The sequence below is a fragment of the Ammospiza caudacuta genome, chromosome 2 (genome assembly GCF_027887145.1).
Source record: "Ammospiza caudacuta isolate bAmmCau1 chromosome 2, bAmmCau1.pri, whole genome shotgun sequence".
Lineage (NCBI taxonomy): Eukaryota > Metazoa > Chordata > Aves > Passeriformes > Passerellidae > Ammospiza > Ammospiza caudacuta.
The window spans coordinates 47,957,657-48,021,280 of record NC_080594.1 but is presented as its reverse complement, the minus strand read 5'-3'; the positions used below and the strand labels follow the sequence as shown (position 1 = coordinate 48,021,280).

The window sequence follows — 63,624 nt, the reverse complement described above, 5'->3', positions numbered from 1 at the left end:
AAAGGCAACTTGGAATTCTCAGTGTTGCTGCTGGAACCCTTTCATTTTTATTGAAATCTGGTATGTTAATACCATGCACGAAAAATATTTTTTGGAATTAGATACATTTAGTTTTAAATGACAGACAAATTTAACAAGAGACATAAAAACTATTACTTTAGACATTTATTGTAATTTCACCAAATATTTGAAGTATCTGTGAACTGGATTCATCTGATGACCACAGAATGCTTTGAATTCCATTTGTTTCTAGCAAAGACTTTAAGGGGTAATCTAACATACCTTTTTGGAAAAATTATTTCTATTAATGTCCACTAACGCAATGTATCCTTTTATTGTTATTCAAAAACTAGCAAAAGAAAAAGCAATTTGGTTTTAGACCATGCAATTAGTAAGAGTAAAATTACCCTGCAATAATTTTAGACAATGTCAGGTCTGCTTCTGTAAACATATTAATAGCTGAGTATGTGTGTGTGTTGAGTCATATGTATAATTATTCCCAGAATGGCTGCCTTCCAGGCATGGAGGCTGAGTCCGTGTATAACTCTTCATGTTATGGGCATGGCATGGGCAGCACTACACTTCTGTCCAGGCTGCTGGCATAAATCATAATTGAATTAGGTAAGGTCAAGGTGTTTTGCATACTGTTTGAAAATAAAAAAAAAGAAAATCAGAAATTTCTCATGGTGGTTTTTTGTTTTAGTTCTCCTTTCCAAAAATGCCTTTTCTAGTAAATGCCCCTTAAACTGTACATTTGGCTTTAATAAAAGTAGATTCTAACACACAGCTGGGTATTTACTGACTGATGCTTTATGCTTTTGCAGGTGCACTGAAGAAGAGAAACCTTGGCCCAAAAAAACATTACTTTCTAAAAGGATTCTAGGATTGATTGCTCAGATCAAGCAATAGAAGTTTAAAATCTGTTTTTTAATGAAGAGCTGGGTTTTGGCATTACTGCTGAAAGACAAACTTTTATGTCTTGCACTTAGGGCATTCTTATCATTAGCTTTATCTTTATAACCTACCTCTTAAAGAACTGTGTAATTTAAGTTGATACGGGTATCTGAAAGCTCTCTTTATTGCCTGTAGTTCTTTCTGTAGTTTCAGTTTCATGGCTACAAAGAATATGATCTCTAACTACACTTCTGTTTTTACTGCCCTGTTTTATCAGACAAACTGCAATTTTACACCTTGTTAAGGAAGCAAGGTGAGAAGAAAACCACATTATACTGTTGACAAGGAAGATAAGACTATTATTTACCTTGACATTTCTGAGCAATAATATTCTTCATGTAACAGGATAAGAGATAGAGCATATCCTGCAGTGATAATGCACAAACTGAAAGGAACTGGCTTCCACATGCTATCAACACCAGTAATGAAACTGAGCCCTAGTGCAATAATCCAACATTTGAGCCAGTTCAGAATGGACTATTTGAGAAGAAAGCAAGCCTTTAATTCGGTCAACTAAAGTAAACACATTTTATCTGTGCACTGCAGTGAATCATAGCCAATTTATTTAAGTGGCTGAATGAAACAGGGTTTGTTTTTCTACATTTTGTTTGTTTGTTTCATTTGCCTTGCTCTGACCTGCAGGTAAAGGCCATCTGAAGGGGGAACAGTACAATGCACACTAACGGCGGCTCATCTCTGAAACTGTGTATCTGCAGACACTGCAAGATGCCTTAGAAGTTTAATGTACTGCAAGATACTGTTTCACACGAGGGTGTTCTTCACAATGAAGAACAACAGAGGCAACAAGGAATTAGCCACTGTCACTTCTTCGTTGGAGCAAAACGGCACAGACAAAGCTGGAAGTGAAATTTTAGCCCATGTGAGGAAATTAAACATACCTTTAATGGACTGAGATGTTCAGATTCTGTGATGATGACTTAAGATAAATGCCGGTTTGAAATAGTCAACAAAATGAATAAAAATGTCACCAAATTAAACTAAATGTCTCCCAAAAAAGTAATTATGTTCAAGCTTCTATCAATATTTAATTTTACAATAGTTTGTATTATGTGGTCATTTACCTTATCAGAATGTTCTTTAAATTTTGTTAAAAAAATTTTAAAATATTTAGTCAATGAGGCTCCCACAAATTCTCTGGGAGATTATTCCCTCTTTGCCAGGCTGCTTTCCTTCTCTTCCCCATCTCAACTTCACCACAGAATGTTCTTTTTATTCTTCTTGAAGCAGCTTTAAATTGAAAATTCCTCATAGTTCTTCCCCCAACCTCTCTTTATCAGACAGCCAGAGGGTGAGGTGTATTAATAGCAGCTGCATGACTCAGAGTTGGTAGCTCGAGTGGATCCCTTTGCACTGAGCTTTGCTGCTTGGCCTCCCTGCTTGGGTTGCCACTGAGCTCCGGGAGCACCTTCGCTTCCTTGCAAACAAAAATAAACTGAGAAAGCACAGTGGGGGCTGGGATTGTCTCAACCTCTCTGTCCTTCAAAAGGATTCTCCTCACTGCTATTTTCTTCTACATTCCCATTGTGACTGTATACAAAAAAAGGAGAAAAATATCAAGAAAAAAGGTGTGATCCGGTCCACCAGCGTGACTGTTTCACACGACTGAGTGATGGAAAAAAGAGAGAACGCCCATCACTGCGATGATATGAAGGAGATGAAGAGGGTCAGTGCTCTCCATTCAGACTGCATTCCATGCTCTTTCCCTGAAGGCATCCCTGTTCTCGTGAGCCATCACAGCCCGACCCTTCCCAGCCCTGATCACCGCTCACCCACGCCGGTGCTGCCCGCTGCACCGCGGGGCGGTGCCATCGCCAGCTCCGAGCCCCCCTATCTGCCGAGACACCCGGCCTCCCGCCGCGCCCGGAGCACACGCCTGCCTAAAAGGCGGCACGATGCCTGGCGGGGCATTGGACGGAAAAAAACCCCAAACCACGCCGCCAACTCCCCCTCGCTGGCTGAAGCCTTTTTTGAGATTGTCCTTTCCCGCCCGCGCTAACGGGAGAGCGGCTCCTCCTCATGCCCTCCTCACTCAAGCGAGCAGGGGGTTTCTGGCGGGCGGCTCTGCCGCTGCAGCAGCTGCCACAGGCTCTCACGACACGGGCAGGGCTGCGCTCGGCTGGGCTGCGCGGGGTCCCCGAGCACCGGCTCCGCCGGAGCGCGCGGAGGGGCGCGTAACCCGTACGGAGAGGACTGCGGTCTCGGAAGCAAAGCGCTCGCCCCGCCGTCCGCTCACGGGAGCTCCGTCCCCCGCCGCCAGGAGCCGCGCTCCCCAAGCCATCCCCGAGCCGTCCCCGTCCCTCACGGGAGCCCCTCGCGGCCGCCGCCCCCGCGCCCCTCCGGGCAGCGGCTTCGCGCAGCGCATGCCCGCCCGCCCGGGCCGCGCGTGCGCAGTGCTTGCGCCGGAGCCACATCTGATAGGGGGGAAAATCCGAACGGCGGCGGCGGCCGCCATATTGCGGAGCTGTCACAGAGCCCGCCGCGCTCCGCGCCGTATCCCCGGCGAGCAGCGCGGGGCGGCCCCGCAGCGCCTCCTGCCCCGCTGCGAGGGGGCGGCGGGGGGGACACACCGCCCCGCCAGGAGCGGAGAGCGCCGCGCCACGAGCACCCTGCCCTGGGGGCTCGGCGCCCCCTCCGCTCGGCGCCGCGGAGGGAGCGGAGTCCCAGGTGAGGCGGGGGCGCTGGGGGTGCGCGGGCGGCCGCCGGCGGGGCCCCGGGAGGGCAGCGCGGGGGCGGCAACGAGAGGCGTGAGCCCGCCCGCAGCCCTCTGTGGGCAGGGGTCACCGGGCGACTTGTTGCGGCGGCGGGAGCGCGGCACCGCGCCGCTCGTGTGCGGGACACCGCCTCCGGCCGGGAGCGGGACCCGGCTCGCCGAGCCCCGGCTCGCCCCGCTTTGTCGGGGGGCCCCGGGAGCGCGCCCCCGGCGTGCCCGCGCAGCCTCCGCTGCATTATTCATGTCCCCGAGCGGCGCGGCTCGGCAGGTTACACCGTAGTAGACATGTGGCAGTCGGGTCGGGCCAGCTGAGTGCGGCGGTGTGGGAGAATAATAAGGAATTACTTCATAAACAAGTGCTGTGGAGCATCTGTTGCTGTCTATTGTTTTCAACAAATGCGCGTTTTTAAGAGTCCTTAAGTACTGACCGACGTAATGGGCGCAGCGGCCCTGAATGAGCCTTTGTGCATTGTTTTTTTGAATGGATTAATGTTTTGTACAAGTCGTGGGCATTTGTAATTAACCTTGTCGCTTAAAGTTTGCCGCAGATAAGGGGTTTTAGTTTCAACTTTGTGGAATTTACTTGTCTTTTGTCAGTTTCTTAATCTGAACGCGAAAAAAAAAAATCTCTTTGGACTCCATGCCAGCACAACTAATCACTTTGGTTGTAAGGTGCTGTTAAGCTGTCTTTTCCAGTCTGTCTAACACCCTAGACAAGTATTTCGTGTTCCTCTTTCTAGTACAGGCTTTTAAAAAGATTCAGTTTTTCAAACTGAGTTACGGGAGTGGCATTTTCTGAGTTTCAAGGAGTTCAGCCTCTGTGGCCGGTTCGTGCCAGGCTTCAGGTGTCTCGCTGCACGTCGCTCCGGTTTGTTTCCCTCGGCGGTGCCTGTCGCCGTGCCTGTGCCACGGGAGCGGGTTTGGGGCCGCGTGTGCCTGCGCAGCGCCTGGCACATGGAGGAGATTGTGGAGATGCGGTTGTTGCTGTCAGCTCCGGGTGCGTTGGCACAGCGCTGCTGGGCAACGTGTTCTCCCCGGGAACATGTGGAGTTGGTGTACAGTAACGTGATGGCTACGGCCGTGAAGTTGTTTTTTAATCCTTAAAGATGGCACAAATAGCAACTGTTTGTTGGATTGTAAGACTTACCTCTATTGATCTACTGATTTAGCATGAGGGACTGTGAGAAAAATAAACTGCGAGTCAGTGCAGTGTTCCCAGATAAGCAGCCTCCCAGCAAATGGCAATTGCAATTGCAAGGCAGTGGCGTATTTCCAAGCTTTGTACTCAAGTGACACAGTTGTTCTACTAGCTTGGGAAACTGGAAAAAGCGAAACATCTTTAGAAAATGCATGAAAAAATGACTTGGTGTGACATGTCTGGAGCTGTCCAGAGAGTTTTTGTTGAATGCTGACTCAAAGAGAAGGGGTGAAAGTGTGTGTAGAGATGACAAAAAGAGTTCTGCTCTGACTGTTTCTGCCGTTGCAGGGCTATGGTAATAGTACTGCCAGAAAAAGCTTGTTTCACAGAAAATTGGGTAAAGCTGTAAAGAGAGTGAGGATTTAGATCCACCTACGAGCTGCAAAACCAGGAGGGTGAGACATGTAGATGTTATGACGTGAGAAAGCAGTTCCTGGCAGAGTTCCTGTAGTCTTTGCCAGGATAGGTGAACGGCCTTTCTTCTTCAGCAGCCTCGCTCCACTTTTTGAGGAGGGCTGCCTCTGTTGCCAGAGGTGAAGAGGAAAGTTGTTGTAGGCATGACGTCTTTCTGCTGGATGTGTTAAATACATCAAAGCTGTCCTATCGCTTTATATTGCATTAGAAGTCTGTGGGAGTAGAGGAGAGGGAGGATTTTCAAGTTTGTAAATGTAAACAAAGCTTTTATACAAACTTCTGGAGAAAGAACTGATTGTGGAAAGATACTGATCCATTAAAGCAGCAGCCAGTGTATCCTGCATGCTCAGCAAGTTTACTTCAGAGCTGAAGGAGCCTAGGTGAACTCCTTCCTTTCAACACCAAAGAACTGCATTTGTTGGCTACCTGTACCAATAGGCTAATACTTAGCTGTACTTTGAATATAAAAAATGTTTTTTCCTTTCTGCTTTAGATATTTATTAATCACTCTGTGAAGTGAAACCTTCAAGTCATGTAGTAAAAAGAAGAAGAAATATGACATTGGCCCAAAAAGGCAGTTAATCTTTACATGAGTAAAGATTGCAGTTTAAGAACTCCAGCTAGTTCATATGGGGAATGGTGAGTGGCCAGTTCATAGGTTTCCTTTATTTTATGGAACTGGTTGTGAGAGACTTAACAGCGTCATTCAGAAAATACAGTACTTGACTTTGAGATGAAATATACCCAAAATTCTGGGTACATGTCCTATTTCTTTGCTAACTGTATGTTTAGAGAGAGGATTATTGCACTTGGAAGCTGCAGTACTTCTATCAGTTTCTATTCGTGATTTCCATTTTTGATGGTGCATCCAATGGTACGATTGGCCTTTCTATCATTGTAGGACTCTTCAGAATCTTTGAATTATTTCCTATAGGGCATTTGGGGGTACTTGAAGTTAAGGCTACTACACTTAATATTTATTAAGTTATGTAAATCGTTTATCATGTCTAAAACATACCAGTTTATGAACTAGCAAAACTGCAAGTAGTGCAGAAATATTCTTTGACTGGTATGAAGTTGCTTTTAATTGAATACTGTGTTGGCAACTGCCAGGTTTTCATTCTACTTCTGAAATTGACAGGAAGTCCAGTTTAGAAGAAACGCTAACTCTTCAAAATGTATTTTCCTATAGATACATTGAATACATAAGTTGTACTAGTTCTGTTGCCGTTATTTTTCAGACACAGCAAGCGTATTTTGGGTGTTTCAGGGAGGGGAGTGTTAGGGGAAATAGTGGTTTTAAGAAGGGAAAGATAAAGTATATAAAAAAAAAAAGTGTGTAAAACTCTGCATGTGGTGTCTAGCACTGATCAAATCTCAATTTTTGCATATTAGGTGTACAATTCAGGATTGGATTTTTGGTTGTTTTTTTTTTTTTTTTTTTTTTTTTTTTGTTTTTTTTTTTTTTTGGGTGAGATAAATGTCTTGTGTTAGTTCCTGCCCTGGTTTGCTTATATTGCAGACAACTGTGTAGGCGGTCGCTCTGTCCGTCTGAAAAAGATGTATGCAGAAGTAAAGTCTGTGGCAAATGAACTTCTTTATTGGATTGCAGCAAGTGTGTCATTAGGGAGCTGTTAGTGTGAAAGATGATTGCCCTGCAGACATTCACAGACTGCTTTGGAGAGGAGACATTTTTGTAGGAATCTGAGACCAGTTAGTCAGGTCCAATGGTCTGTGACTTGCCTATTGCTTCCCCTGCAAAGATCTAACACTTTTAGGTACCACAAGAAATGGAATGGGATAAGACTTTGAAGAGAACAAGTATATTAATTTTAAATAAGTTTCTGTTAATAAATGAGTGAATCATATTGCTGTGGGTAAAGCTCTGTGGTCCCTGACATCTATCTGTATTTAGGGAAACAGATGGCAAACCTCTTGCTCAAGCTTAGGAGGGATGCTGCTGGAGGGGCTGCTTCAGAGAGAAGGCCCTAAGCTATCAGACAGGGATCCTGCTTTTGAGTGTTGCTTCCCTACCAGCCAAGCATCCTGCTCGAGCTTTCTGCCTGCTGTCCCATCCTCACCTGACCTCAGAGCCAGGGCTGTGTCTATGAATGTTTCTTTTGAAAACAGCTGCTGCATAAATTATTTGACAGAATTTTGGCATCAGGCATTTTATGCACCATCATTTTCTGAAGAAAGCTTTCATTGTCATCTTTCAACAATTGCTTTATTTGTTGCTTTCTGTGGCATAACTCAAAACTTGAGTTAAAAAACTTGATACTGATTTAAAAATCTCAACTGCCTTGTGGTGAAACTAATTGAAATTACAGCTTTTCATTTCAAGAGAGTTCTTGACGTTCTGGATGACTTTATCTGTTTGTGCTGTGGAGCCTGCAGATACTTTTGTTGTTTTGGTCCAGAGTCCAGATTACTGCATATACTTCTGAAGGTCCTGAGTGTTATAGCAGTAGGAAGTCTGCAAAGTCACAGCCCTGTTAATCCTGACTTGGAAGAGGGACCTTTAGGATTTTAAATGCTGAAGTGGTGAGCCTTTATGCCTTGTAGGTCAGAAGCTGCTTTCAGAATGCAGGAATCAAAAGGAATATCATTCCCAATCCCAGCTGGCTGGGGTCTTTTTTGCTAGGGCTTTTTTTTCCCCCACTATTTGCAATGCCATTTCCCATGAGTGTTAAGATTAAAGTAAGTGTAAGTAATTAGTTGCTTCAAAGTTAAGAATTTGGCATCTGCTAAATATAAATTTATCTGAACTGGCATTAGTAGCAGAAGTGAACTGCCACTCCAGTAATAACAGTGGAGATACACAATATTTTGCCTGGCTGCAATTTTTGGTTTCTTTTGGCCCAGTGTTTCCCTCATGTTTGTTTTGTTTTTAATGTTAGCTAGTGCCAATGATTGGGAAAGATAGGGTGATTTTCAGTTTTTATTCAGTGCTTATTTGATGTCAATGTTTGCATTTTTAAGATCTGTGAACTTCTTGATTTGTACATAAATATCATAGTTACAATGCATTTGTGTGACTGTACTTTTTCAAAATTGCACAGTGTTTTGAATATGAAAGCATATTCAGGCTGACACAGGCTGTTTTTTGTATTATATATTGTAAGACTGACACAGGTTGGTTTTTTGTATTATATATAAAATGGAAACAATGGAAATAAGTTAAAAGGTACTGCAAGCAGACACCTCAACAAAAATACATGGGATGCTGTTTGTTTTGCAGAGTTTTTATTTTTTTCTGTTGCTCTTATACTGTAATAATAATTTCTCAGGCCCATGAGGTCTGTGGGACGAACAGTGAGACTTCATTTCTATTGAGTTTTACTTAAGAGGATTCTTGCTTTTTGCTGATAACTTTGTTCTCTTGCATGCGAAAACATGTCTCCCAGTTGTGGTTTGATGACATAGGATTAACCTGTAAAACTTTGTACTCACATTTCTGATTTAAAAAGTTACCTTAAGGTTTTAAAGTAAGTTTTCAAATAAATAATTTTTGGTTTGTTGGTAGTATTATAGCAAAATGTTTGAGTAAATCCCAAAGCAAAAATCTGGGACATGTTTATGAATGAATTTGTGGTGATACAATGTATGAGGGTTTGACAGTCATTGTAGAAATTGCTAGACACGTTGTCTCTTAGAAAGACCTCAGAAAGGAATCATTTGATAACACAGATCTTGGTCCTGTGCCATGTGCTGTCGTTGCTCTCCTGGAGACTGGACTCCCTTATCAGTCATCTTACCATAGCCCTTCTTTTCAGTGCTCTGTAACTAAAGGCACAGGGAGGTAGCTGTGCTACTTTCTGTTCCTTTTGGTACTGTCGAGTTGGCACGCTCACAAAATGGTAGATGAGAATCTAATTTAGCTTTTGCATCCTTAATTAACTGAGTGTGACTCTAGGGCTTCAATCTGCCTTCAGTTTTTCAAGCATTGAGCCTCTGCTGTCAGAGGTGAGCACAGGGATTACTATGGCTTGGAATCCTCCTAACTGTTAGCAGATATTGGAGCCAAGCTTGTTTTGGTTTCTGTTATTCTCTTGAATTTTTCCAAGGTGTATATTAGGGAAAGAAGGGAGAACAGGAAGCAGTCTCTTCTCTGAAAGGGAAACATGCTGTTGAATTTTTATCAAAAAGCCAGAGTTTATCAAAAGCCAATTTTTTCTTCCTCCCCGGGAAGCTTTTGTGTTTAAAAGCAGAGGGGGGGAATAGAGGAAAAGTCTATTCATAATGTTCAAGGATATACTTAACAGTATCTTAGAACAGTAGTCTTACTGCTGATGTCCAGGTGTTAGAAAGATAAATGACTTGTCAGTAGAATTGCCTTGTTAAAGTTTGGGGCCTGACACTCTTCAGCCATCTCAGACCCAGGGGAAAGTTAGCAAAGTTTGGAAGAAGGATGTTCCATTGACAGTGGGCACAGGGAATGTAGAATTCACGAGCCACAAGGACGTTTGGCAGAACTTCCAAGATAAGGAAAAAACAAACAAAGCCAACTCAGCAACTGTGCTGAATCACCTCCAAGTGGAGAAAAAGTAATTCTGGCAGGGGTGACTGTGACCACAACTCAGGGCCCGCTGGCTCCCTAAGCCCATGACTCCAGAAGGAATGGCTGAGCATGTGGAGTGATTGACAGAAGTGAGAGAATCATTGAACCAGTAGAAGGTAAAATGTTGATCAAGAAGAGAGCCATGTGACCTGTAGCAAATAAAATGTGACTTCTTTGCTTGCTAAAATGTTTGAAAGGCGTGAAGTTTTGATGATGGGGTGCCAGCCTTTGGTGGGTTCGTGCCCAGCTCCCTGCTCTGAGCAGATCAGAATAAAGCAATGGAATTGCCTTGGCTCAGTGCGTGAATTGGCACTGCGCATCAGGCAGCGAGCCTGCATTTGGGACATGGCTGATACTGTCCAGTTCTCTAGAGTATCTTCTGTAATTAAAAAAATCTACTAGAATGTAATTGTCTTTATGCTAGGCAAACAGAGTATTATTATACCTTTAGAGTTGGGCTAGATTGGTTATAGCAGAGTTAATGCAACTTTAGATAGTGTTTTTATGTTTCCAGGCCGATTTTTCATTAAACACCAGTTTTGTTCCATATCTGAATTATGCCATTAGATCTGTTTCTGTAATCTTTAGTCTTAACGTTTGTTTTCTTTACCAGCCAACAACAATTATGCTTCTTAAATTCTGTTTTCATCCTTTATCTGTTTTTTTTTAGTCCATTTTCAAACGTATCTCTACAGATTAGAAGAAGAAATAAAAAACAAAGGGCTAATGCACCTTAAATTGCTGTGCAGATGTTTCTAATATTAACTGTATTTTTATTGCCAAGAAGCAGGGAAAATTTTCTTCTTTAATTTTTTTGTAAAAATACTTTATTTTTTCATTTTTCCTTATGAATGAAAGTTATACAAAAGCTTGGTTTTGATAACTGGATCGCTCTCAAGTATTCTGTTTTTCTCTTGCTTTCTTTTAACCACGTCTAAAGATTTTATTCATCTGTTATAGCTGTGGAGTTACAATACTGAAATCTCAGATTATTCTGACTAGCATGTCACAGTAATTTTTCTTAGTATAAGAGTAATTCCAGTTAATATTATTTTTGAAGACAATGCAGTCTGTGATGCTCCTTGCAAACCAGCAACAGTCTGATTTGTGGAGGTCATTACTGTAAATGTGTGCAGGAAGGTGACTAGCTGCTTGCTCAAATTTAGGAGTTGAAAAGGAGGTAGGATGATATCTCCCAATAACTTTGCAAACATATTTTTTCAAGGCATAAAAACTTTTTTTGGAACGGAAAATAATAGTGAATACTTTCATCACCACATAGATATAACTTATAGCCTTCTGCTTAAAAAGAAAAAATCAGTGTTATTTTAAGCATAGCAGAATTTCTTCTTCTTTTTTTACTGTTGGTGTATTTGCATTTATTTTCATTTGGAAAAAATTACTGTTGTTCTTTTGCTGAGAGAAGCAAAGTATTTTATAGGCAGGAAATAAAAGTTTTGATGCTTTAAAATTATTAGAGCGGATTTTTTGTCTTTATGATGTTTCTTGTAAATAATGTTAGAGGTTTTTAATAGTCAATGATGTATGATAACAACCTTTAAAAGAATTTGTAGCACTTGGGGAAACCGTTGTCTCTTTATGGTAACATTACTGCGTAAATGTTCTACAGAACCTAGGAAGGATGTTACTGCTTAGAGACGTGTAGATTCTGACTCTGGCTAAATTAGTTGCTCTTTCTAGGTGTCACCTACTGAGAAGTGTATTTTGTACATGTAGAGCACTTGTATAGGAATTTGTACTATTTACTGTGATTATTCATTCATTTAAAAACAACCCTCTTAATTTTATTTTTGGCAGAAGGGGGCAAAGAGTTTTTGGAAGATTTAAGTGGACAGGAGACTACAGAAAACAACAAAAATGCCGAAACCAGTAAGTAGCAGATTTATATTCATCTCAAATCTAGGAAGGTTTTTATGTTTTAGAGAGATAATCTTAACTGTTCTAATTGTTTTGACGCTGCCTTTTCTAGATTTTGTAAGATTTGATCTTGTACAATTGAAGTTGAGACAGTTTAGTACCAACATGTGGAAAAAAAGCTTGGTACTGCAAATTGCATGGAGGACAATTGGAAATGGGAGCAGTACCTGAAGCCCACTTGGCTGGCAGGAGGAATGACTTTTCAGGAATTGTTGACTTTGCAATGAACTACGTACAGTAGTTATTTGAGGTATAATTTGAGCCTGACTCAGTATCTATGAGAATCAGTGGAAGGGTTTGGTGCAGGATTTGGCAGGGGAAGATAGAACGTGTGTAAAGTGTCTGCACCAAGTTAATAATTTTACCATGGTAGAGGGTATCACATAGAAAGCAAGTTTGAATGGAGGAAACAAGCAGAGTTTATGCTTTCCTGTTCTGCTCATTTCAGCTAAGATAAGGGTTCATCCACTTTCTACCAGGGGGGAAAAAATATCATCATCTTCTGTTTTGATAATAATTCTAGAAGTCTTTGAGGAGATTATTATTCAGTAGGTTGATTCTTTTTCTGGTATTGTTATATTGCTACCTTAGGGTTTCATCTGCCATGTGTTAAATGACTTTTGCTTGTCTCTTCCACTTGTATCCAGTGAGAAAAGCATTCAGAAAGGGAACTGAATTGTCAGATTGTTTCTACTCAACTCGGTTGGTTTATGTAATAGCCTTCAGGCTTTCTTTGTTTACTGATGTTTCATTTTGGTAGCAGATTAGGAGCAGGGCAGGTCTATTGCTAAGAATAAATGTGTCTATGTGCATGTATATACACATACATCCTGATATGTAGATGCATAAAAGGTTTTTGCTATTAATAGAAATTACCCCTGTAAGTAATCAGTTTTGTGTGCTGGTATTTGGAGCTAGTACAGCTCAATGAATAATGTGAGCGTGGGACTAAGGGCTCAAAGTTCTGTTCTAAGCTTTGCAGTTGGTCTGATGACCAACTGGTCATACCTTGTTTCTGTAATTTCTTCTTTTCCTGCCAGTGGATTAGAGGCAGTTTCTTGGCACTTTTTCGAGCTGGAAGTAGCTGTCTCTATCGTGCTCATTGGTGGGAGAAAGCTGCACTATAAAGGGCAGGAAAATGAATTAGCAGCATACTATTTTCTGACCTGTTTGAATGCTGGCTATGAGAATTGACTATACTGCCTTTGGAGCTTCTCAACTGGAAAGCTTTGTTTTAAGAATGAGGCAAAAAGTCATTGTGAGGTCATGCAGTTTGTGAGGCCTTTGGCTCCATGCAGCTGGAGACCCATGGAGCCACAGAGGTTGTGACTAAGAAAAAAAAAAAGCCTGGGTGAGGTAACTTCTTTTTAAATTCTGGGACTGGAACCATGAAATTTAGGCAGGCAGGATTCTCACTATTTTAAGGACCAGAGAAAATTGAAGGAAATAAGAATTTTAGGGTTGCTCACGAGGAGAGCAATATCCTTAGAACTGAGATTGCAGTGGTGTTGAAAGAGTGCACAATCCACCCTAATAATGGATATTAGCTACCAGATCTTGGCAAAGAAGCCGGCCTTGTGTCAAAGAGATTTTTTTTTATAAGGGACTTTTTATGAAGAGTTCATGTGTCTCTTGATGTGGGTGCATGTGAAATCCTAGAAGGAAGCAAAGTGAAAGGAGCCATTATAAATGAAATGAAATTGATTACATTTCTCAGTGTCTTCCTGTAAACTGCAGGTTGCTGTAATTATATTTGGTAATCGGTGAATGAAGAAATAGCACACTTGCCAAAGGTTAAATAGTATTACCTGTAAAAGTCAAACCTCAGATTTTGTTCTGGCTGCTTCTTAAATGATAGGTGGCTTTGGAGCTCTTTTCCTCCCTCCTCCTCTCTTTTTTTTTCACCTTCTTTCTTCTTTGGAGACTGAAAGAGCCTACCCATGGTTATGTTTAATGAATCTGACGTTGTTCTTTGAAGAGTTTTGCTGTTCTGCTCAGATTTGATAGTACTGGACAGTAGGATGTCTCTTGCTATGGGTATTTACTGGAGCTCTTGGGAGCTGTCTTTATGGACAATCCACAATAACCAAATGCACTTCTAGTCCAGAAACTATTTATGCTTTAACTCCTTGTTGCTTATTTTTGACAACTGTTGCAATAAGACAGTCAGTGTTCTGTCGCTTTATTGCTGGAAATCATTTAACCTGAAAACTAATGAAATATCATGGGTAAAAGCTAAGAAAACCCAGTTAACATAAGTGGTGAGATTTTTGACAATGTTATTTTAGCTCTTCTGTGTTACTGTGACCTATTTAGGTTTTCTTTTTTCAGACTCTGCTGTGATGATCCAATTGATAGTTTTCAGAAATGTCTGGTATTTCTTGTGAATATGTAAACCTGTTCAGTACAACTATAAATTCTTCCCAGGTTTCTGGGATTAATTTTTTTGTTGAGAAAATAACAAATAAATAAGCCATAAATTAATTTAAATGAAATCAGTACCCACAGAAAAGGCAATTAAATAGATTTTTGGTTTCACTTTTTTTGGTTTCACATTGTAATGTTATGTAGTATTCCAGACAAAATTAAGTAAATGAAGACCAGTAGAAAGTCTTGGAGTATTGGAATTTTATAGCAAACATCTTTCATTTTTCTTGGAAGTCTCAGTCTGAAATAAGTTTCATGCCACTGTGAATGATTCTTATACATGGCAGTAAAAGGGCACGTGTTTCGGATTTTCTTTTTTAGAGGATAGTAGGTTAAATCGTTTGGGTGAAAAGGCTGTTTTGAAAGGGTAAAAGCAACTTTAATATGTTGTCCTGGGATACAAGGTAATATGTGATTGAAAAGTATACAGAATTGAAACATTTTCATTTTTGATTGCTTCAGTAGAAAGTCTGCTCCTTCCTTTTGCCTGGGTTTGTGACAAAGTGGCTTTCCAGCTTTTCAACTGTTACTCAGCAACTACTCTGATTTTACAGCCAAATAGTTTGTTTCTAAAAGAGACTTACTGTTCTCAGTTCTACCTAGCAGTGTGAATTTTAGTTGCATGTAGCATGATGTGATCCACCTGAATAAAACTGATTAATTACGTCTTTGCTGCTGTAATCAAAATTTGAGCTGTTGCAAGTGCTGTTCTCAGTATGCTCAGTTCTCAGCTTGCTGAAGAACAGAATATTTGTTGACTCTTATTTTCAGTGCTTTCTTCCTAAAAGAATAGATACAAAATGTTTCTCAGCTTTAGGCATTCTCATAGATCTGCACTGAAAATAGAAACATAGAAGCTAAAATTAGACATCACGGGTTACGTAACTGTTAATCATTTCATATGCTAAGAAGATTAGATTTAATTGACTGAAATGTTGTATTTATAGGGTGTAGAAAGAGTTAAATTATCAGCTGGTTTTGGTGATAATTTGCAGCGCTTTTGTACAAGACTGCAAGGCATGAAAGAAAGCAAGCATTACACTAGGGAATAACAGAGATAGATGTCAAAGTTACTAAGACTAAAAAGGATTTTTTGTTTAGATTTATTCAACATTTTATGATATTGTGTATTCAGAAGGAATAAATAACAAATTCTGGAATTGTCTTGTGGTTTAAAATTCTAATATTTGCAAGCTCAAACTAATTTCTGTAAGGTGTTTGAACTGAAATAGTGTATAAATTTTTTTTACTACAGTGCTGTTGTTACACGGGAAAATCTTTGAGTCTGTGTAATGCAATATTTGAATTATGGCTTGAATTTATGATTTATTTCTGTAGTATAAATAGACAACTGATGTCAGCTTGGAGGACTGCTTTCTTGTAAAATCTGTTTGGCATTATTCTGTAGCCTTCTGTTCTTAATGCTGTTTAATCCTTACCTTTTTACCTTACCTTCTTCATAAAGTTTTTTCTTTCATCTCTTCCTATATCTACTTTGATGTTAGTATTGAGAGAGTGCTGTGCAGTCTGAAGCAGTGGGACTAATGCTACTCTTAACACAATTTAATATGAAAACTTGGGATTGTAAATGGCTGAACTGGTGTGAGGGAGCTCTTTGCTCTTTGAACATACTTTTTTTTGCCATATGCAATTCTCTTATAAATCAGACTGGTTTTTGTGGCTTTTATAAATGACTAATTTGTATTGCATTCATTAAGCTAAAGCAAAACTTCTGGAAACCATTTCCATGTTATTTTAAATGGCCTTTTTTTTCTCAGTATTGGTATCAACTCAATTTTGGTGTTCATGATGAAGTGCCATAACTAATATTTGCAAAGGATGGCTGAAGTACAGTAAGATAAAATTTTAGATTGTTAAGCTTACAGCAAGTTTTTGTGCGTGTTTCATGGACTATATCTGTTTGAGGAGAGGTTCAAAGGTTAATGCGGTGACGGTGTAATAGTCCCATAAATTGTGGAGGGTTGAAGTTAGGTACTACAAGAAAGTGCAGACATACTTTTTCAAGTCCTTAAAGGTGAAAGAATGCATGCAATAAAAATATAATTCCCTTATGAAGTGCAGGCTTTTATTAAGTGCACATCTGTGCTTGTTATTCCAGATATTTTCAATGACTGTACTCTTTATTGGTTTTGATAAATTATTTAATAGATTATTTTATATGCTGGGGAATATTTTCTATAAATAGTATTTTGTGAGCTGTGGCAAATATCTTCGTAACCCATTAGCAACATTTGTTACCAAAACATCAGTTGCTCCCTTGGCAAAGAATAATCAACGTGTAATTCTTTAGTGTGTGTTCTTCCCTTTCCTTTGGCCATGTTTAATCATTCTGAAACAAGTCTGGTAAAACACAGATAAACTCAGTCTGCTGTTGCTGCCAAGGACCTGGACAAGCTCGAGAAGTGGGACAGTGTGAACCTCCTGAGGTTCAACGAGGCCAAGTACAAGGTGCTGCACCTGGGTTGGGCATCCCCCCATGTCAACACAGGCTGGGGGTGAACAGAGGGAGAGCAGCCCTGCTGAGAAGGACCTGGGGGTGCTGGAGGATGAGAGGCTGGCCATGAGCTGTCAGTGTGCTCCCACAGCCCAGAGAGCCAAACGTGTCCTGGGCTGCATCCAGTGGTGGGCAGCAGGGCCAGGGAGGGGATTCTGCCCCTCTGCTCTGCTCAGAGCCCACTGCAGGGCTGCATCAGCTCTGGGGCACCAGCACAGGGAGGACATGGTGCTGATGAAACAGGTCTAGAGAAGGATCACTAAAATGGTTTGCAGAATGGAGCATCCCTCCTTATGAGGAAAGGCCGAGAGAATTTGGGGTTGTTCTGCCTGGGGGAGAGAAAGGTGCAAGGAGACCTTATTATGACCTTTCAGTACTTGAAGGGAGCTTATAAGAAAGGTGGGGACAAACATTTTATCAGAGCCTGTTGTATTAGGACAAGGCTAATGGTTTCAAGCTAAAAGGATATAAAAGAATCAAACTATGTAAAAGTAAGTAAATTTTTATGATGTAGGAGGTGAAACTAACAATTGCCTAGAGAGATGGTAGATGTCCCGTCCCATCTTTGGAAAGGTTCAAGGTCAAGTTGGATGGGTCTCTGGGCAACCTGATGTAGGGGAAGGTGTCTGTGCTCGTTGCAGGGGGATTGAACTAGATGACCTTTAAAGGTCCCTTCCAAGCCAAACTATTCTGTGATTCTATTTAATATGCAAACTTGAGATAGTAATTGGCTGAACTGTGTGAGGAAGGGACCTGTCAGATTCTGTAACAAAGATGTGGGATCCTGGTGAGAGCAAGTTTGAAAAGCAGGCACTGAATGGATCTTGTGGTATGTGCAGTGGTAGCCTCCCAATACTTGCTACAGGAAGCCTTCATGCATTTCTCTTGTCACTGTTGCAAGAGCTCCTTCCTGTTTCTGTATTTGTGTGGTAAAGTTGGTTCAGATTAGCGACTGTCCTCGTAATTTGTGGTTCAGATAATTTCCCCACCTAAAGAGCATTGTGTCAAAGTAGCCAGATAAGCGGCAGAGGTTCTGTGAGGGACAGATCATTGCTGAAGCTCCTGGACCTTCTCTCTCTGCTTGTGTTTTCTCAACTCCCTGCCATATTTATGATGTGGAAATTTCCCCAATGACTCTTGTTAATGTAGTTTGCCAGCTTTATTTTACAGGCAATGCAACTGGTACCAGAGGTTTGATTTTTGATGAGAGGGTGCTCCGTAATCAAGGTTTGAATTGGATAAGTAGACCTTCAGGGCTCTTCAGATTTTGACAAAAGTAACTTTCTTATGTTCCGTGCCCAGAAATAATTGAAGGTGTGAAACAATGTTACAAGTTTGTAGAAGCCTGGTATTTGTATGCCAAAAATCAAAGTCAGTCCAAATTCATTCAGAAAGACAATGAACTGTAGTGTTAACTTTTGTCTCTGCTTCAATAATTCATATCACAAAAGGTAATTTTTTAACATTACCATAATTTAATTTGAAACTTTTTTATTAGAACTGAATGTGTAAATATTGATTAGCAGCTGAGTGATTGTTAATTGGAAGTACAAAGATAAACAGAAATGCTGCAGTCTTAAGCAGTTACTGTAATGTGTAGAAGTAGCTAGGTACTCTTAATGCCTGTTTGTACCTGTTGGAGGTGTAGAAGCTCTGTACTCTTAGAGCACTCAGATTTTTTTGGGCAGTAATATCCAGAAGCAAACAGAATTTAGAGCTGTATTGAGTTTGTCTCTGTATTACAGCTATTATTTTACTGTTAGGGTATCCTAGTTCTTGTGAAGGATAAACTCTCAGGTAGTATTTCTTGCATTTGTAGATGACATTTGTAGTAGGGATATTTATATAAGAAGTTTTTGCTGCTGCAATTAGTTTTGAACTTGCTGTGCTTTGTAGATCTGTGATGCTTCTTGTTTTGGCAACGGTGCTGTTATATAACAGAGCACTTTGGCATTTAATAAAATTATTTTTTGGCCTTATTCTTTGTAACTTGCTTACTTGTGACTGCCCTAAAGAAGGCTTCATTTTTTAAGTAAAAAACTGGTTTTAAAAGTTAATCTTTTGTAATTAAGGGGCAATCCCTCATGCTTAAACTAGTGTAACTGGCAGAGTGAGTTAAAGTGAGTTAGAACTACCATTTAAAATTAGTTATTTTGTTAGATGAATTATATTCCATAAGGGTTTTTTTCTTCTCTTGAAATAGAGAGACTGAGAATTTACAGAAAACATCTTTTTCCCTCTTCCTGACACACACCCTCTATTTTTTTAAAATTTTTTTTTGCAATAAAACTAAACTATCTTTTACTCCAAAGTCTTCAACTCTTGTTCTTTATCAGTGCTTGCACACACAATAAAGTTGGCTAAGCCCCCTCTATCATTCTTGTTTGCAAGTCTGTAACCTTGATGTCCTCAGGCTCCTGCTATTCTTGTCTTGTATATCCCCCTCGTGTTTACCTTGACAATGAAGGCAGCAGTGATCAAGCTTCATCTGTTGCATGAAGACAAACTGTTCTGCAGTTTTATTTTCCCTATCTTAGATCTCCCTTCCATGTGTTGTCTTTCCTTCTTTTCCAGACAATCACTTCTCAAAGTATTCCACCTGGTGGCAAAATTAGGGAAATAGTTAATGGAAATGGTTTGCACATGAATAGATCAAGTAGTATAAGAACCTGTAATACAAGTCCTAATTTATTCCTCTGCCCTTTTTTACAGTAGAGAGAAATTAGAATATATCTGTGCGAATTTGGTTTTTCTGCATTTATAGGAAAGTATATTTGACCTTTTAATACTTCTATTCTTATGCACTAAAGATGAATAAAATGTGATTGATACCCTGGCAGTAGGAGTTTGAGGACTGTTCTAACACTGAGAAGACAGTGCTGTGGATTTAATACTTTGTTCTGTTTCATGGAAATTCTCACTTCTGTATGTACCAGCTGAAGAGAAATTGGCAAAGACTGTTGTACTTCCAAGTATACCTTCCAATTATCTCCTGCAGTATTTGACTTCTTGTTTTATTACAAATAAACCCAGTGATTGTCAGGAGTCATCTGGAAAATGATCTGCGCTTTCAGGAGAAGGAGGTTCATTGAATGGTGGCGAATTTTTAGTCTTGTAGTAAGGGAGTTGAAGGAGGTTGGCACTAAGGAGCGTTAACTGCTGCAGTTTTTCTTTCCATTGGTGAAAACCTGCTTCTAGTCTGTCCTGAGATGTACAAGGTCTAGTGCTAGAGCTGGGTGAACTTTGACCCCCAAACTGCTTGATTTTAGAAATGGTAAGCAGGAGGCTGCTTGTCTTTTTATATTACTAGGCATAAATACCTTAAAATGACATAAATGTGACCAAGAACTTTTGCATGCATTTGAGAGGCCCTCTGAAAGATAGTGCCCAGTAGCTCAATATCCCAGTGTTCTTCAGCTGTTCAGTAGTGATGTCAGCTTTCCCATAAAATTAATTTTGAGCTTTGTTCTCTAATTTAACCTTCCAGCCTAGGGGTAAGTACTATGCTGATAATGCTTTTAGACTAAATAACAATGAGAAATTTTTTAGATTCAAATTTTCTGTTTTTCTTACTGCTATGTTCTGTGTGTACACAAGACCATTAAAATTGTTGAACTTATTGTTTCTTACAGGCAGTGGAAGGATTACACTGCTACAGTATGATTTAAATGTTTCCTTTTATTCTGTAGATCAATGTCAGAGTAACCACAATGGATGCAGAGTTGGAATTTGCCATCCAGCCCAATACAACAGGCAAGCAGCTCTTTGACCAGGTAACTTCCATGTCTCTATGTGTATAAGTGCAAGCACATAGGAGTATTGTGGTTATTAAGGCATAGTCTGAAAAAGTGGTAGTGTTCTCATGTACAGACTGCTTTCCTTATGTTATCTAAGCTAGGCTCTGAGTTAGTGTGAATTTCCTCATTACTTCTCCTGGAACACATTGAATTCAAAGACAACTCTCTAAATATGTTACCAGTGAGGCTTTGGTTAAATTGTGTATGGAACTGCTTTGAAGTTAATTGTGCTTTTTATGTCTAATAATATTCTAGTTGCTACTGCAATATAGTTGTTAGAATTGTGTATTTTAGAAATATGTATGTAACAGTAAGTTCATTAATGAAAGCTAACACAATTGCTTTCCAGCAATAAATACTGTAAGATGGTTTTTCACTTCCCAAATGGTAGAACTAAATACTGTTGTCCTATGAAGCAGTTTGGAATTTATGTTTAAAACAAAAAGAAAAGGAAGAAAGGTTTGCAGACCACAAGCGCATTAAGGTCATCATTTTCAACTATTCTATCACAGTTACACACTGTCACTTGATGGTGTGTTATACATCAGTCAAATGGACCAAGTGAACAATTTCTTGAACAGGGCTGTTCTTGCACTCCTGTGATGTTAGTCTTCAGAATCTTGGAACAAGTTTTTTGACCTGTGTTGTGGGGTGTTTGAGGAAACCTTAAAACTAGTCATGACCTGTCAATGTATTATGTTGTTTTCCAACAAGATAGCAATAAATATGTTTTATTATCTAAATCCAAAATGTGTGCCTTTATTTAGGAAATCTGGAAATATCTGAAATTACCCTTCAAAAATAGTTTAAGTAGATCAACAGTTCTGCCTAGTAGTTGTTTCTGTCCATTCCACTATAGATGCTTGAAATATATAATGATGAGTACTAAGAGAAAGCAACACATCAAAAAAGATCTTTAAACTTTCAGTTGACCTTTTAGAGTCAATTGTCTTATTATATAAATTGAAAAGAAGAGAATGTTTATTGTTTTAATACTGAACTTTTAGATGAATGAAATCGCCTTTGCAGTTTTTGTTTGAAATGACTGACTCTTAACACTTACAGCCTGCCCTTTTCTCTAACATCAGTAGCAGTATATGGGTACACCTATGAAATAGGTCTTCAGCCCCTACATAAGAATAAATGTCATGACTCTTAAAAAGACTTCTTGAACAAAGAGGCTGTCTTGCTTTTTGTCTAACCAGCATCACCATCATCAAGTAAAAGTATGGTATTCTGTGGCATAGAAGGCTCAAGCTGTTACTTGTCTTTTGCTATCTTATGCCATTCACTGTTGGGTGGGGTGACGTTCTGCTGTGTAATGTCTTGTGCCCAGGTAATCAGGCTCATCCAAATTGGGGCATTTGCAAACAGCAAACAAAGATACAGTTTGGAATTTGTTGTCATGCCTCTTCTTTGTTCCTCAGTTCTCTGTGTGGTGTTTGACATCACACCAACTCTTACTTCTGGAATTTTAAACTGAAAAAAAAATTTAGGTCAAGAAAAATCAACCAGGGTAGTTGTGTGTGAGAAACACTTTTTAGTCTGATCTTAAATTCATCTGTGAGTTCCACCATGTAACATCAAGAGCTGAACTGTATTGTGAAACCAGCATGAAATTTCCAGACAAAAAGTTATCTTGTTTCTCTATAGAAAGAGAATTGAATAGCACTGTTACTGAAAGGATTGGCCCTCAAGGTTTATGCAGAAGTGGTGAACATGACAACCAGGTTGGTTATTGTTTGCAGAAAATAACCTCTCCATGGATTCCATGTTATTTAGTGCTCCCCTACATTATTGGTGAATGACCTTTCAATCTTTTACTGGCCAGTGTTCTTTAGGCTTTTAATTGGCATTTTCTGGAGTTGTTGATTTGTTTCTCATTCCTTATGTACATTCTCATCATCTTCATCTGCTAGCAGGCAAGAATGCAGCTTTTGAAATCTGTGGCTATCTCTTTTCTCTTCCATTGTCAAACTCAGTAAACTTATTTATTGCACAAGCTTTTTTTTTTTTTAATTACTCGCATTTCAGAAGGTGTACTAACATACTTATCATTGGTCCCTCTGTCTATCCTGTCACTGGTCAGAATAGGCAAGAGGGGATCTGTCCTCCTCTAGTCAACCAGTTAAGCATCTGTAGCTTCCCTGAGAGAGGAAGAGCCCCGTGAGGGATGTTTCCGCACACTGGTGGTAGTTGTGGGGGAGCTGTTTTGTTTTGTTAGCATTGTGCATTAGTAGCTTTTCGTTGACTGTAGCTGCCATTCAGAAGGAATGTGAGGGTTGTCTCCTTTATTTAATGCTGTAATTTTCCTTTATCCTTTTTCTATTGTCCTTTCCAGATGTCTCCAAAGCCTTCTTTACAATCTTGTGGAAGGTGATGATATGAAATCCTTGTTAAGTTGTCTTATGTATATGTTGTGATTTGCCCAAACATACATTGTTCAGGTTGCTTTTCTTCTCCAAGAAGTTTTTATTGCCTATTAATAGTCAAGTTGTAGGATGTGGTGGTGGATAAATCTGTTTTACAGATAGGATGAACACTTGCCTGAAGCTACTTAATGGAATTTTGGGCCAGAATCAAACTCCCAAGTTTTTCATTCTCTACTTACTTTTCATTAACACACTACTGCAGTGCAGAAGTGCATGTATTATCTCGGTATAAAGTTTCAGAAGGGTTATATCTATTTCCTTTGAGCTGAGAGGCAGTGTAGGCAATGCTTTTTCCTTATTTGTGGGTTCTGCTGGTTTAAGTGTTGATTTTACAAACTTGTGTGGCTGTGCATTGCTGTACCCAGGTTGTATGTACTTAAATCATGTGCATCTCGGGGCCATAGTTAGTGGGTTGAGAGCAGAATGTTGTGATGTGAGCATAAGCACTTGTCTGCCTTACGGGCAGAGCTGTTGAGCATCTGCAGTTCTGTGCAGCTCAGAGAGCTGATAAGGTACAAGGGCTCAGCTTGGACAGCTGCTGGGTAAAGAGCATTCTCAGTCATCTGATAAAGGCATAAGTAGTTTGATCAGTGTTGTATAGGAGATCTGTGCCAAAAGAAGTAGCAGGTCTGAAATTCCTAAGTTGGGGCGCCAAATTTAATGCTGCTTGGGACCATACTAGTAATATAGACCTGTTCTAAGCATTTCTTATGGTCTGAAGTAAATGATGTGGACATTCTAGAGGAAATAACCATGCTCAGTCAAGGCATCAATCACGTTGGATCCACAAACATTGTCTGCTTTGTGCTTTGGAGTTTGATGGTGAAATGATAAAGGAGGAAAAAAGATGCACACTTGAATGGTTAAGTGATTATTCAAATATGCAAGGCAGCAGAAGTAAGTTTGCATAGCTATCTTATGACATTTTCTAATTTTCAAAATCTTAATTTTGCAACCCGATAGTACTACTTTAAAGTGGAGGAGGATCTATGTGTAAAATTCTATTTACTTCACATGCATCTGAATGCTTCCATAAAACAGCCTTCAGTAAAGCAGCTTGGCACCATGGTCCAGCCTGAGGACATATGTAAGTACTACTATACATGATCTTTGGAGCCAGAGTTTACAGTCATTTAATAATCTTTGCTGGACCTTTCTGATTAATTGCTTATTAAATCCAGATATGCTTTTGCTGTGTAAAAGACTTGTAAACAGTTCCACAGTTTCATTATACTCTGTAGTAAAAGTGCTTCTTTTATTTGCTTTGAGCTTGCTATGTCATGATTTCTGTTGATTCTCTTGATTCTTACCTTATAAGAAATAATGAACAATCATTCCCTATTTTCCTTCTACATGCCATGCAAATTTTATAGACCTTTATCATAGGCTTCCTTATTTCTCTGTCAGTAGCCCTAGTTTGTCTTAGCTATGCCAAAAATATTCCAAGTCACTGGTCATTCTTTTCAACATTTGTGAAACATTTCCATTGCTGCAGCATCCTTTTTTTAAAGTTGATGTGATCAGTCCTTATGTAGAATTAGAGATTTGTGAATACCATACATGTGTATAGTAATGTAATAGCTTTCTTGCCTTTTGCTTTACAACTAGAACTTAGTTCACATAATTTAAATTATCTTTTATGTACAGTGTTTTGCTTTTATTAAATATGATTTTTATTGAGGTTCATCTTTTTACTGTTACTCACAGATCTTTCTGTAAGGTTTTTTTGCATCAGATTTTTGTCACATCATTTTCATCCTTTTTTGAAGTCCTGGGAGACTTCCCTTGTGGTTACACTACAATTCTGTTGTGAAAACAGCTTGTAATTTTCATGCATCTTTTTAAGCAGTGTATCCATAAAACAGCCTTTCCTCTAGTCAAGGACAATTTTGCTTTTTAGTAGCTTTTGGTGGTAGACCTGATCTGAAATCTTACAGGAAAGTCGTGTATGTTAAATTAGGAGATCGTCCTTACCCCTTTTATCATTAATTCTTAGAAGATTTAGCAGAACTATTTGAAGGAAGCAGTTCATCCTCATTACATCATACTTGTTCACAAATATTACTCTTTATTATCGTTTTACCAGTTGTCTTCTGCTGAGTGTACTCACTTCCCCATAGGGCTGCAGGTCACTTCCCAGATGTGCTTTATAACCTCAGGGTCCTGTTACTACCTCCTGTTCCTCAGGTGCTGATCTACACAGTGGGCTGCGCGCTCCAGCTGACAGCTTGGAGCATTTGAGTTTATTTAGAACTCTGGGGTTCTCTGAACTTGATGTTTTGCTACTATTTCATCTTTTTTTGTTCTTGTAAGACTTGATTACATTTCAGTTTGTTCACGTAGCTTTATTAAGCTACACAATGCCAGTTAAAAGATGTATTGTAGTGATGACTGATGATTATGGCTCATTTATCTCTAGGTGGTGAAAACTGTTGGTCTTCGTGAAGTCTGGTTTTTTGGGCTGCAGTACGTGGACAGCAAAGGCTACTCAACTTGGCTGAAGCTAAATAAAAAGGTAACAATTCCCTCATATTTAGCCAAGTGTACAGTTTGAATATATTGTATAAGCTTTGCTGATTTAATATCTTAAGTGAGGTATGGCTGGCTTCAAATTCAGTTGAAAAATTGCAGTTTGTGTGCTTTAAATGACAAAATAGTGTTAAGTTAGATTAGTTATAAAGAATATGCAAAGCTGCATCAATATTTAATTTGAGCAGATAGTTTCCAGTACTGTGGAATGCATGCATGTATGCATTAAGAAAAGTTGAATTCATATGATTGTCTCATTTTTATGTAGCAGAACAAAATAGAATTATTGTTTTACGGTTTGGGCATGTTTATGAAAGTATTTGAGCTTCAGGAATTTGTATGCATACAGCTATGAATCATGAAATAAGGCAAAATAATCTGTTTCTAAAATTTAAGTATCTGATAGGTAGATTGTAGGATAATATTTTTTTTTCCCAAACGACATGGAGTACCTTGTATCTCCCAGTTACTGGGAACTGGTTCTGTTTACTTTAAATTGTATTTGTGAATTTGTAGTGCTAGAGATACACAGAGACAGGAGCAAAGTGCATATATTTATTTCAATAGTTGAAACACTTTTAGAAGAATCCAACTCCTTACTCACATTGAAGTAATGTGCTGTAGTTCTTGCTGAAGAACCATTGTTAGGCCCTAATTTATTACTTCCTGCAAATCATCCTTGGATATAGTTTGATCTTTTTAATTTCTTGCAGCTTCTTAGTTTCCAGATCTTTATTGTGATAAATAAAAATTCACACAAGCCTACCAAAAAAACAACCCAAAAACCAACTTAATCAGCCTTTAAGTAGTATTTCAGAATTGTCTGGTTTATTCAAATTGACAAACTTGTTTGCGCCTTTCAGTGGATTCCACAGTGGGCTTGTGTGGAAACTATGGGTTTCAGTGTAGAGAAGCTAAAGACTTAAGTACTATTAAATCACATTTAATTTACCATGTAGTGCTCTGTTTATTTTTCTCTTTATTCCTCTCCCTCAGGTAACACAGCAAGATGTACGGAAAGAAAATCCTTTGCAGTTTAAGTTCAGGGCCAAGTTTTTTCCAGAGGATGTATCTGAAGAATTAATTCAGGAAATAACTCAGAGACTTTTCTTCCTGCAAGTCAAAGAGTCAATCTTAAATGATGAAATATATTGCCCACCAGAAACTGCAGTTCTTCTGGCTTCCTATGCTGTCCAGTCCAAGTATGGAGATTACAGTAAGGAGATCCATAAGCTGGGCTACCTAGCCAATGACAGGCTTCTCCCCCAGCGGTGAGTGAGATGGGTTTTGCACCAAATGGTGCACATAAACTTAACTAAAGCACATTTTTTATAAATAAAATATTAAGTGATAACATGCATTTAAGAGTGGCTTTCTTAGAGTTCCTCTTTTTGCTAGTAAAATTTAGAGATCCTGATTTAAACTTTAATGAAGAAGCATCACAGCCACATGTTTCTTGACGTGTATTTCCTGTCCTGTCCACAAACATCTGCGCAGATTTAATTTTACACACTTCCCAAGTATTCCAAAATAATTTAATGTTAGTGTAGGCCTGCTTCTGCCAAATTAAAATCAAAATACTCTAATTCAGAAGTAACTAAAATTAATTTGATACTCTCTCCTTTTCTTCAGTTTTTGTGATTTTACACACTTAAATGACAGTAATTTCCTGAAAGTAAGTGTGCTGCAAATAAAATATATTGCAGTGCTTGAGTACAACACAAATTTGTATACTTAAGGTGTTCCTTTTCAGTAGACAAATGCTCAGATGATCTTTTAATTGTCCTTTAAAACAGCTTCTCCACAAACACTTGAAATGCTGGGTGCATGGAATGAAAGCATAATAACATTATCATATGCATTTGATTTCTTACTGCAGTACTACGCTGAAAGTTCCAGGAGGCCAAAATATAATTCCATCATTGCAGCCTCTTGTAGATTAAACATTAAATAACTTTCTGAAGCTGCTTCCCTATTGATTTTATTCATAAAGGAAAAATAAAAAGAACCCAAAACCACAAAAAAACCCCTCAACAAGGTTGTCTGCTAATTTGTTGTAATGTCTTACCTTTTCTTTCAAATGACAGCAGAATGAAAGCTTGGGTGTATCTTTGTACACCCAAAGAGATTAATTTGCAGCATTGTTGCCAGAAGATTCTATAGGTGTGCATTTTCAGCTGTTGTAAACATTACATTTTATGACTTGGCTGAAGTATGCAATGGTGTGACTTTTATATTACAAAGAATATAGAATACCAAGAAAAAAGAGGTGACTTTTATTGACAGTATTTTAGTGTGGGAATTTGGAAGTACAAATTCAACAAATTCCCTTCTAATTTTGAAATAGAATTTAGAAAGCAATTTGTTGAAATCCAAAGTTTCTGTTTCTGTGCTGAACATTTGAGCAGTATATAGGAAGTCATCTTTTAAGTTTATTCACTTAAAGCATATGTTGTGCTATGCAACAAAAGAGGTTGAGTTTGTTGTCAGTGTCGTTTAAGAGCAACAATTTCTATCCACAGTGTGTTAGAACAGCACAAACTGACAAAAGAACAGTGGGAAGAAAGAATACAGAACTGGCATGAAGAGCACAGGGGAATGTTAAGGTAATTATGTAAAAAACGTTCACGACATCTTTCATTATTATTAGGGTGTATTTTGGGAGGTATTTGTTTGGGAAATGTTTCTTTTATACTGACCAAGGTAGGTAGTTATGAGGGACTTCCATGAGAGTTGAGTTTCCAGCTAGGTTGTTGGTTTACCTACATGATTTCTGGTAACGCTGTCAACTGCCTTCATCCACAGTTGCCTGCCTCTAAAATACATTTATTATTTGCTTAACTCGTGGGGCAGAAAGACAAAGTGCAATGATTGGACTCTACTTGGATATTAGGGTGTAGAGCTCTTAAAAGTATCTGAGTCAAACTATTTTAGAGAGAGATTTAATTCATAACTAATTTTAACCCGGTTGTTTTTTTTCTGTAGTTCCCTTATTCTTACATTGTACTTATGATTTGTTGTCTAAACTATACCAATTTTTCTTCTTCATCAGGGAAGATTCTATGATGGAATACCTTAAGATAGCACAAGACTTGGAAATGTATGGAGTCAACTATTTTGAAATAAAGAATAAAAAAGGAACTGAATTGTGGCTAGGAGTTGATGCTTTGGGTCTGAATATTTATGAGCACGATGATAAGTAAGTGGGAAATACTCATTTTGTAGTTCTGTGCTGGGAGTTGCTATCTGAGATTGTACAACCCCCACCTTACTGTGTGTTCAGTAAGGTCTGGCAAAACAGGTTGTCCTTTTAATCTATGTAAGAGATAGAAAAAGAGAGAGAGAGAAGTTAACTGCCAGAATGTTTGAATTTTAAAGATTAGGGAAGCAAAAGGAGGGAATGGAAGAGCAGCTCTATGGAAGTTTAAATTTACTTTGCTTTATATGGATTACTGCGCTAGATCATCTTTGTATGACTTCTTCCTATTCTTTTCACTCAAAACACTCCCTTGGGTCAGGATGAAAAGGACATTTTAAAGCTAAGCAATGTATTTAATGAGAAACATTTGTAAGAGCCATAACAAGGAGTATAGATGTTGGAGCATGAAAAACTTAGATATTTAAAAGTGAAACCTTTTAGACACCAAAGAAAATAGGTCATTCATGTGTCCTGATAAAGAGATCAAATCATCTCTTCTACTTGAAGAGGGAAGAGCTGAAATGTGGGAAATATGAAGAATTTGGAAATAGAACAACAGACTTGCTCTTTTCTTTCTTTACAAGCACTTGTTAGTAGGATCTCATGTCAACAGACTGTTCACAGTGATTTGAAGTTACACATGATAGGTCAAATTCCAGATGGGAGCAGTCAACTTTAGATGTATATACTCTGTAACAAAATTCTGTAAGCCTTAATTGCCATTAGATGGCAATATAACTCCTGAAAGCAGGAAATATTCAAAATGTTCAGATGAGATTGAGCTATGAGGCAATTTTTTGGTATTTCCTGTCTCCTGATGTTAGCAATCAAATACTTAAATATTTTCTGATATTTATAATTATGATAATATGAATTGAAAAAAAGTCTGTGCTGACAGAAAAATATTTACTGTTATGCAGTGGATGCGTAACATTGTAACAATTTCTGAATTTAGTGTGTTTTGCTTAAGATGCAAGGGAGATAAATTTAACTTGAATTCTGAAAATGTAAGATGACAAATCTGAGCTAAACAGAAGTACAGCATGGCTGAAAGTTACTTTAATTTCAGCATTTGGAATGGCAATTTCTCACATTTCAGTAGTTACTCTTTCAAGTGGAAATACACTTACTAATGCCATATAAGGAATGAGTACATGATCATGATGTTTAGCATCTAGGTAATAGTAGTAGAATAAGTCACAAATCAAAATTTCTATTGTTACAATGCCATGTAATTTATTAAAATGTAATTAATTTGATGGAATATTTGTAAAAAGAAAAATCTACCAAAATATGCTTGAACTGTTGTTAATGTTCACATTAAAACATAATGTTGTAAATGTAATATTCTAAATGCAGCTAAGTGTAGTAGTGAGAATGGTACAGACAAAAGCCCTATTGAATTCATGTGTATATAGAGTGCACATCCTTGCTGCTTCTAATGAGAACTTCTTCTCTCTGAAGGCTGACACCCAAGATTGGTTTTCCTTGGAGCGAAATAAGAAACATCTCTTTTAACGACAAAAAATTTGTCATAAAGCCAATTGACAAAAAGGCCCCTGTAAGTAGTGTATACAATAGCATCACTTGATATATGAAGGGATTTAAGTCTGCAGGGACTTGCTCTGGCATTAAGGCATGAGTAAATATTGGTGACATTTATTACTTTTACTGATAGAATAGTCAGTAATCAAAAGAAAATGTTCATTTTGAAATATGGTATGTTTATTTTCTCTCTTTTCCTTCTCATTGATACTCCTAAATTGTTGTGAGGTTTTATATCAATTAATACTCTGTGATGCATTGAAAAGACAGCATAAGATGGTAAATTCTCTACCTTTTCTTTTTGCCTTTTTTTTTTATTCCAACAGCAAATTTCATGAGACTTTCTAGGTCATATGACTTCAGAATAGAGAATAGTATAATTAAAAAAAGAAATTAATATTTTATATAAACCAGCTAATTCCTGGCGTATTCAAGGTGCAATTTTATATTTAAGTCTCCTACAGTAACTAGGTTTATAGATTATAGGTTTATAGATTATGGTGGTCACTTGCTCAAAATATCAAAATACTTGTAAGTTTTCATTTAACCTATGCAAGAATGCAGTAATACTTTGAATCCTGTCTAAGGGTGTTTTTTTAGGTTAATGAATATACTGGAATAACTTTTTTCGTAGGATTTTGTTTTTTATGCACCCCGTCTGAGAATTAACAAGCGAATTTTGGCACTGTGTATGGGAAATCATGAATTGTACATGAGAAGGAGGAAACCTGATACAATTGAAGTGCAACAGATGAAGGCCCAAGCTAGAGAAGAGAAACATCAGAAACAATTGGAAAGGTAATTAAAAAACTTCCATGAAACAGAAAAAAAAATTCTACCTTTTTAAGAAGTCATAGAATATAGTATATCTTAGAATTCTAGAAAAGAGAGAACTGCTTTTCTTTCTGCACTGTGTAAGCTGGTTTGTGAATTGGCATGGCTCCCCTGTCTTAATATAAAAGCGTATCTTTTTTAAGCTTCCAGCACAGTAATAGTAGTTGTACTTTTGTTCCTGTTATGTATTTTGTGGAAGTCTTACCTCTCTGTTGCTTGATTCATAGGGAGTTTTATACTCTATGAGTGAACCCTTTAAGCAAGTTCAGTGAAGAATGTCCTGGCTTACCTTTAATGTATTTAAAAAATACTGTTGCTATTTCTAGCCCAGGTGAAACATAATGCCTAAAATGCAGATATAATTCTAGATTTACCTGACTGAACCATAACCAAGGTTGATTATCAGTCCTCTTTATAAATTGTTCTTCTCTACAGTATTTTAAAGCAGAAAAAGAATTAGAAGTATTTAAAATTGTCCTTCCTGCTTGCTGAGTAAACTGAAAAATTGGCTACCTGCACCCAAAGAGTGTCATTTAATATGTTGGAGAGTAAAAAAAAAACCTTTTCACTATTTTTTTTCAGAGCACAATTAGAAAATGAGAAGAAAAAAAGGGAGATAGCAGAAAAGGAAAAGGAAAGAATAGAGCGTGAAAAGGAGGAATTAATGGAGCGCTTAAGACAAATTGAGGAGCAAACAATGAAAGCTCAGAAAGGTGAGGTCATAGATTTCTTAAATCTAGTGACAGTGTTTAGTTTAGCTGGGTCCTTCAATTCCACAATTCTTTTTCTATGTCAAAAGTGTGTTTTGGTACTTTGGTGGGGGGTGGGGGGGGCTAAGTTTATTTTACTAAGAGTGGCAAGAATTTAGTGGTGTTCTATTTGATATGAGAGATATTCTTTTTCAGTGTTTAAATGACTGTGTGAGTTCTTTTGTCTGCATCTTTTTAATATAAAACTAATTTCTAATGAAGCAAAAGTTTTGATTTAGTAAAAAGAAAATTAATGCATACACACTTCAACTCAGAATTATGAAATGCTCAAAGTGCTGAACACCTGGAGTTGAAGGGAGCAGGGAAATTAGAGGGGAAGATTCAAAGTACTTTCTCTAGGATTTTGTTGAATTTAGCTTTTCATCTGGAAATTCCTTGTTCCTCCTCCTTTCCTATTCCCTTGTAAGATTTGAGAAATTGTCAGACATGAGTGACAAAACATGTTGTTTCACCAATCACAGTTCTTTGTGTTTATTCACCCTGTAGAATCCCTACCTCCATGATTTCCAGTCCCTCTTCTCAATGTTCTTTTTTTTTTTTTTTCCCTGCTTCAGGTGTGGTTCACATTCATAAAAGTTTTGTCGCTCCTTTCTTTTCCTAACCCTTGGTTTCAAGCATTATAGAGAGAATCTCTTATTAACTCTATGCAAATAAATTGCATATGCCTGGCACTGCTCTCCAGCTCTACACCTGTATTTTTCAGTCTTTCAATGCAGAACAGCTTGGACACATCCAGACAAGTAACACTCTAATTGTGCTGTGGAATTGTTTAGGGAGAGCTATTTTGCCCAGGACAGGACAGTGTCAGAGTAATTCTGGAGGTTTGACAATACGCATTTTCTCATAACTTTGTGAGCAATATAGCCTAATTTCTGATGCAATACAAAATGTTCATGTGTTGCTGGTCTTTTTAGCCTTCTATGCACACATGGCAAAGTCTTTATATAAATGGTCTGTGTTAGTTTTGTGTTCTCCATCTTCATAGGAAGATTTGTTTGAGTAGTGTTTTGAAATAGTTTTGTTTTATTAAATTTCTAGGTACTGGATTTGTAGAACCCCACATACTTGTGATGCTGTGAATTTAATTTTATAACTGTAGTAGTAGGCCTGGGAAACCAACTGAAGAATAATGGTCACGTTACTACGTAACACTAGAAGTACAAAGATGAAGCATGTGTCAGCATATCTGGGGAGGTGCTTTTATGGTATTAAAGCTTATGGTGAAGGCAAATGGATTGTTGGAAAAAAAGAATAGTTCTTTAGCTTTTCTATTGGAGGAGTCTATGAAAGCTCTGCCTAGCCAAGATCATAGCAGAAATCTTATCATTAGAACCAGCAAAGAACTTTAGAAAGACTTTTTTTCATAGTCACCTAGTTTTTCTCATTGGGGAGCAGTATAATTTTGTCTGTGTAAATGTAACCTTGCAGTACTTCTAGATTATTACTTCTTCCTATTTCACTTAAGGGTTCCATCCTTTAGATTTCAATATTTTGCTATGCACGCAGCTGGACAGCTATTATCTCTCCCTTGATTTAAAATTTTCCTCCTCTGATATACAAAGAATTTTTCTGACCCTTCCAGTGGGTCTTAAGTCATTTTGCTGGAGGCATGTGCTTAAATTTTCACCTGCAATTAAGGAATCTGTCAGGCATTTCAATATGAAGAGTTTTTTTGCTTTCTTTGAGAGTGATTAAATGTACATGAAGTATCCTCACAGTAGGAGCACATGCATGTATATATATCTGTATTTGAGTTTTTACTTTTATCAGTGGAGTGACACTTTTCTGAAACACTAGGATGTCAGAAATGTCAGGTGAGATGAAGTACATCCAAAGAATATCTTAAAGTGGGAGAGAAACCAGACATGGAACGGAGCTCTGGGTAACGTGCTCAACAGCTTTTCTTAGCTTGAGATGGTCTTGTAAATCTTGGTTAGTGTTCTGGGTTACTTTATTTTGGGCATATTACAGCTGGTATCTGTGATACATTGGAGGAAGAGCTAGGTGGTGATACCTTGTCTGCAAACCTTCCTCTTGGCAGAGCTAGAGGAGCAGACCCGAAAGGCTCTAGAACTGGATCAAGAACGGAAGCGTGCAAAAGAGGAAGCAGAACGCCTGGAAAAAGAGCGTCGAGCAGCTGAAGTAGCCAAAGCTGCTCTAGCCAAGCAGGCAGCTGATCAAATGAAGAACCAGGAGCAGCTAGTAAGAAACTTTATTATTTTCTTCAAAATAGGATTAAGATTGGAAAAGACAGTTGAAAATTTTGCCTTTACCCTTGATTATGTCAAATGAGGAAGTACTTTGAAACACAAAAGTACTTGGGATACCGTTACAGAGTGTTGTGGGAACTGTTTTAGAAAACTGCGGTAGACTTGCCACTACGTTGCAAGGCAAAAATAAAACTCTGGATCTGTAGGAGATGAAAAGATGACCAACCACATTTCAGAGTGACAACACTTATTACATTCTCTTTCTAATAGTCTTAGGCTTATCCAGTTGAGAACCAGAGTAGCTTCCTTCTGCAGCCCTTTGGGAAGCTTGTTCTTTGAGGCAGGTTTGTTCTGAAGCTTGATGGTGATGGTGGAGAGTTGGTGACACTGGGATTTGTTGTGTTATTTTTGTTGCTTTTCCTCTCCTGTTGCCAGTATTTGCAGTGTCTTCTCACATTGTGTTAGACTACTTGTAATTCAAGATTTGTGCATAATAATCAAGAAAGGCGTGAAAATAGAAGAAATTATTTCTCAACTATAAATGAGCTCTTGATCTTCTGTAAACTTGGCACATAATTCTGATGGCAAGATTTAGTTAAATAGTACTGAGATTATGATCCAGAATCATAATCTTAATGGTGGGACCATTAAAGTTGTATTAGACTGAAACAGCCTGAAATGCTGGTTTGTAATGACAGCTTGCTGTTTCCCAGCAAGCTTTGGAAGTGCAGAAGAGAAATATTTTTTTTCCTGGACGTATCTCCGTTAGGCAAGAGTACTCCAATTCATTCCCTCTGTCATGTGCACTTAAAATTTCTATTTTTCACAGAGAAGTGGTTGATGATAACTAACTTTTCAAGCTGGATCATAGCAAAGACTCTGCTTTCTTCTACTGCAAAGCCAGACTGATACCAAATTAAAACTTCTTCCTTGTTCTTTTGTTTGTTTCAGGCAGCAGAAATTGCTGAATTCACAGCCAAGATTGCACTTCTAGAGGAGGCCAAGAAAAAGAAAGAAGAGGAAGCTTCAGAATGGCAGCACAAAGTAATGAGCCCATGCTGTGTGAAGTCAGAACTTCAAAAGAGCTAAGGGAAATAAATGCGGAAATCTCACTAGAAGTCCATGGGGTCAAATCTCTCCCTTTCTATTAGGCTTCAGAAAAGTCTTTCTTAAAGGTTTTTGTCCTCCAGTCTACTGAAGCCAGCCCATGCTTCTGTTTAACTCATTTCTTGATATTACATAGTCAAGAAGGGGGGGCAGACTTATCACAAAGGTATGGTCAAAGATTAGAAATTGCTTCCTTTTGTGTGATGGTGAAATAGATTGGAGCTTTGTGTTAGAAAGGAAAACACCTCAGGAGATGTGTAAAATCATGAGGTTTGATGGAAAGCTGAACGAGAACAGTTAACAAAGGCACGTGAAATGCAGCTGGGCAAAATTTTAAAGCAAAATAGTATCTCTTCATAAAATCTGTAATCAGCTATGGAATGTGAGTAGTTGCTGTGCATGAGTTCCAAGAGGGTTTGAACAAATATTCATAAGTTCTGGTTAAGTATGAAATTTGAAGTCATCACCTTTGATCTAGGAAATTCCTGAGTCTTAAATTTCAGGAGGCTAGGAAAGTTGGAAAGTAATTGGTATGATTGCTCTATTCCTTCGCTCTTCTCTTGTCTACTGCTGGAAATAGCTGGACCCCCTAGTACAGCTTATTTTGAGTCATGTCTGGTTTTTACTGTGTCTCTATTTGAAACAGTTTTCAGTGTGTAAGCTTGTCATGTCAGTCATAAAGAACAGTTTCATGTGTCTGAGAACATCTCAAATTTTTATTTTCCTAACTCTTGATAAATCATTTAAAAAGACACTAAGTACTGTTTACTGTATTTAGGCTTTTGCAGCCCAAGAGGACTTGGAAAAGACCAAAGAAGAACTGAAATCTGTGATGTCTGCTCCTCCACCACCTCCCCCCCCACCAGTTATTCCTCCAACAGAGAATGAACACGATGAACATGATGAGAACAATGCTGAAGCCAGTGCAGAACTGTCTTCTGATGGTGTCATGAATCACAGGAGTGAGGAAGAACGGGTAACAGAAACACAGAAAAATGAACGTGTTAAGAAACAGCTCCAGGTAATGAAGATTCATAGTTGTATCAGCACAATTCAGGCTTTGGGGTTTCATCCTTCTTTTGTGAGAAATTTCACTGATGTTATGGTCTGCCAAGGAAACAGCTTCTTTATCATTTGATAGGTTTATTACCAGTTTACCAACCAATATCATTCACAGTGTTCTAGAAATGGAGTATATAGCAAAATCATGCTTTATAGCTTTAAAGTGTAACTATGCTGTTGCATTAACCAGTAAATGTTTCTAATAATTATATAATTTCCAGAACTCTGCATGTTAAAACATACTGCTTTCATTTTTCAATACCAAAACTAATTAAGTGGTATGAACAGATGCTTGCTTGGTAGTATTTATGTTTGTTTGTAGTCACTCATAGCTGTTGTAAATGCGAAAACTCAAATTACACCCATTTTGGATTATTTATTTCCCTAAAACTGAGCAATTCCTCCCAGGCTAAATCTTATCCCTCGAAGCATAATCATCTATAGTACTGGTAGCCCTTTTCCTGGTTACAAGATGTTTATATGGGAAGAAAACAGAAGAAAAGGAAAGCTGCTACTTTGTCTGGCAGCACTGTCTTAGTAGCATGCATGTGTAGTATTCTTGCTTGGTCAGTCACTGACCAGATGAGGGAGATAAGTCTTTAGTTACAGAAAAATTTAAAAATAAGGTGATTTTCCTGCTTTATCCTGCTGGTTCCTTTCTTCTTGGATTTTATGGTGTATGAGGCTTTTTTAAAATATAGTTTGATGTTTACACTCATGTAAGGAAAGAATCCTATGCTCTCCTTATCTTTCCTTCTACATTCCTTCTAATAGACCTCACAACTTGAGTTACTGAGGAGCACAACAAGCATTCCATAGGTTGGCATTCAAGAAATTCTTATCCAGATTGCAGAATAGTTATTATCAGAAACTCCAGAACTGTTAAAGGATTAGTCAAAGCACTTAAATTCAAATATTTTATTCAACAGGCTTTAAGTTCAGAGTTGGCTCAAGCCAGAGATGAAACCAAGAAAACACAAAATGATGTCCTTCATGCTGAGAATGTAAAAGCAGGCCGCGATAAGTACAAGACTCTCCGGCAAATCCGACAAGGCAATACAAAGCAGCGTATTGATGAGTTTGAAGCAATGTGAGAGCTGGTATTTTGCATATATGTTCCTCGTAAAGCTGAACCACCAACAGAGAAAAAAAGCAGGCCTTTGCAGATTTGATGGATTGCACCCCACTTTGCCAAAGCACTTAATACCAGGTTGACTACAGTGACTAGAAGACAAATTTAGGGGAAGCTATTCAACAGTAAGGCAGTCTGTTAACCCTAGGTTTTGGGTGGGGGAGGGTGTGGAGGTTAAGAGCAGGTTTTTCCCCATTGTGTTTTCAGTTTCATTGTTTGTTTGGGTTCCCCCCCGCCCCCCGCCTTTGGAAACAGATGTGAAGTATTTAATGACTGACAAATGTATATATTGCTTAAACATTAAGAAATAGAGAGAAGAATGGAACTGTACCTAAACTGGATAGGTCCTATTTCAGTATGAAGTTTGAAATTGGTTTTCAATGTAGCTACTCCATTAAGAGTTTAACACTTTCAGTTTTGGTTGTTTTTTTCTTGTTTTGTTTTGGGGGATTTTGTGTTTGGTTTTTTTTTTTTCCCCAAGTGAAATTCTTTGGTGTTTCATGTCCTGTCATCATTGATGGTTTTCTTTGCCTACCTGTTCACAAAGGTCTGGATGGCAGGTGGTAGTTCCAGGAAATGTTTTTAAATGGAACACTACCTGTGGGCAGCACATGGCTGCTGATAGGCTTGAGTAAGTATTGCTTTTCCTAGATGATTCTTTTAGATGTGCAAAATGTTCCAATGGATCAAAGAGGGAAAAAAATAAACAAAGCTTAATGTGCTATTTGCTTGTAATTATTTTATTTGCAGTAGGGAGACCTGGACCTTTCTGGCAAGGGAGCATATGAAAACATCAGTCCCAGGAAGGGGACAGTATCCTACCTCACTACTATGTACATGATGACTGGTCCTTCAAACACCATGAAAATAACTGTTTAAATTTACTGTCACTACACAGTAACATCAAAGATTGCTAGGAGACCTTACTCCTATAATTTTATTTTACTTTATTATGGATTTATAATGTTAAGTACTGTCTAACTGCCTTCTGTTGAGTTTAAATTGTAAAAGTATCTGGTGTATTTTAAAGCTGTAACCTGTCACTGGTATACTATATTCTGGGAGGGGTGTAGAATGTGTGTGTCAGTCAGTTTGGGTTTCAAATACAAAATGAAATTTCCCAGAATTGGAGTAAAAGTGTTTGTAGCTTCAGTTTTCAGTGAAGCTAGTATTGTAATTGTCATATCTGATGTGAGATTATTAAGTCCTTTCCCTCTTGAAAAGGAAACCTGCTCTTTTAAGAAATTTGCTTAGAAATTGAACTTTAGTAATAACTTTACAGTTAATGTGGACTTCAGTTATTCCCTTTGTTAGAGTACCCTAGTAAATATTGACAGTGGAAGAACCTCGGTTTCTCTGAGGATGGTTCAGCTTTTTTTCTGTTTGATATTATGCACTCATAAATTTACACTCATCTATTAAAATTTGCCATTTTATTAAACATTTTTTTCATGCACAATAGGTCTAAATTTCTCATGAACAGTCTGACTAAGTTTGTTTTTTTATTTTGCGGAGTAAAAGTTTGGCTATGTGGGGTGACATCATGAAAATTAAATAAAGATGCATTAATATATTTTTGGTTTGTGGGGCTAAACATATCTGCTTGACCTTGAAGACTGATGTGCAGATGCTGTGCACATGCTTTAAAATGCTGCTTGGTGGAAGTTGGTGTTTCAACTTGCAGTGCATTGTAAGAACAGTTTTTGTTTCACAGGCTTCATACACCGAAGCTTAAGCAAATTTCTCAAGTATTTGAACAGTTTGGCATGGCAGGTGAAATACTGTGCTTCCAGTGAGTTTTCATTTTTCCCTGGAAAGTGTGCACTAACACTGATCCATCAGTTTCAGTGTTTGGAGAAAACACCAGTAAAGATTGTTGTTCATAAATCTACAACATGTAGAGTAAGACTGAACGGATTCGATCCATTTATAAAGCTGTGTGATTTTTTTTTTTTTTTTTAATTCAAACAACCAGGAACAACCATTTGTTATACAGGTTTTCACAATGAACAAAGTGGTAATAGCTGCTGTCACCAGCAGTTGGGAACACTTACTGGTGCAGAAGTACTAAGAATACATCTAATGATTACTCAGTGAAGTAATTTACCACATGCTTTTTCCTTTAGCATCATGTTTTGTGTTGTACAATTAAGCTACAATTACATCTACTATTTTGGATAACATTCATTGGTTAACAATAAAGAGATACAGTTAATTTCTCTGAGGTCCACTGTTGTTATTTAATGCCCTTTTTTTTCTGACCACTTTACTGAGCACAGTTCAATAGCTTCTCTTTCCAGAGCAGTGTAGAAATTTTGATCTTTTTGTTTCACACTCTGGTCAGAATGAAATTTTAAAAAATCAAATTGTACCCCTAGAGAATGGTATATTATAAGTTAGGAGGAAGCATTGGTGTTTGTTGATTCAAAACAGGATGTAGGATGTGAATCATCACAGCAAATTTGCTCTCTTGAGAACAGAGGGTAATTTGGCCATAGAAGAGCTCTGTGGGTAATGTAAGAACTTTCAATCACTGCCTCCATATTGCTTAGTCCCAGGTTAAGTGAAGTTTAGTTTAATGGGTCAATATCTTAATTATTGTTAAACCTTGGTCTCTTTGTTTTTTGTTGTTTTTTTTTTTTTTTTTCTTTTGATACTGTGCCTTATAGTATACAGTGCTGTCAAACACATGCATGGCCATGTGCTTTAAACAATGGCAAGTTAATGGGCTTTTTCATTTCTCTAATACACTTGATAAAGACAGGAACAGTCCCATGTAAATAGGTGTACAAATAATCTGCTAAAATGTTCTCACATGAGTTAGACCTCTCAGGTGCCATTCCATTCTCTCTTGAATTTGTTTGGCCTTGCACTCAGTGCAAGCACATGACCCTATCTATTGCTCCATAGGGCAGAATTGCCATGAGGAATTAAAACTTGGTGCTTGTAAACATGCATATTTCTAGTTTGATACTTCTCTCTTGTTGGAGCCCCTGCTGCTGAAGCCTTAGCTCTGAGGTTTCTCACTTGTAGAGAGGTTAGAGAGCTTCTGCAAAGGTATGTGGCTTCCCAGCAGTGTGGTTGAAAGGGGAGGCAAGTGTTTTGAGAGATTATTTTTTCAAAAATATGCTCTTGAGCTGGAGAGAAAAAGATGCAAAATAGAGCCACTATTTACAGACTATTACAATCAAACAGAATGCCTCATTGTGCAAGAAGATGTTCTGTCTTCTTGAAGTAGTCTGTTCTACAAATCCAAACCTACATCTTCTGTCACTTGTACCAGTTTGGAAAGCATTATAGTGCTTTTGCGTTTTTCTTAAAACATGTTCCTTAGGGTTTTTCAATTTACCTACTTTGAGCACCTCTGAGGAAAAAGGAATTTTGTTCTAAATGAGGTATTTCAAACTTCTGAATAAAAAGTACCACAAATATTTTCTCTAAATTTTTAAAGAAAATCTGGAGATTTAAATAATTAATTAAAACGTTTTGCTTTTGAAGAGGAACTTTTATGCAAGCATTTTCCACGTCTGTTTACTTATGGATAATCTAAAAAGTTGTTCTGCCCAAGATGTCAGGGTTTTTAACAACGATGATGTATTTAAGTGGGCTGAGGTATTTGATCCTGGTGTTTGTAAATATACTTAGAGTAAAAGTAGCAACATGAAATTGAAAGCTTCCTTACAAAAGAGTAAAGTTCACTTATTAATAGAAGTTGTCTCATACACATAATTCAGTTTTTCTTGGCTGGGAGATAAGATTTGCCTGGAAAATGTATTACATGTCAATGTGTCAGCATACAAACTGTGGTTATTTCTTTGACCCCCTTGGGGCATGTTCTGCTGTTTGTGCTTGTAGGTGGAGGGTACCTGCTTCCCAGTGGGAATGCTCTGCTGCCTGGCTGGCTGAGGAGGTGCTTCTGGCTGGTGGCCATGGGCACCTGCCCAGCACTGTGTCCCACTGCTCCATTCCCAAGCAGCACAGTCCAGTGCCTTTCCTCCCCGCAAATTGGTCTGCAGGCAGGGGAGTTCTGCCTGGCTACTCCTTCTCCCACTTTGGGGGCCCAGTCAGCAGCAAGGGGCAACTTAAAGCTGAAGGGCTGGTGTGATGGTAGAGGGCTCAGTGAGGGGAGAGAACCCCCAATGCAAATGTGCACTAGATGCCCTTACTGGCTCATTTATTTACTTGTGTGGAGGACTCCTTTTCAGTATAGTCCTATGGCAGGTGTGTGACCAATAATCTGCTTAGCAAATTTAGCAGTCAATTTCTGGAGTAAGTTGTACTTTTCATTTCACTGAGCTGAGTCTTGATCCATAGGTATAGGCCAGTTGCCTAATTTTGTTTTGATTCATGGAGTTTGTCACTTGTGTTCGCTTTACTGTCTGAGTTGATGAACTGCCACTTTGGAGTGCTATTAAAGAAGCTTTGCTTTGCTTGGCTTTTTTTTTTTTTTTTTTTTTTTTTTTTCCTTCCACCCAAGAGATTGCTGCCTTATCAAATGTGTATGTTTTGCTCAGTGTGAATGAAGTGGACTCACCAGGCCCAAAAGACTTTCTCACCAAGCTATCAAAATTTCTTCAAAAGGGATCACAATACTTGCAGCAGTGCCTCAGGAAGGGACAGATTATGCCCACATAGCTCACAGTTTAGGGGAAGACAAAGTTAGCAGGAGGAAACAGAGCATTTTGAATTGCTGGTATTCCATGAGGTGTCTATATTGGCTTTTGTAAATAATATGTCAAGAGTGTTTCTGTTCACAGCAGTAGGCTTTAGGCAGCAGAAGAAACGAGGGGAGATGGAAGTGCACATCAAAGGAGGCGGCCTGCTTGGTGCAAATGTTCCTAATGCACGAGTGCATAAGAGTTAATGTTTCCTGTGCTCTGGATAAGTGGATCAGGTGAAAAGAGATCAAGCTCAGAGGTAGGACAATTGCACTGCTTTTTGTGCTTATTTGTTTTTCTTTTGTGTGGTTTTTTTTGTTTGTTTGTGGTTTTTTTTTTTTTTTGTTTCTTGGTTTGCTTCTAAGGTACCTTATTTACAGAGGAGGAGTTGCCATTATTTGAAGACTTTCAGAAAGCCTCCTGCCCAGCACTAAAAGGTCTTGGAGTTCTTAAGGCCACATGCTCCCAGCCTGGCCTCTGTGTTACAGTTATAACTTCCTCTGCAGTGTGGTAATTTTGCCCCAGCACGTTTCTGCAGGGCCAGGAGCCGTGCACATGCAGGGTTCTGCTGCTCCACTGCTTGGTGCAGCAACACGAAACCCATGTGTGCCCCTGTGAAACAGTAATCGCTCCACAGCCCTGCGGCTGCCTGCGCTCAGCTCAGTGGGATCTTGTATCCACAGCTCCCTACAGCCTCAGCTTTCACGCCTCTTATTCACCCTCCTTTTCTTCTTTAAACTTGATACAGTATTTAACTTCTTCATCTGTGGCTTCAGTAACGTTCTGCTAAACTAAGCTTATGGTGAATGGTTGACTACTGTGTCAAATGCTTTCTTAGAATATATCAATGAGCCACACTTTTATTCAAATAGCGCTTCTGATTAATTAATAATCTCTGTGAATATGGTAATTGCAGTTGTGTTGCCAGAAAGAGATTCATTTGCATTGAGACTGAGGTGCAAAACTTTTCTGCCAAGTGCATTTCAGTCTTCAGCAAAGTTGAGAAATAACATCCAGAATACACAGATGAGTGGATCCTGATCACGACTGCCTTTCTTGCTGGGAACAAATTCATTTACATCCAAGTGAGCAGGTTCAATTTGAGATTCAGATAACCTTGTTCAGACATCAGAAAAAACTCTAAAAAATTTAAGAAATCTTCACACCATTAATCAGCACTCCACTGTTTTGTTTCATGTCCTTGATAGTGTTTCTTAAGTTTAATTCACCTTTTGAATTCTTGGATCTCTTCTCTTGTCAACAGTGTTTTGGGCATCTGTCTCACTTCTCAGTGCCAGTTGTACTTTTCCATACCATTTGGAAATGCAGCTCTTTCTCCTTTTGCATTTGGGATCTTAGTGTTGTTTTCAGCAAAGCCAGTGAACTCATCATCTTCAAATTTAGAACTATTACTGCTGCTTCTCAAAATAGTCTTTGGATTAATTTTGCATGCATGTTCACTTACCAGACATGCATGGCATATGCCACCTTATAGCATAAATAATTGTATTGACTAGTTAATAATTGCTGGTAGCTTTCTGGAGAAAATGTCAGAAAACAAATATGTTAATGTAGAATCTGAATCATGGTGCTTATACCCATGAGGTTCAGCTTTGAGCCTAGCTCTGCTCACATGCACAAGGGATTATGTAGGAGAGAGAGAAATTCTGTGCTTTCGCTATGTAGCTCATCTGGCTGTCTGGACTAGGCAGGAGAAGGCATTGGAGCAGGATGGTTATTCCTGCTCAAACAGCACAGCTGTCAGGTACAACTTCCTGGTGCTGCAGCTTTGCTTTTCTGCACAACAGGTGTCCTGGATGTAAAAATAAAAAAAGAAAAAAGAAGCAGCCATGAAATAGTTGGCTTTTCCTGTGGAGTCCTAAATAAGGCTTATTTATTGTTATATTCCTGTCTGGCTTGAACCTTCTCTGCTTCTCTGCAGGTCACTCTTGTAAAAGCTGAACTCCTCTATAGTATAGGCACAGATACCTGAGAGCAGGAGTGAGAGATCCCATGGTTCTTCAGCCTGCCCTGTTGTCCTGATTTAGGGTAAATTTGGGAGAAAACCCCCAAGGGGTTCCTCTAGAAAGCAAATAGTGGCCCCTCCCCCAGCTGGTTTGGGGGAATATTTCCTTGAAGAAAAGTGGAAAAAACTGTTTATATAACAGGCAAAGCACTCGCCAGCACAAAAATAAAAAAGAACAGTATGAAACAATAAAACCTCTTGCCACTCCAAAGAGATGACAAACTCAGAATGTCCCCTTTGTGGGCTGTAGCTCACTAGCTAAAACTAACTAAAAAGCAAAAGGAGAGATCTGTCCTGCTGTCTGTCCATCTGTCTGCAGACAACCCAGTCCAGGATCAGGAATGTGGAGTGAGTGCAGCTTCTGCAAACAAACTGCACACTTCTCTCCCCCCGCTTCACTCTCAGAACAGCCTTAAAGGTGCACAACTTATTTCTGGGCCAAACAGACAAGTGGGGATACGAGCATCATAAAGTCACCCCAGGACACCTCTCTGTAAAAAACTGTGGCAGGTGTGGGGGGAAAATACCTGTCTCTATTCCTTGTAATAGAGGGCCATGAAAAAAGAAATTCTGGAATTCTACTTCTTTCTAACAGTGGCTTCTGTATGCTTTGGGATGATCCTTTCATATGTGCTTCTCCCTGTCTTCTTTGAACTGGTTCTTGCATCTTGCTTCTCTTTGCTGCTTTACTGCTTGGCTTTGGTTTTGGTTTGGGCTTGTCTTTGTTATGTTGTTTTCTTTTTCTTCTTGCTAACGTGTCACGTCTTTTATTTCATCTGAAGAACAGATTTCAGTTTGCATCACTGACAGTTTCAATGCAATTAAATAACTTTGTTTCAATATGAGAATGCAAATTAAGATAGGTATGGAAGATGTTGCATAATTATGAATTCAAAAACATTGTGAGGGTAAGTTTAAGCTTGCAGTCCTAGCAAAAAAATAGGGTGCACTGAGCTAACTAATTAGACCTAAGGTGTAAAATAGAGGCAGACAGCTAGGTATGACAAGGTAGACTTCTCAAACTAAATTCATGATAGAAAAGTACTTTGGTAAAACTCATATGGTTTTTTATTTAGTTGCACTTGCTGGATTATTTTGAGAGCACTGGAGAAGAAAATATTGAATCTTTCTTGAGTCATATTTCACTTAATTGCTTCTGTTGTATCTTGTTTTATTCCACCAATTTTAGAGTAAAAATGCTTTTTTTTCCTCTCCAGCAATTTGGTAAAATTATCTTTTGCCTATGACACTGAAATTATCTTTGCAATCTGGAGCTTAATGGAAGAAACTATTTTCTGAGGGAGAGGTATCATGATTTGTTTTGTGTTTACTGAGCTTGATAATTTATATATGTACATGCACATATATATATTTAAAAATATATAGATAGCATGGTTAAACTGGAGATTTCTAATACAGCATGTGGCATCAGGCCTTGTAATGGTTGTATAAAAGTGAAATGTAGCAGTTGCTGCTTATAGGAACTTCAGTCTTGAATAGCTTTAAAAATTAGACTTTTTAAAACTGTGTTTAAAATACAATTTTAAAAATATCACATCAGACAGAGTGAATATGATTCAGTTCTGTTCCTGATCTCAAATCAATCTACTTATCTGCATGTTTGATTTTAGCCACCTGTGAAGGCCAGCTGTTCCTGGGGATCTCTTGGTACCAGCAAACATCTCACTGGTTTCAGTGGTGCCTTCCCAGCCTATGGTTTCACTCACTGACAGAAACCTCTTTCTTCTCCCCACCCATGTCCAGGCATTGCTGTCAGACTTTTAAAGCACCAGTCTTAACCACATGCCTTATTTGCTTATGGTCAAGCCCTGGAAGTTCTTGCTGACTTTCTGTGCCAGAAAATGATCTGTGAGGGAAACAGTCTGTGGTATAGAATTTTGATGTTCCTACAGGTTATATACTGTACCTGCACTCATAAATGAAAAAAAAATCCTATTTAAGGCTTCTTTGTTTTGAATAGATGCTTATTCTCCATTCTTACTAATATCAAAGAAAATTTGGTTATTTACTGTTTTTCCTGATTAATTTTGAAGAGTATTATGATATATTGCTACTTACAGCTGAAGTGTTTCTTGCTCTAAAACAACCAAAATGAGATGTTCGCAACAAAGGAAGGTTCACATAGAAAGGTTGAATATAAAATACTGGTTATTCTTTGCCTAGTCATAATACATTTAAGGAAATCATTCTCTGAAAGGAAAACAACTTTCAAGCCACTTCAACAATGTTTTTCTCTACATGGAAAATATAAATTTTTGAAATGTGTCTCCACTCAAGTAAGTTTTGACTCATTGTGAAGATTTCCAGCAGAAAACTTTAAACTTTAGGAGAGAAATAAATTTGAGAGAGATTCTTTATGCTGTCCTTACCTTTTTTTCCAAAAGGCGCATGCAAAGGAGCAAATGGAGTAAAGTAAATGCCAGAGCTTACGCAGCAAACAGCACATGTGCTGTGCTAAAACAAAAATATGTCTGAAATACTGGCTGTGATTGAATGTTCTACAAATATGTCCTATATTTGGTGTATATGTGCACAAGGCATTTATTTCAGCCATCTTTGGGAGCAGTTTTAACAGAATCTGTGTTGCACTCACATGGGGTTTGTGTTACCTGCAAGAGTGGATTGGTCCTTTAAAACTACCCCCTGGGTGGATTTTCAGTTAGGTTCTTTGTAATGCTAAAATTTGATAGCAAAACTGAACTGCCATGTGCAAAAATTTGGCATAGAAGAGTACATAGAGAGTTGGACCTGCTCTTCAAGCTGAAAGCCTGTGAAGTTGGGTTCTGGGTGCCCTGGGTGCCTTGGCCATAAGAATCGTGTGTTTCTGATGCTCCCTTGTTCTGCTGACACCTTAGGAAAAAGCTTCAGTCAGAAGTTATATATGGAATAGCTGCAGGAAGTGAAGTATGGCTCATATGATGTTGCTGTATATTTCTGTCTATTGTTTAGTATCCTTTTGCTAAATCTGTTTGATCTCTCTGTGTCTTTCTGTGCAGGTTACAAAAGTACGATCTCTTGCAACCCTTAGGATAGGAGCAAGGTAAAGATCTGCAGAGGACCCGGGGTCTGCCAAGGCCTGCTATTGCACTTCTGTAAATCTGGACAGTGTACAGTGCTTTAACTTAGGTGCCTGGTCTGTGAAGAGTATTTGGAAGGACCAGGAAATGCTGTTACAACATTTCATTAGTGTTTGATTCTCTCGTGGTCTCTAAATCTTTCCTTTGTTGTCTTTTCCCAGGAGAAAATTAGCTATTTGAATATTTAAGCTGTTGTTATTTCCAGGAAAACAGGAAATAAGACTAATGTGTTAAAGATTAACTTGTAATGGGATGTGCTAGAGTAATGTGACCCTCCAGAGTGCTTGGGGCATCCTATAGGCTTTGTCCACAAGTGATGTAGTGTGGGAAGCCTGACTTATATCCAGCCTGGGTAAAGTGAAATGACAGTAGATACTTTCCAAGTTTTATTGGTTTTCTACACAATTTCTTATACCCTTGATGATACCTGAACAGTGTCAGATAATTTTCTAATGTAAAAATCCCAGTTTAATATGTCTGTATATACATTCCCAGTGTAAGCACCCCGTTGCTCCTTGCCTTTTTGTATGCTGTCAGGATGTGCATACTGTGTATACGTAATTGCTGGACTGTGCACCCTGCACAAAAGCCTGAATAAATGGGTTTTAACATTCATCCAGAGAATCACTATTCATTTGATGATCAGTGGTGCTAGTGGATTTTCTTTCACTTCTCGGAGAAGGTTTAATTGATTTTGTAGCACCAATCCAAAGTGGAGTTTCCAGGTAAATATGTGGTGCTATGACCAGGTAAGCCAATGAGAGGCTTTATTTACAAAGAATGGATTACTGTTGAAGGAAAAGACAGCTGGTAATTAAGGAGCTGTTAAATGAGTAGATGGACACCCAAATTATTCTCAAATTCAGCTAGTAGCCCTGGGAATATACCAAACCTTGGTATATTCCTCAGTGAGAATTTTGTGTTCCTTGCAGTGCCTTCTTGCACAGTGGCACTGGGAACTGTGCCAGTAGGTCCCTCAGAAGACTTGGATCCGAAGCAGCGGCTGCCAAAGCCTCTGGCACGTGCCCAAAATCATTGGATGATAACGACCCAAGGAGGAAGCTGCCCCGGGGCCCTGCAAGCATCCCACGGAGCTGGGACCTGCCTTGGAGCTGCTGCTGTGCCTTCTGTAGGCAGCGCCTCTGGCAGAGCCCTCCAGCCTGGCTGAAGGAGGAGGGGCTGTGTGCCCTGGGCCCTCCATCCTGCCAGGGTTGGGAGCCACATCCCCCACACCTCAGGGCTGCAGGGGCGCAGGGTGGGCAGTGGGTTGTGGCCAGGCTCCTGCTGAAACCCTTGCAGAGACAGGGGCTGTCGAGAAAGAAGCCTCCCCTGCCTCTGACTGGGACACCAGCACACCACCAGCTGAAACAAGGCCCTGGCTCAGCCCTTGGAAGACAAACTTTGGGTTTAAGATGCCAAGAGGAACATAAAATCCAAAGCTGTGGAGTTTTCAGGGTCTGATTTGCACACATAGGCCAGCGCTGGGGTCTTGGGACTGCCTTGCTCAGCATGTGAGTGATTATTTAAAATTGTTTCTGCAGCCTCCCTCTCCCTGCAAGACCCATGTAGGGGCTTAGAAATGTTCCTGCTGCTCAGGGGACCAAGGCACAGAGGCCACCATGAGTTTCATGTCTAGCAAGTGTTTCTGCAATAGCTGCTGCTTGGAGGAGCCTTCGTTAGGACTGTGCTTGCTTCAGGTACCAACAGTTAAACATAGTAAAACCCTTTTGTGCAAATATTTCTTTAGTACCACCACAAAATATTCCTGAGAATTTTGTCTAGTGCTGCCCTGGCTGCCTAGGATGCTTTTTAACTTCTCTACTCAGTGCTGAAGTTCTCTGGTGGATGCCCTGCAAAGGGGGAATTGGGCAAGATGAAGTGTACCTTAGCAGCCAGGTTTAAAACCAGAAGCATGAAAATAGAGTTTCTGGTACAAGGAAAGCTCTAGGCTCCTCTCACTGTTGGTTGTAGCGTTGCTCAAGCTGGCCTGGTCCGGCTCTGACAGGTGGCATTGGCAGCTCATTAGCTGGAACATGCAGGTTCACATCTGCGGCTAGCTGCCAGGATGGCAGCTCCCCCAGCAGCTGCTGAAGGAGCCAGCCCGGGAACAGCGCTTGTCCTGCTGCGGCAGCCGCTTTGGATGGGCCTGAATGTCCGGGAATGGCCGCAGTCTGCCCTGCGAGCGAAGGGGACGGGGGCGCGGCCCTGCCTCTGGGCCGACGCAGGAGCTTTCTCAGCCACCTCCGCGGAGGCGGGATTTTGCCCTGGTGAGGATGTTGTTGGAATTGCAGATTGGTATTTACCTGTAGGTAAAGGTCTGTCTGAAATGTTGTAGCAGAGTTGCACGATGAAAAATGCTATCCAGCAGGGCAGGAGAGAGTGAATTCAGTCGTGCCTGTGAATGTCTGGCATCAAAGAGCGGTGCTTGGTCTGTAAGGCAGGAAGCTACTTGATTGCCACTTGAAATGGTGATGTCTTTGTCCCTCTCTCCTCCATGCTGTTTCCACCCTTGATGGCTGGCCAGCAGCTTTGCTTCTCCTTGTAGTTCATCCTGGGTCTTTTCTCTAAATTCGCCAGTGATCTTTGCATCTGTGCCTGCAGCAGGGTGTGGATTTGGAAGCAGCCGGGCTGCAGGTGGCCCTGGCCGGGTGGGCAAGCAATCAATGGAGTGCAGGCACCCTGAGTCTCACTGCTGAGCCACCTCACTGCCCTCACTGCAGAGGGCAATGTTGTAAACCTGCAACCATTTGGGGGTTTTCTTCCCAGTTTTTGTTGTGGTCTGACTGAAGTTCTGCTGCCGCCTGGCTTTCCATGGTTTTGGTGCACTGAGGAGTTAGAGTGTTAGCCTGCCTGCCTCCTATGGCAGCACTTGCTGGCCCTCAGCTGGGGGCGGGTGTTCCATTCAATTCCTTTTAAATGGTAAAAGCTGGGGTGAGCAAGTTAACTTTATTAGAAGTCTGATCCAGGTTCAGAATAGGGTAGCAGCCCCATTTCCAGGCAGCACATGGCACACTAACACTTTCCATTTTTATCGTGCTGACGTTTTCCTTTTTCCCAAATCATTCTATAGATGTAGCCCGTGCCAACCATGCGCAGCTTTGCCGCATCCCATGTGCGCAGTTTCAGCATTAATTAAATTGCTTTGTCGCAGAGGAACCAAGGGGAGCTCATCTAATCAGGTATTAAATAAATGAACAAACAAACTAACATCATCCATCTCTGCAGTTCCTGGAGTGCTCCTTGCCATCATGACCATGATGAGACCAGGGCAGAACATTGGGGGCAGCTCAGTACTCAGGATTACCATGGTCTGCACCACCCAAAAAGCCCAAAATGTTTAACTGGGTTTGAGTCCCAGCAGCTCTGTGCTTATAGGCACTCTGCAAACATGTGACTCATGCCAGAGTCCCCAACAACTGCTGGAGGTGGCTGCAGTGGGAGAACAGGTAGCAAAACACTGCCTGAGACAGGCACTTCTGTCACTGAATTTAGTTCACTTTCTTTTTCCCCCACCAGGGAAAATAGACTTTCTCTTCCTGAAACTGGTAAGACATAAGTTAAAATCCAGGTTTGTGCATGCCTGAAAGTTTTGTAGAGCTGGATGAAACCCGAAAATTCCTTCTCCCAGGCACCCTGGCCAGACCCCAAAGCAATTTTCCCCCTTTCAGGCCACTTCCCGAGGGCTGGAATGTTGGGTCACCCAAAGCACTGCTGCAGTTCTTGTTCCAAGGTGCAGTTGGGGATCTCTGTAAGGTGAGCCTGGCTGGCGTAAGGAACCTGCCTGGAGAACATTGCCAGCTCCTTATCCCCCACACTCCTCTTGCTTACGCTTCACCCAGCTCATGTAAATTAATAGCAGCGTTGAATTTCTGTCATATCTACCTGCTGCTCCTGGCAGATCAGCTGGGAAAGAAAAAGCCTGACTGTTGCTATAGAGACCATCAGATGGAGTGGCACCAGAACATCTTCAGCACCACTGCCACCGAGTGCTCACCTGTGTCCCAGCACCCGACTGGTGACCATGCTGGGAGTGGGACACCCCTGCTCCTCAAGCCACCCCCATCCTGCCCTGCAGAACCCCAGGGAGGACTGATCTCTGGGTCTCCTACAAGCTGGATTTATGCAGGTTTTCCTCAGCAGGAAGCTTCTCCCAAGCTCTCCTTGAACAGGCTTGTAGGTTGGACATGTCCCCAGGGATGGGCAGGGAAATGCAGGGCAGCAGCTCCTTCCTGGTGCTGGTTGTAGGACTGTGGGAGCCTGCTGGGAAGGCTGAGTGAGACAGGGTGTGTGACAGAGCTGGCTGGTGGAGGCAGCTTCAAGCCTTTCCAACACTTGTGCTGCTGGCTCTGCCAGGCCAGGTGTCCCAGGGGTGGGTGCTGAGGTTACTGAGCACAGGTCCTCTGTGTGACACTGAGGAGCAGGGTGATGCTGGTGTTTAATGCATGTGCTCCTAATGGGCCCAGTTCTGCACCAGCTTTTCCTTCACTGTTACAGCAAAGGGGGCACTTTATGCAGCAGGACACCAAATCTCTAAATGTCCATTCCATTTCTTCAGCACAGAATGAGCTCAAAGATCCCGTGAGGCTGGAGGATGCTGCCCAGAGCAGCTCAGTGACATTTTGTCCAGCTTGGAAATGGTCTTTCATGGAGCATCCCTGTGTGTTTGTACAGCAGCCTCTCCTTAGCTTCTCCAGGCAAGGTCGTGCAGGTTGCCAAGTTCAGGTTTCAGCTCCAGGATGAGTGACAGAGCCCTTTCATCTCCAGTGTCACACCACTTCAGCCTGCATCAGGGGCTGCTGTGATGCCTGCCAGGCTCACGGGCATTTTGTTATAGCTTTTGCAAGAGAAATTTGTAAACTGGTGACAGAGTCTCTAGGCCCGCCCTGCAGGTGATGTGGGCAGATCTCATGGGATTTAGAGAATTGACTGAATTGGGGAAACTCACAGTCCTTGATCAGCCCAAGGGAGAAAGCAGAGCTACAGAGGGGAAGCCTCAGGTGGTGGTAGAAGCACCATCCAAACAGACCATACCAGATTATACAAACACCAGCAGCTTGATGTTTTGAGGAAGAAAAAAAAAAAAAAAAGACTGTAGTTTAGCTGGTATTCTTGAAACAATCTGAAAAACTGAAATCCATCCTGTGCCAGTAAATCACCAATGAAGAAACCAGCAAGTTTAGGGGCATGGCAAACCACAATTGTGGCTTTGTAACTCCTAATTATCCAGCACACCAGTTTCTTCCAAAATGAGGAATGAGTGTAAGTGTGGTTGTGGCTGTGAGGTCTCACTGAAGACAAGAGTTACAGCTGGAATAGGGATGTTTAAAGCAGTTCCTCGGTCAAGCTCAACCACAGCACTTCTACTGCCCTTCCCTCAGGGTTTAACACTGCTGCTGCTGCTGAACACCCTGTGTGGAACAGAGTGGGTGATCTTTACAACCACTTGTGCCTGCAAGCTGGGCTCTGGGAGTGCTTGGCCCCCTTGCAGGAGAGAGAAGCATGATGGTCAGCCAGCATCCCACAGCTCAGGAACTGGAGCCTCCTACAGCTGAGAGTCAGGGAAGTGAGCAGCTATTTTTTAGAAAATAGCTTCAGTGTGCCAAAAAACTTAGTAACAGAGAATATAATATCAGATGATAATATGTCCATTCCATTTTATACTGGTCTTACAGTCCAAACTCTGGACATGCCCCAGGCCCTGCTACCTCTCACTCTTTGCAGGGACCATGAGCTGATGGCTGTTGTTGGTTATCCACCCAACCCCACCATCTGCTCCTCAGCTCTCAGGAGTTACAGCTCTGAGCTTTGGAACAGCACAGTGTCAGCAGCACTGTCAGTTTCTTCTGCATCTGAAACTGATGATGCGGCTTTTCCTTTTCTTTTGCCCTAAGCAATGCCTTTGAGAGAATAGGGGCTTGCAGGGAAAGCAACACATCTTCTGAACTTGCTGGAGTAGAGGCTGCAGAGCAAGTGGAGCAGGACAGAGCATCATGAGACGTGTAGGATCTTGGGACAGCTCTGCTCAGACTGGAAATGCAGCAGAAGTAATTCATAGCTCTGATCCCATGAAGTGAACCCTTCCTTTCCTTGTGCTTTGAGGGATTTTTGCCCTTTGAAATTGCATTTTCTTGCCAGGTGAATAATATGACTTTTAAAAATAATAAGGAATTACAAAGGATACACAGGAGATGTTATTTGATTTTTCTCTTCTACTGCAAATAGAAGGTTTCTGGATCCATCATGTAAAGACACAACAAAAATACTTTAGAGACTTTAAGCACCTGGCCAAAGGAACCAGCAGCTCTGGGCTGTGCAGATCAGCAGCCAAGGATACTTCACCTCGGACCATGGATCCATCTCTTTCCACCAGAGATGTGATCATCCACTCAGATTCCTTTCTGCTGAAGCTCCAAGCACTGATTTAATGAAAAGTAGCTGTGACAATTCAAACAGGGTAATTCAGAAAAAATTATGTGTTTCTATGTGGAGAATATAAGGGCTCAGCTGAGCTGGAGGCAATGGGAGCACCTGGGCCAGCACTGCCCCAGCCTGAGTTCTGACAAGAGGGCAACAGAAGTACTCAGTGTCCAGCAGCAGATCAGAAAAATGCAGTCTTTGCACTAACTATAATAGTTCTTAACCATTCTATTCTAAATTCTATCCTGCTCTATTTACCCCTGCACTATCCAGAGCTAGGCCGCACTAACAATTATGCAATGGAAGACAACTAAATATGGAGGAGTACCTAAGAGGAGAGTAGGTCCACGGGCACAATGTCTAAGTCCAAAATTTGCCACTATAAATGAGTGATGTGTCTTCTTGACTCCAGAGCCTTTTTTCTTGGCAAGCAAAATGAAGGGAAAGAGCCTAGCAAGTACAAATTACTACATTAAAAATGAACAGATAATCTATAATCATACATGTTTATGTATGGTCCCATGTGACACCCTTCTCTCTCAATTAGAGAGATGTGTATTTGATGGCTGGTCTGTTCAGGAGATAAAGAATTGGCTGGATTGGTGCAGCCAGAGTGGTCAATGCCTTAATGTCCAGGTGGAGGCTGGTGATGGATGGTGTCCCTCACAGCTCGGTCCTGGGACTGGTGCTCTTTAAGATCTTGGCAGCATCCTCAGCAAGTTTCCATGTGGCACCACACTGGGTGGTGCAGCTGACATCCCTGGAGGGTAGGAAGCCTCCAGAGGGAAATTCAACAAGTCCAGGTGCAAGGTAGGTCCAAGCAACCTTAGACACGATTACAGACCAGGAGAACTTACTGAAAGAAGCCCTGTGGAGATCAGGGGTTGTTTGTGGATGAAGAGCTGGACACGAGTCAACATGGCCTCATAGGCCAGAATGCCACTTGTATCCTGTCTGTGGGCAGCAGGGCAAGGGAGGGGATTGTGAGAACCCACCTGCAATGCTGCTGCATCCAGCTCTGGGTCCTCAGCTCACCTGTATGAGCAGTTGCAGAGGGGCACAGAGATGATCAGAGGGCGTTGAGCACCTCCCTGTGAAGACAACCCAGAAAGTTGGGTTTGTTCAGCCTGGAGAAGAGAGGCTCCTGGGAGGCCTTACAGCACCTTCTAGTGTCTTAAGGGAGATTACAGATAGGAGGGATTGCACTCTTTGTATGGGCAGACAGGACAAGGGGCAATGGTTTTGAACTAAAATAAAATAGGTTTAGATTAGATGTTAGGAAGAAATTCTTCACTGTGACAGTGGTGAGGCACTAGAATGGGCTGCCCAGGGAAGCTGTGGGTGCTCCATCCCTGGTGATGTCCAAGGCCAGGCTGACCAGGCCCAGTGAAAGGTGTCTCTGCCCATGGCAAGGGGGCTGGGACTGGATGATCTCTGAGGTCCCTTCTAAACCAAACCTTTCTATGATTCTATTTCTGAAACTGTTCCAGTTTACTCAAAATGAGCAGTTTTGTTGCAGGTTTTGTGCACCTAAGAACACAAAGCTGTCTATAACTCACTGCTAACTGCTCTAGAGATTTTTTTATGAAACAAAACCAGCCCATCAATGAGGAAAATTAATCTTTATTTTTTTCTCTAAAAGCAGAATCCATTTACATGGTTATTTGTATGGTTTAGAGGTGGTTTTAAGAGGTGAATAGTCACATCACAGAAACAGTACAGAACAACCAGTGAGGGAATGAAGAGCCAGTTTGACAACTGCTTTATCAAGTAGCCCCAACATTATTTTTAGCTAATGGTTTTGCCACAGTAGACTTCAGGACAATATTAAAATCTCACCTACTCAACACAAATACAGAGATAATGACTTGGAAAAGAGCTACAAAATACAATTATTGCTGCTGTATCTGCATTGCTTCCTCACAGGATACTCTACTGTATGCTGGGAAAGCAGTTCTTAAATTTCAGTTTCATTAAGAATGTCATTTAGATAAATAAAAAGTAATGAACCAGCCAATCTCACATGGTTAATTTATCTGAGAGAAAATCTCACATGGTTAATTTATCTGAGAAAAAACCCAAAAGAAAATGGGTTGTTCTACAAAAAAAAAAAGCAGAGAGGTTTTGTTTTATAAGGCAAAGAGTAGATTGTTATAGTTTGAAAAAGAGAGGATGGATGTGCTTAAACATCTAAGTAGATTTGGTTTGTAGGTGTTCCCAAAGCCTGCAAAGGGCAATCCTGGCTGAATGACCTGTCAGCACCAGTGAGGTCTCCCCTGTGCTTGGCAGGAGGCGGCTCTCAGCTGTGCTCCTCCAGGTCCCAGCCCAGCTGCGCTTACACACACAGCTCAGACTCAGCTTCTCTCACACCACTGAACCAGCCCACACCTCTGCTTCTGCTGCAGTCAGGTGCAGGTGTTGGTGTTGGGGAGTCTGGGCCCTCCCATCTGTGTGAGGGAACGAGAACTATTGCAATCATTTAGCTTAAAGGGTAGACAGAGCGATGAACACTCCAAGCACAAGTTATGACAACCCTTTAAGACCTGAAAATGGAAGGTGGAAAATTATTTTAAGCACACTGATAACTATGAACCACACATGGTATTTGGTAGTGCCTCTATAAGCATCTATGAGAGACTTGATATGCACCAGCACATCTCCCTGTACTGCATGGCAAGGAAAACCCAGCACTCTGCAGGATGCTTCCCATGCAAATGTGCATTTCCTAGGTGATTGGGTGCCTAGGTCTGTAGCTTCTGATGAAGCCTTAAGAAATGTATTCTAGAACATCTGAAGATGAAATACGAACATCTCTTGTGTTACTGAGCAAAAGGTTAGCTGGAAAAACCATTTAATACAGGTGATTCTAGGTTCAGTTACATGATTAGCCTAAACAATGTGCCCAAACATTTTTAATTTGAACAAAATTCTTAAACTATGCCTCTCTAAAATTTACAAAGTATATAAAACATGTGATTTGACATTTAGAAAACCTCAGCCCTTTTACAGAAAACAAAACAAGGCCATAGAATTTTAAGTTTAAATCTATTGGTTTTTCTTCTCAGCAGTTTTAGTTCCTATGATAAAAAAACTTCAACAAACAGCATTTCACCATGGCCTTATAATGCAAGGAATAAATTAGCGAGTCACACTGTAAATAAAAATAAATAATTTCTAAGGTTTTTTTTTTAACCGTCTTTTTAATTGCACAGTAGTTTAAATTTTCAGTAGCAATGAAAAGTCAGTTGGGTATTTTTCTAAATGCCCCAGAGAGCAGGAAAACATTGTGTCTCATTTTTCAAGCTCTACACATTGAAAATGCCTTGGTCAAGCCATCAACTGATAAAGCTGGTAAATGTTTTGGTAGTCTCTTACTGTGGCAAGACGCTGCAGCATCTCTCCCCCAAGGCATTCAGTCCTCCGGCGCTCACCCTGCTGGGGCAAACGCCCCCAGGGCCCCTTCCAAGTGAGGTACTCTGGTTTACACTGGCAGCTTGGGTATTTTTGGGAAGGTGTTCCCCATCAGCTACAACTTTCAGAGCAGAAGTTCATCAACATCTCAGCTACATCCGCCCCTGCCGAGGCTGCAGGAGTCTCCTTCGAGGGCTTCCCCAGCCCCCCTCGCCTTCTCTCTTCGGTGTCACATGAACACATCAGAACTGCAATGCAGGACCAAGCTACAATTCAGACATACCAAAGAAAATGGGACACCTGGAAAGGTATGACCTTACCTCAGACCATTAGCAGTGTCTTAAACCCACTTGCCAAATATATGTATGTATATATACAAATATATATATATTTTACACATATTTGAAAAAATAAAAAACAACAAAGTGATTAATACTGTCATAGCCTGGGTATATTTAGCTCAAAGTTAGTTACCTACAGGACATACTTAAAAACTCTTAAATACTTGCAACATGTTGTTGAAGTATTGAAAACAGTTGTGAGGAGATGCCTAATGTATGTGCATTAAAAATACTGTATATCAATATACTAGTACTGATGCAGTTGTAACAGCTTGGGATTTTATCTAAAAATACAGAGTTTCTGCTAAGTATCAAAACAACTCTCAAGTACTGAGGACAAAGGGAAGTTTTGCCCTCTTCTTAGCTGAGGGACAGCTCTAACTTGAAGGTACTAAATCCTTCATTGCATCTCTGGCACTCAGCTGGGGCCAAGAGAGCATCACTGAATTAGCTCTGCTATTTAAGGATCATGGGAGGTTACAGCTCAGTTATTTGCATCAATGCAAGTACATAGACAAAGGTAGTATTTGACCAGTATCAATCACTGCATCCATGTTTGTTACTGGTGTACTCTTCAGAAGTTGTTACATATATAGACTGATCTCATTATGGAGATGTTCACACACAATTCCTCCGTTACCACAGCAAAACAAAAGGAAGTATCAAGGCAAATATTTTGTCCACAGTAAATTTCCTTTACCCAACATAAGCGAGTCTAAGGGGAACTAGCACATCATTGCACAACATTAAAATCCACCAAATTACTCCTGCTCTTGTATTTTTAAAGCATTTTCAGTGCTTGGGTGCAAAGCACAGAACCTATCACAAGAATTCCTAGGGATCACCACCCTTTGGGGATTCAGCACTGCCCTGGCTGTGTGCTGAGGCAATGGACACCGGTAACTCAGCCTGCGCAGCTCCTCACATGGATATCCCAGTGGCCAAGCCTGCTGAGCCCCTGCTCTAGGCCAGACTGTGACATGTGCATGGCAGGAGCAGCCTGGTGCCCACACCACAGGAAAAACCACAAAACACTTCTATTACATATGCACCTTTCAGTTCATGCTTAAAGGAATTGAACTTTTGGCAGAAGTAAATACCTACACAAAAAATAAACGTAGAAACCCATTAAAACCACAAACACAATAACTGCATTATTAAAACAGCTGCATCTACACTATGGTGTAGTACTTCAGTGTAATTCAGTTTAACCAAATCTTAGCATACAACTAAGATGAGACCTATTTCCCAGTCCGAACCTCAGCGTCAGCGCTGCATCAATCTCTACATTAAAACATGCTCTACGGATGGTGACCAACCAAATCCAGGGAAAAACTGTTGCCACAGGTGAAGAGGTCTTCTCCTTGAACAGACAACGCAGGACAGATGGTGTAGAGCCCCTCTGGCCATGCCATGGGGACAGGCAATGGCAGAACCTGCAGCGCTCCGGCAGCGGAAGCTGCAGGAGCACCATGTCCTGAATTGGTTTGCTGAACATGGTTCAGATTATTGGATATGCCTATAGCACAATGCTCTTTAGAAGCATTTACTGTATACCCAAACCCTACTTGCTGCAACACACGGTGTCACACAAGTAGTGAAAATGTCTTCGTATTCAAAAGTGCTTGGACATCATTTTCAGGCAGCATTTTACCTTTATTTTAGTGAGTTCCCACTACAAAGATTTTAGAAGGAAGAAGATGCCAATAGTCTATTTTTTTGTTTTAGTATGTGAAATTGAGACAGACACCTAAATAAATACCTACTTTTACTTCCCTAAATCTATTCTATGTCTGAAATCTCTAATTTTTAAATAAGGGATAAAATGTTGCCCAAAAGACTAGTTATAATTTTACATTTGTGTTTCTAATCTACAAATCAAAATAGTTCTCAGTTAAAAAGATACAATTTGTATCAACAGTAAAAGGTACTTTCTGGTTCTTCAGGGCCTTACTTAAAACTCCAGCAAGTGTACCAAAACTATCAGCTGTAATAGTGTAAACGAGTGACATTTTTTTAACACTGAACATCATTGCAATGGATGGAAACCTAAAACTGTTGGCAACTGATCATGTCATGGAAGTATATCTGACATCAATTGCAAAAACTATTTCTATTTTTCATATATACATAAAAAAGCTTAAGAGGTGCTAGTAAAACCCATGACTTTAAACCAGAAATATCCCTTACTAATGCTAAAACAGACTTGGCTTGTCTGTTTCTAAAACTACACTATTTGTGGCAAGAATCAGGCCTACACAATGCAAAAAGCGAAAAACTAACTCCAGGAACACATATGGTATCTTCTCTCCCCACAACCCTCCCCTCCCCAGCCAAAAAAAAAAAAAGTTTAAGTTATCATTTTGAGCTACAATATCATTACCATAGTGCAGATAATAAATGTTGCATATCCTGAACACACAAAACCTTTTCAGGCCAGCCTTGATAAATAGCAAGAAAAATCAAACAGTATCTTAAATACAAAACTTGCATTGAGATAATTAAATTCATTTAAAAACAGGTAAATACTTTATGAAAAGCATATTTTATCCAGTACAGTTGTGCAGCAATACAAAAGAAAAACATATAAAACAACTAAACAGGGCCCTACTGTTTCAGGTCCCCATCTACTGACCAGAGATACACAGAGCTGGGTAACAACACACGGGAACTGAAACAGGGCAGCCTGGCTCGGGGTGGTTCTGAGCATTTGCAGTTTCTCTTAGCTCCCAAGGGAGCTGCAAATTCTCAGTACCTCTGAAAATCAGGCAATAAGGCTTTAAACATATCCATAAATAATTAAAAAAAAATCTTTTCCCCCTCTGTTTTGCATCTGATCTTACTAATTGACTGCATCAACAAAAACATGTAACTATTTAGCCAAAACAAAGAAAGCAACGAAAAGTGCCATACTATAAATTATCAATATATTGTTACCCATTTTACTATTAACTGGTAACTTAGTTATTTGTTTCAAAAAATGAAGTCAGTGCTGTAGGAAATCTTTGTTTTCTACAAACAGGTGATTACAGCACAAAAAAGCTCACAAAAACAAACAAACATACATCAGACATACTCGTGGCGGTTTAAAAAGTTCAGAAACTTGGCTTGAAAATTGGCTTGAAAATTCCCTGCCAGAAGTAGCAAAATCCTCATTCTGCAGGTTAATATCTCACAGCCCAAGGATAAGCATCCAGCAAGTTAAAAAATGAAACTAAAAATCCCAACAAAATGTAACAATGATAAGAAAGTGCTGCATATAAACCCCTGATGCACCAAAGATTATAACCAGAGACCACAGATTTTTTTTTAATATATATATATATTAATTTAAACTGGAACATCCTCCAGATGTGAAAATAGCCATTTAAAAATTTTCAAACTAGAACACAAAACTTATCTGGTACTTCCAATGCATGGGGCTATACATACAGACTCCATGATACAGTATTTCACATAAACGGATTACTATATAACCTCCTTGCTGAGAAGGAGATCCCAAATGCTATTGTAGCAAACCTCCCTCAGCCTTAGAGCTGAGCTGAAAACTACGAGACACCACAAAGATGCGTCATCTCTCAATAACCTAGCTGAGATTTCTCCACTAAGATGGCAGCAGCGAGCTGCTGAGCGTCCGTCACGTGAGGGTTCTTCTTCATCACCATGCGCACGAGATCGGGGGGGAAGATGTTGCAGAGGTTAATGTAAACCTTCTCCCGGGTGTCTTGGAGCCTTGGGGGGTCTTGTGGGGGGATTCCACAGTAAGGGACGCGCCAGGGCTGCTCCTGCTGCTCGGGAAGGCTTTGGAAGGCGAACTGCTCGTAGCACGGCTGCGTGGGGTTGCTGGGCAAGGAGTACGTCTGGCGGTAGCTGTAGGCATCCATGCCGTAACTCTGCCTATCCCAGCCTCCCAGCCCTTCCTGGCCAGAGTAAGGCTTCCTGTGTCTTAAGGGGGAGTTTTCGTACAGGCGCGAATCTGAGATGCTGTCTATCCTCGTGGACACCAGGGCTCTCCCCAGGTGCAGCGCCTTCGAATGAGGCAAGCTCTGAGGCGCGGAGTACTCATTGGGACAGCTGGAGCGAGCACCGACTGCTGCGTGCTGCAGATGCACAGCCATGTACGGGATGGGAGATTTGTGGTGGTGCTTTGGTTCTTCGTGACTGTAGCTCTGCACGCGAGCCAGGGGCTCGTGGTAGCTCTGCAGGAAGGGCTGAGCGTTAAGGCGGCCGTGGGCGTGCATGTGCTGGCACTTCAAGTTCTCCTCCAGCTGCGGGTCAGGAGAACTCATGTAGGAGCGGTCGCTGTAACCCACGTAGGAATCGCTGCTGCCACAGCTGACGCTCCCCTCACTGCTGCAGTCGGAAGCTACGGAGCTAATCCGATAATCTGTGTCCAGGGAGAAGCGCCTCTCGGGACTACGCGGTCCCGATATGCTGAGATTTGAATATGCACTCAGCATAGAGTAATACCCTACGTCCACCGGAGACTCACATTTTGGATACTGGTCATAAGGCATTGGTGTTCCATGATTTTTGGTTGCCATCATCACTGTAGGATACTGTCCCTGTGGTCTTTGATCCTGAGGTGAGAAGTGAACTCCGGATGGAAGGCCGTTAGTTAAAGGTGCAGTACTTTGGGGTTTTCCACCAGAGGAACTTGGTATGCTAACTAAAGAAGGTACAGACCTGGTTTCCAATTTGTTTTTGGTGGGAAGCTTTTCCTCCAAGTCCTGATAGACTTGAGTCCTTATACTAGGATCCGATTGCCTCTTTGGAGCAGTGCGCTTCAGCTCTGAAGTGCCCTCGCTTTTAGTGCTACAGGGAACGCTATTGCTTTTTACCAGTCCTCCTTCACTCGTAGTTTTGGCAGCTGTGCTTCTAGACATGGCACGGAGTTCATCAGCTACGGATCGCTGAGGCTGATTTCCTCTTTCTGGATGATAGTATTTGCATTTGTGTCCATAGGTACATTTCTTCCCTATTAATACAAATATAATCAGATTTTAAAAACTTCAAACAAAATCTGTTAGCCATCAAATAACAGAAATGCCCCTCATTTGAAGTTTTACTGTTGATTTGAAAGACCTTGCAAACAAGATTGGTTTTGTGCAACACAGGGTGTGCTCTAAGAGCTGCTCTCCTGTTTTGTGGGGAAAAAAGAGGCGGTGGCAGTGTCCTGCAGCTGGTGCTCTGGGAATGCAGACCAACTCTACCAGCCAAGTTTTGAGCTGGATGTGGCACTGCCAGGGAGACTGTACCTGCTGTGTTGAGCCAAGGCAATATACAGAAAGAAAACTTAATTGGGAAGTCCCACAGCCATAAGGCCAGCAGGTTTCTGCTCAGTCAAGATGCCTGTAGGAATGCTCAGTAGCTAAACTTCAGATAACTCAATTAATTCTCTGGAAGAAAACCTCAATATTTCATGACACTAGAAAAGGGCTTCTGGAACCTGCAGAATTTAGGTGCTGATTTGGATTTATTCTAATGAATGATTAATTAAGTTGCTTCTTTAGTTCAACTGGTAGACAGAAATGTTTTTTAAGTAACACATGAAAAAATCGCTCCAGTTTCCACCATCAGCTCAGCATTTCAACCCATCTCAGGCTAAGATAACAATGTTAAAACCAATGTTAAAGCATTTTAAACAGTTTTGGCAGTGTCAAAATAAAGCAGGATGCTGGTCCCCAATCCCAGTCCATAAAAATTGATGGGTTAAATCAAATTACCATATGGACATGGTTGCTTCTTATGCTCTGGCACAATAGGCTTCTTCCTAAGAAAATTGTCCAGACTTGGACCATGGCGGCCAAGAGGATCATCAGGAGGCATAAATCTACAAAGAAAGAACAAACTATTATGGAAGCAAACAAGCCTTTTCATATTTCTCATGCAATGACCAAGAACCTCATAACTGTGCTACACCATAACTTGCCATCCTGATGTTTTTAAATCCGGGAACCTCAAGAGCAGTTTTGGAAAGCCACCTTTCTGCTGCAGGTACTGCCTTAGAGGTGGGTCACAGGAACAGACTGTGTGGACACCTCTAGACTGCTAAGGACACCTCTGGTCCAGCTCAGCTGATGCTCTGTGGCAAAGCAGGGCTGCAAATAACCCATCCCAAAATCAAAAGTAAGGTGCAATACAGGCAGCCATTTCTTAAAACACCACTACTAGCTTTGCAAAACTGTGCTGATTCTTGCATCAGCATTCAGGCACCTCAACACAAGTGCCTGCTTAGGGGAGCACCGAGTGCCTCCCACTACACAAAGACACCAGCAGGAACTGCAGTGGATCTGTAGGCTGGGGTAGAGTTACTAT

The 63,624-nt window shown here is 40.2% G+C and overlaps 2 protein-coding genes across 6 annotated transcripts in view; one reads left to right on the top strand and one right to left on the bottom strand.

The window, feature by feature from the left end:
• Positions 1–3,401: 3,401 nt before the first annotated feature.
• RDX (radixin) lies at positions 3,402–47,718 on the top strand. 5 transcript variants are annotated; one of them, XM_058800641.1, is made up of 15 exons: positions 3,402–3,639; positions 11,677–11,748; positions 20,428–20,511; positions 25,387–25,482; positions 26,493–26,767; positions 28,019–28,102; positions 28,549–28,695; positions 30,160–30,256; positions 30,875–31,038; positions 31,657–31,787; positions 33,886–34,046; positions 35,006–35,098; positions 35,940–36,182; positions 37,153–37,313; positions 47,057–47,718. In XM_058800641.1, the coding sequence occupies exons 2-15, from the start codon at positions 11,737–11,739 to the stop codon at positions 47,091–47,093; spliced, it is 1,785 nt and encodes a 594-aa protein (XP_058656624.1). In that variant the 5' UTR covers positions 3,402–3,639; positions 11,677–11,736; the 3' UTR covers positions 47,094–47,718. The 5 variants fall into 5 exon arrangements, with proteins under 5 accessions (XP_058656624.1, XP_058656627.1, XP_058656626.1 ...); XM_058800644.1 differs by lacking the exon at positions 47,057–47,718 and adding an exon at positions 45,671–46,154; XM_058800643.1 differs by lacking the exon at positions 47,057–47,718 and adding an exon at positions 42,116–42,140.
• Positions 47,719–60,884: 13,166 nt separating this feature from the next.
• ZC3H12C (zinc finger CCCH-type containing 12C) overlaps positions 60,885–63,624 on the bottom strand; it is a 23,480-nt gene continuing 20,740 nt past the window's right edge. The window contains exons 5-6 of the mRNA XM_058800141.1: positions 63,033–63,139; positions 60,885–62,284 (exon numbers count right to left, since the gene is read on the bottom strand). Coding sequence (XP_058656124.1) covers positions 60,885–62,284; positions 63,033–63,139 — 1,507 coding nt within the window. The remainder of the gene's footprint in view (positions 62,285–63,032; positions 63,140–63,624) is intronic.

Bases quoted from the DNA above. Each gene is read 5' to 3' on its own strand.
- RDX (XM_058800641.1), top strand. The intron at 26,768-28,018 runs GTGAGTGAGATG...TTCTATCCACAG, and splicing joins GACAGGCTTCTCCCCCAGCG to TGTGTTAGAACAGCACAAAC. The intron at 35,099-35,939 runs GTAATGAGCCCA...TACTGTATTTAG, and splicing joins CTTCAGAATGGCAGCACAAA to GCTTTTGCAGCCCAAGAGGA.